Here is a 72,089-nt window from a genome sequence, read left to right as displayed (position 1 = left end):
AAGCATCCAGGCAGGACACGTGAGTGTAATAGAGTTTATTAAAAGTTAGGGAAGGGAATTTCAAAAGGGCATGGTGGGGCCAGATGGAAGCTGGACACAGAGAGTCTTCTCTTTCCTCAGTGCTTTCAAAACTTAGGCTAACCTATAGAAAGGGAAGAACCTGGGGATTCCTAACCACCAATAATGGATGAGTGAGAAGGGACATGGATGGCCCTTGGATCAGGTGAGGATGGTTTGAGTTGTCCCAGAGCCAGGACAGATTTGCAATTAAAAAGAAGGCTCAGAGAGAGAGGAATGTTCAACCTGAGATACAATATCAAGTCATATATGTTCTAAGAGTCCCGAAATTTCCCTGATTCTAGCTGACTCAAGTAGGCAGACAAGGGCTTCATAACTGGCAAAGTGACCATATACAAAGAGAGAAGATTACCCAGATTGATACCAAGCTGGGGTGAGTGTCCTGGAGTCCTGAGGCAGGATCCTCACCTCAGCCTGCCCTGGTCAGCTTTTTGCTTATTGACAGGGGGAATAATTACTGATCAGTTACAAACCAAACAAGGAGCAGCAGTTCATGTGACAGTGAGCAGAGGAGGGACCCAGCTGTATCTGCTCAGCTTTACCTAGAGCTAAAAAGGCAACACCTCCCCTAGAACATCTATTCTTCTCCAGGCTCCATAGTCAACTGAGCCAGCATCTTCTCCCTATCACAAAGTCCCCGAATTCATCTACTCACAAATTCACCAGTTTTACCTCCTTAATCTCTGTTGTTCTACTTTCAATCCCACTGTCTTTGCCTCACTTAGACCTCCATCCTACCAAGTGACCATGACCAAGGGTTTGGAACCTGGTCAGAGAAAGCCATCTCTAGCTCTCAGTTTATAATGGAAACTGTGTGATCTTGGGTAAGTTATTTAATCTGTCAGCATTTTGGTTTCCTAGTATGTAACATGAGCATAATAACAATAATAAGACCTCAGAGGTTGTTGCAAATTTAAGAAATAATGCTTATAAAATGTTTAGCACTGTGCCTGGCAAGAGACATGAACTTGGTAGACATTAGTTAACATTTCTGGACAGCCAGGATAACCTCCCAGCTGGCCTGTCTACCTCCAGCCCTACCTCCTCTATATTATCTCTCCCTCATTAGAGCGAAGATCAGATCCTCAACCCATCAGTGATTCTCCCCAGAGTAACTGCCACCGTGGGTCCACGAACATGCATGTGCCCATATGTGTAGACAGATAGGCTCGCATGGGTGCACACACACACTCAGCATTGCCCCAGGATAAAGACCCAACTCCTTCACCTGGCATAGAAGGACCTCCCTAACTTTTCTAAACTGCAACTCTGACTACTGACTGTTTCTGCAGAAATCAAAGATGTTTCTACCTCCAAGCTTTTGGGCAAGCTTTCCCTTCTACTTGGCATGCCCTGGCTCTTCTTGTCCATCCAGTGACCTCCCACTAACACATGAAAACCCAGGCAGAGGCCACCTCCTCGTGAAGCTTTGGAGGTTGTCTTGGGTGCACCTGCTCCACCCCTGTTATGGACATCACCTGCAAAATGGTGTTCAAAATCCCAACTCCAGGGGGTGTCATTATGAGGATTAAGCGAGGTAACAACACATAACATGACTTGGAGGTTGGAATTGAATAAGAACACTGAGAGGTGGGCAGACCTTTTCATGTGAAGGAGGTAGGAAGAACTGGAATTGCTGAAGCAAGGGAAGAGGTGAGGACTTACAACGTAAGCCCAGGAGACGAAGCCAGGATCTAGTCATGTGGGGGTTGCTGAGCACTTCACTCGCGAAAGACTTGAAGTTACATGTTAAATTGAAGTTTGGAGTACAAAGCAAGTAAATCTCTCAGGCCTCCCTCTCCCTACCTTGAATGTGGATCCCGATTGGCTAAGAGTTATGCCATTCCTCACAAGTATTTCCTTCCAAGTATGAATGTCACCTTCTTTTCTTTTGGGGGGAGGGGCAGTATCAGGGTTTGAACTCAGGGCCTATAGCTTGCTAGGTAGGTGCTCTACCACTTGAGCCCTGCCCCCAGCCCCTGAATGTCACTTTCTCAGTCTCCAGATCATGACATCACCTCTACCTCTGAATCACGGAAGGAGGAGGGGTGGGTTGCTTGAAGGTTAGGTGTTTCCCCAAGATGTCCCAGTCTCACCAGTGGTACCTACCTTTAACTCAGGTTTACCCACTTGCTTACATTCTACTTCCTGGGGTCTTGATGGGGTGAATGAGTGAGAGATGCATACTCATTTCTTGTGACAGCAGAGGGAGCTTGAGGGACTCCTAGTGCATCCCAGACAGATCAGCCTGGTCTCCCTCCCTCATACCTACAGGACATTCCGTACCTATCTCTTCCAGGGTTTCTATCATGCCCAAAGCAAAGAACCCTCTTCACTTTCTCAGGAGTTTGAAAACAGAGTGGATGGCAAGTCAGCCTCAGAGATGTCTTGGAGTAGGTTTTTGGATCAAGCAAACCCCTTATTTGATCATTGCTAAACTCACCTTTCTGTCTGAATGTGCACTGTTTGTAGCTCTCACTAAGCAAGCTGGGTATCTCCTCTCCTTGGCATCCTGTCCATCTCATTCCTTGAAAACAGCTCTCCAGCTTCCTATGGCTTCACACTACAAGGTAGAAAACAGAGAATGGCAGAGCTGAAAGGGCAGACCTTGATTAAGATAACCCAGACCCAGGCTCAGACCCGCATCACAAGCCTGCATGGGTAGCACCTGGCACACCCAGTGCCCTTCTTCTCAGGGAAAGCAGAAACTCAAGCCTGTTTTAGAAGAGTCCTGAAATTGTTACCAGCTAGGTGGACTCAACAGGTAAATGGGCTGAAGACCTACAATGGTAATTTTATGTACCTTTCCCTTGTATTTTTCAGGTTCTGTACATATATTATCTCTTTGAACCTCACAAAACCTCATGAGGCAGGTGTTTTCACTTCTGTTTTATAGATGAGGAAAGCAAAACAGAGAAAAGCTATGTAACACTATCACTATCCCACATAGAAAGTGGATATCTGCCATTTCAAGGTCGTGGGTGTGCCTGGACCAGGCAATGGCTTAAATCGGAGAGGGGGAAAGTCATACTTCATCACATGACAAGAGGAAAAAAAGTCATCCATGTTGCTGACTGGGAGAGAAGAGAGACTAAGTCAGAGGCCCCTGCAGAAGAATCAGTGGAAAAGTCTGCTGCTCCTTGCAGGATAGCCAGAAGCCTAATGCCTGTTTTCAGCTACTATGACCACAGCACAAGCCTGGGTCAAACCAGCTACATGTTGCAACCGAGGGCCAGCAGAACATCCTGGGCCCCTGACCAGAATATGGCTGGGTGGCAGGCATGGCTGGGGCCTCGAGGAACCTGTTAATGAGGGGGCAACCAGTATCAGCCAAGAAGTCCCCAAGGTTTTAGGTTATATTATGATACAATTTGATTAATTTTTTAGCTTCTAAAAGACACTGTTTTCCTTCTTTGCCTCACAGCTTTTCTTTCTAAACCAGCATGGGCCAAGCTAAAGTGAAAATATTTGTCCCTCTTGGTGAGTACAACTGGGGAGATCAGAGTGCCCTTAGAGGCCAGATGAGGTAACGAAAGCCCAGCTAGGGAGGGATGCACTCAAGCCAATACACCCTGAGCGCCTACCGTGAGCCACGTCACGTTCAAGGCAAAGCAGAGAAGGGCAGAGGCAGGGAAGCAAACAGGACAGGGCTAAATAAATACTGTAGACTGAATTCGGAGGAATAGGTACATCCAAGGGTAGCCGTGTTGGCTTCTCTAAGGAAGTAGCAGAGGTAACCTTTGAGCTGCATGACAAGAAGCTAGTCTTGTGAAGTTCTAGCAAAGAGAACTCCAGGCAGAGGAAACAGCAAATGCAAAACCCTGAGGCAGGACCCAGCTTATAGTGTTGGAGGAATGAACGGTCAGGTGAGTGTGATTAGCACCCAATGAACATGGCAATGGACAGGCTGTGAGGTGAAGGCAAAGAACGAGGCAGGCTCAGTTAGCAAGGTGCACCCTTGAACACCTTACATTCTTGCTGTGCCCCCCTGTATAGCTGAGTTCCAGGTTAGGTTTAAAGCTCAATAAATGGTCGCCAGATGAACAAATAAATGAGGGCGTGCCTGAGTTAATAAGCCATGATTGGACCCAGGGACATCAAAGTGACTATTGGCGGTTGTCCCCTGAAACCTTTTCATAGGGTACCCTCTCCAATCCTCCAAGTCCATTTTTGCTCCCTGAAGTAGCTTTTCTTGTGAGGACAAGAGCTAAAGCAGGGAGGAGCAGACCAAAATTAAAGTCCTTAGTTGACTTCAGTCCTTCTTTGCAGACAAAGCACACCTTTAAGACCACAGGGTCAACCTCCAATATGGAAAAACAGGAATCCACCAATCAGACTCCTTTCCCAGAATGGTGCCTTTGGCAATCCAGGGACGCCCAGGCCTGTCATCCACTCTCTGAAGTCTCCTGCATTTAGCCTCAAAGACTCAGGGGTGGAGAGTGGACTATTGACACTAGTGACTACTGACTCTGTTGTGCAGAGGGTTTTGTTTGCTCTTAAGGAAGGTTTGGAGGCTTTGTTTCCACTTGTCTGGCAGCAGGACAGAACTGGAGATAGCCATGTGTGGCCATCTAGGCCTGCTAGATGAGTCCTGGACCAGCCCAGGTCTTAAAGATGAATGGGAGCAGTCAGAGACAAGACAGCCACATAGACAGAACCCAAAGCCCTGTCCACACTGTGAGGCCGGATCAATAAATGCCTGAGGCTTTTCTCCAGCAGTGGCACAGAACAAACATCAGAGAGCACTGCACTCCTGTTACCCCCACCTTGTTTTGTGCTCCATTGCTTGTTTGGTACATGGGCCAGAACATACAGTCAGTGAAGTCTGGAATTCTAGAAACTTGCTGCTGCCAACAAGATGATCAATTACTGAAGTGGAATGCTTGTTAACAGCACACTTAAGTCTCAGGTGTTTACAAGACTGCAGGCTACAAGGGGGTCTGTCGATTCAAGCCAAATACTATTCAGGGACTGGCCTAAATCCATTACGGTACTTTTGGAAGAACAAAAATGCTCCCCGTTGCCCCCAAATATTTAACCTATGGACAAAGGGAGAATAGCACTCTGCTCAGGCTGTTTTCAAAGCATTGGGCAAGCAGGAGCATGCAAAGTGGCTGAGGGGACCTGTCTGGTTCAGAGGCCCAGAGAGCTGGTGGCCTCACTATTGTACCCACCGTGTGTAAGCCTCAGAGGGGACGTTTAGCATCTTTCCCCCAGGACAGACAGACACAGCACTGGGCACCCAAGGCTCCTCTCCCTCTTCCTAAATCCATCCATAGTGAACCCATCTACGGCTCTGCTCCCCACAGCTGAACTGAAGGTGTCCTGATTTAAAAGCAACACATGGACAATTCATTCAATTAATTACCAATCAAATATTCATCCTGTGGTATTTATCCAATCCTCTGAGGCGTTCATTCTCTTCTAAGCCTTTGGAATTCTGATTTGAACAATGTCAACAAGCTGTAAAGCATGTAGAAATTATATATACCTAGAGAGAACCCCAAACAAAATAATAGTATACACCAGCCTGTCATCTAAGAGCAACAGTTAACGTTTTAGTATAATCCTTTCCAGATAGTTATCTATACATTTTTATATGCTTAAGATCATACTGTAAAACTAATTTTTGTATTGAGTTTTAAATTAATATTATATTATAACCATCTTCCCCACATAGGACTGCTGGAGTTAGCAAACAAGAATTTAGGATATCCAATTGCAATCGAATTTTAGAGGAACAATGAGCAAATATTACTTTAATATAAGTATGTCCATTTTTGGACATACTTATACTAAAAATGTATTCATCATTTCTCTGAAATTCAAATTTAACTAGTGTCCTATATTTTATCTTGCAACCCTCTAGCTAAAAACTCACGGGTGGCTACATCTCTGGCTTCCTTGTCACCAGTAGCCCCCTTCCCTCATTCTCATCCCTATGTGCCAACTCTGAACAGGTCATGCCTACCCCTGCCTCAGGACCTTGGCACCTGATCCCCCTTCTGCTGATATTTGAGAGCTTCCCTAATTCACTTCTTTTAGTTTAACAAGAGACCTCCTTTGGCCACCCCACCACAAATGACACACTCTCGCCATCCTTCTTATCCCACCTGATTTTCTTCATAGCATTTATCACTACACAGCATGCTATGTTTATCTGCTCGTGTTTGGCTTTGCTTTTGGTGTGTAAGATACCTGAAAATGAGGCTTTATCTGTTTAGCTTTACTTTTTTTTTTTTTTTTTTTGTGCTTACCTGCCATATCCCCAGTGTGAAAGCAGAATCCGGCACATAGTAGGTAACAAAAAAGTATTTGTTAAGTGAATGAATACAAGTGTGTGCGTATATGTAACTGATTACAGATGCTTTTCTAGTGAGCCATTAGTTTCTTTCTGAACCATTGCCATACCGATTTAATCATTATAGCTTCATAAGCATTTTTATCTAGTAGATTCTGCTTGCTCATTAATTTTTTATGCTCTTTCTCCAAGGAGAAAGATCATGGAGGTAGAAAGATCATGGTTTGATCCTACCTGAGCAAAAATACAAGACACTTTCTGAAAAACAAACTAAAAGCAAAGAGACTGGGGGCATGGCTCAAGTGGTAGGGTGATAGGCCTGAGTTAAATCCCCAATAACACCAGAAAAAAAAGGACAAGGAGGAGGGGGAGGAGGAGGAAAGGAAGGAAGGGGGGGGAGGAAGGATGGGTAGGAACAGGAGAAGGAGGAGGAGGAGAAAGAGGTCGGTATGTGGAACTTTACAATGGCACCCTGCTACTGCCAGTGCAAGGAATGTGCCTGATGTCTTTGATATTGGCTTGAGATAAACTAGGTACATTCCAGCTTGAATGAAAGTCACTTTTGTCCTGATCACTATTTAAGCCTCCTCATTCTGGCCCAAATTTCAGTAATCCACCAGTCTTGCCACCACTCTTGACCACTTCGGACAGTAAGTCCCCAGTCAGTTGACTCTGTGCAATCCTGGATCTGTGTGCCTCATAAAACCTTCCACCTACCACAGTCAATAATTTTATACCAGATTTTCCTGGAACAGTGAATCAATAAGAATCTCTAGAATAATGCTAAGTCACAACAAGAACTTATGCATCATTCCGGATTTAATTAGAATGACTCTAGTGTTTAGATCTATATTCAATTGTTTTCATGGAAAATAAGCTGTCACTCAAAACCAGAGATTCAAACACAGAGAGCAAATTCTGTGACCAGCTAGCATCACTCCTAAAATTGGACCTGTCCACTTAGGGATTTGTTCTCCTATCTTGTCATTTCCAGCCAGCTGTAATCATTCATTCATCTTCTGAATTTGGGACCTATGTTTATTAAGGCACTTCTCACAGGTGTAACCAGTTTTTACCTGCCATCTTCCTTATCAACCTGTAAAATAAAGCAGAAGTTGTGGTCTTTTCATTTTAATGGGCAAAACATCTTGCACATACTGGGTATTTCATAGATGTTTATAAAATTGAGTAAAAATACAATAATATATGCCTAAAAGTATGGATTCCAAGCCTGAATATACAAAACCACCTTGTAAAGCTATTGGAGATAGATGGGCCAAAGATTATTTTTAAAAAGATTTTTAGCCCAGCACCAGAGGCTCACAACTGTGAGCTACAGCTTCCCTGTAGCTACCTGGGAAGCTGAGATCAGGAGAATTACAGTTCAAGGTCAGTCTGGACAAATAGTTTGTGAAACCCCTATCTTCAAGAAAACCAAAGCAAAATGGACTGGAGGTGTGGCTCAAGCGGGAGAGCACCTGCTTTACAAGCGCAAAGCCCTAAGTTCAAACTCCAGTCCCCACCAAAAATTTAAAAAATAAAATAAAAGATTTTTAAAACGATAGTCAGTGAGTAAGAAAAAATAAGGACACATTTTCCTAGGTGTCATCCCAGACCTTGCAAATTAGAATCCTTGGTCCTAGAAGTCTGATATATATGCATTTGGGGGTAGGGCAGTACTGGGATTTGAATTCAGGGCTTCACACTTGCTAGACAGGAATCTACTGCTTAAGCCACATTTCTAGCCCTTTTTGCTCTGGTTATTTTAGAGATAAGGTCTCACTTTTTGCCTAGGCAGCCTGGACTGTGATCCTCCCAATCTCAGCCCACCAAATAGGTAGGATTACAGTTGTGAGCCACCACACCTGGCTGAGATCTATATTTTTCACAACTGCTTAGATGATTGTTATCCAGCCAGCCTGGCCTGGGTTGACGATCACTTTGGAGTATCATTGTCCTAGTAAAAAAGAAAATGTAGGAACAAAGCCCTCAAATAAAATGCTAGAGATAAAGGAATTCTGCTCTATATTTTTCAGTGGGTGAAAACTCTGTAAGGTAGAATGTTTTGCCAATATGGCTTTAGGTCCCCTAGTTAGTCTCAGACATGAGCTGGGGCCCTGAGGATCTGTTTCCTTGGTGCCACTTGGCCTCCCAGGAACTCCACCACCCTGGGCAGAAATGAATGCCCCAGAATATTGAGAAATCTTAGTCACCCAGTCTTGGTATATGTAGCTGTGAGCAGCAGAGACAATGCAGAACACTTGTTGATAATAATTCCTTTGGGAGGAATTATTGCTGACGCTAAACCAAACCAAATTTCTCAGCTAAATGCTTGGGTCTAAGTTCTGAAATGGTTCAAACTCTTGGGAAGTTATAAACAAGCATGAGGCAGGGCAGAAGGCAGTTTGACTCTGGACCACCTCTTCTGGATGCATTATTTACAAGGCAGGAAATACATATTTTGCACATTTTCTTCCTAGATAGCCAATGAAAACCACAAGGCAAACAAATCAGCACCAGAGGTTTGGTTTCTGGCACTGTCAGCTTCACATCACATCCTGACTCACTTTCCTGGGTCCTCTTATAGGCGGAAGTATCCAAGACCAACCACCACAGGGAGCACATACTCCTAAGCACCAGGCAGAGGCAGACACCCTCAAAACAGGAGAGGGAGTTATGGATTGCCTTGTGGCATCACCTAGTGGCTTTCTTATTTTACAGAGAAGAAAAGCAAAGCTCAGAGAGGGAAAGTGGTTTCCTACCAGCAGTCAGTGACTAAGTTCAGATAAGGATGACTCTGGGCTGTCAACAGTGAGTGCTCTCAACACCCTAAGTTGCAAGTATATTTTGTGCATTGATTTCTGGGCAAAGGTTTTTGGGTTTCATCAGATTGCAAAGAGCTCCATGCCCGTCTTGGATCCTCATTCACTACTGATGGAAACATAAAAAGGTGTTTCAGCTTTTTTTGGAAAGCAGCCTGGCAGTTCCTCAAACGATTAAACATGAACTTACCACGTAACCAAGCAATTCCAGGCCTAAATATCTACCCAAGAAAAATGAATATGCAATCCACACAAACACTTGCACGTGAGTTAAGAATGCTAAGAGTCATTTACTAGAAATATCTAACTCCCCACTACTCCCTCTTCTACCTCACTGCCTCCCTCACCTGCTTTTACACTCCACCTTCCATGTATCCTGCTGGCTCTGAATGTGATCCCTTCTTATGCAAAGGGCTCTCTGTAAACGTAAGCCTGCTTTCATCACTGCCCTTTCTCTAGGGTTGTACCACTGGAGAAAAACCTTGAATTAAAGCTGGGCACAGTGGCTCACATCTCTAATCCCAATTACTCAGGAGGCAGACATCAGAACTGCAGTTCCAGGCCAGCCCGGCACCAAGTTAGTTAGACCCAATCTCAACCAATAAGCCAGGCATGGTGGCACGTACCTGTGATCCCAACTACGTGGGAGGCCGTAGGTAGGAGGGTCCCAGTCTGAGGTTGATGCTATCTGAAAAATAACTGAAACACGAAAGGGCTAGGGGCATGGCTCAAGTGGTAGAGTGCCTACCTAGCAAGTGCAAGGCTATGAGTTCAAACTGCAGCACTGCCAAATACAAATAACAACAAACTGAATGGTGCGTGAGTACATCTCACACCTTGTCCATATTATGGCCCTTTGCTGACTGTAGCCATAAAATTCGCCCTACTGAGAGAGAGCTGGGGCCTCAGGATAGGGATGCAGGGCTTTCCAGACAGCAGATCTGGAAGGCTTCGCAGACTTGGCCTTCCTAAAGCCTTTGTAACTGGTTTCTGTTTCTATGATCCAATTTCAAACGTGGCAAACATTGTACAGCCCAATTAGAGGCCTAAGTGCCTCTAATTGTCACTGAAGGCTGATGCAGAAGACGGGACAGCCTCATCCCCTGAGGGAGACAGGGCACTAGCGGGGCCAAAGGTCAAAGCTCTACCCTGTACTTCCAGGCAGGGCTGACCTGCATGGGAGCCCCAGCCTGCTAGGATGGGAATCACAGGGAGGTTGCTTTCCTGTCACCCTTCAACAATAAGAGCTTTTTCACAACTGACCCCAAACTGTCTTGCTACTACTACAGGTAATTCCCTCTAAATAGGCCTGGTGCCATAGGGGGTATGTAACATTTATTATAAGAAGTTATAACAGGCATGTTAAAAATAGTTCTAGTTTACTCTCCACATAACAGCCAAAATCGTTTAAAATATAAGTCAGATCATGTCACATTTATGCTCAAAAGTCTCCATTGGCTCTCTACTTCATTTAAAATAGATCCTGAGCTTATGTCCTGGCCCCAACCCTGGTTGTTCTTCCAACCTCATGTTCTGCCACACTTCCTCCCTTGGTTCCAGACACTAGGCATGCTCCTGCCTCAGGGCCTTTGCACACCCTGCCTCTTTGTTGTAAAATATTGTTCCCCCAGATATTCCTGGGCCTCTCTCTTTCACTTTCTTCACGTTACTACTCAAATGTTCCCTTTTGAAAGAGGGCTCCCTGCATCAGGGTCCAGTGACCCACACTTACAATCCTAACTACTTGGGAGGCTCAGATTGAGAGGATAGTGCTATACGGCCAGCCCAAAGAAATAATTTGCAAGACTCCATCTCAACCAATAGCTGGGCACGGTGATGCATGCCTTCATCCCAAGCTACACAAGAGGCAGAGATCAGGAAGACTGGAGTTCCAGGCCAGCCCAAGTACAAAATTTTGAGACCCTATCTCACTGGAAAAAAGTTGGGTGTGATGGTGTGCACAGTGACAGTCCTGTGTGCAAAATAACAAGAGCAAAAAGGGCTGGAGGCATGACTCAAGCAGTAGAGCACCTGCCTTGCAAGCATGAAACCCTGAGTTCAAACCCCAGTTCTGCCAAAAAGAAAAAAAGAAAAGAGTGATTCCTAACCATCCTTTTAAATTAGTCTATCGTTAAATAACTCTATCTTTTACCTCTATCCCTTTACTCTCCTTTTTCTTCTTTATTGCAACCATCATTATATTAAGTATGCCTACTGCCTTCCACTGGAATGTGAGCTCCATGAGAGCAGAGACACTGTCTATTCTCTTAACCACTGTGTCCAAGCTTGGAAAACACCTGCTGCTTGAGTTTCACCTACTCACATATTTATTGAGTGGCCACCATAATTCACTCTCCTTTGTAAGGTGGCAACTAATCTATGTCTCCTTTATGGAAGAGGAAACTAAGGCTAAGAAAGGTTATATTACTAGTCCAAAAGCATGTAATAAGTGACAGATATAGAACATGAACCCAAATCTCTTTATTCTTTTAATTATACCACGTGCCTCCCTTCTGAATCACAGTCCTCTGTGGAGCTATGTGGGTGGAGAGCTTAAAAAGGAAGAGACTCCCTGGAGAAATAAGAAACCTGCCGCCCTTTTTCCCTCCTCCCATTCTCAGCTGATGTTTTGTGATACTGAAACTGAGGAAGAACCAGCTTAGAAACATTTATTGATCCCATAGTCAGGCATGTTGTAATTGTAGTCTGATGGCAATTCCTTCTGGGAACCAAAGCAGCTGGGGGCAGGAGACAGGTAGCACATATTCCAAGATGATAGCAATTACACCATTTAGGGCGTAAATGGTGTAATTTGTTTATCATTTGTTTTTCCTTTGTTTGTTTATTGGTTGGTTTTGCTACCTGCCACCCTATTGGAAGGTGAGGTCTAAGCAATCTCACCCAGAAAACCTCTTCTGATTTCTTCACCACGGTCTGTGTTTAGAATAGCTTGGATGTATTCTTGCTGAATGGATGTGAATAGATACTTCTGGGATTTGAACTCAGGGCTTCATGCTTGCAAGGCAGATGCTCTACTGCTTTCTTTTTGGAAGAAAGCTGGAAAGTAAGGGATAAATGAATGAATCATTAGTATAAACTTTACAACTAAGCAGTCAAGTCATGGCCTAGTACAAAACTTTAAAGAAGTTTGAGAAAATCAGTTGTTTGTTATTACACAGAACAGTGAATGTTGTGTAAGCATTTCACAGAAGACTAAAAATATCATGGTCATATCAATGTCAGAGTTTAGCTATCAGGAACCAGCAAACATTTTCCATAAAGGACCATGCAGTAAATATTTTAGGCTTTTGAGCTATATCATCTTACATGTACTCAACTTGGCCATTGCAACACAAGAGTGGCTGCGGACAGTATGAAAATAAGTGAGTATGGCTATGTTCTAATAAAACTTTATTCCAAAAAACAGTTGGTGGGCCAGATTCAGCCTGCAGGATGTGTTAGTTTGCCAGTTGCTAATCTAGACCAACATGTTTCTGTGGCAATGAAGAAACTATCACAGAAGTGAAGTTACAAGAGAAGAAAAAGATACAGTCCTTCAACACCCATCAGCAAGTATACATTGCTTAGACCTCACCTTCCAGTAAGGGTGGCAGGTAGTAAAACCAACCAATAAACAAACAAACAAACAAAGGAAAAACAAATGATATAATGTCAGTCAGCTATAGAGCTCTGAATACAATGAAAGCAGTTGGGGACAGGTGAGGGAGAGGCAAGCAAATTGGTTGTCAAGGAAGAGAGTTGAGCCCAAACCGAAACATACACACTCAATCTTCATAGTCCTTGTGTTAGCTTTTTATCACTATACAAGCACCTGAGATAAGTCAAATTGACGGGAGAAAAGGTTAAGTTTGGCTCATGGTTTCAGACAATGCTTGTTGACCCTGTTGCTGTGGACCTGGGGCAGCACAGTACATCATGGCAGGAGCACCACGAAGCAAAGAGAAAGGTAGGAAGGGGTTGGAGTCCCAATATCCCCCTAAAGAGGATGCTTGCCCCTCTAATAACCTAACTTCCTTCCACTCAGCCCCACCCCTTGAAGGTTTCACCACCCCCCAGTATCTCCACAGTCTGGAGTCCAAGCCATTAGCACATGGGGGACACAAGGGAGACATCAGTCCTCTTGCTGAAGCAGGAAAACAGGCTGAAAGAGTTGAGATGCTTTCTCATGGTGTGGTCCAGAAGGATTTCCAAGCCAGTGCTCTCTGACTCCAGAGCTTGGACTCTTTTTTTATTTTTTCCCCCACTTTAGGGCTTCCTCGCCATTTCACAGCAGGATGATTCAAAACTCCCCTCAAGGAATTTAAAACACCATCTCTGTGTAACATGTTTGGTTTGTAGCCAGAACATATATTAAAATACAGATTAAATTTTAACTAGGTATTACAGCATCAAAAACCACTTTGATGGCCTGATGCCTAAAATTATTTCTTGCACTTTAAAAATTGAACTTTTTAAAAGTATTTCATTATCTTATTTCTAAGCAAGTTAGCAGAGAAAGTTCAGGCTGCTACTTTCAAACATCTCTCTGCAAACAAAACCTTTATGAATAATATTTATTCCCCAAAAATGAGAACCAAATGTGAAGTGTGCATTTTCTTTTTAATATTGGTTTTTGAAGTACTAGGAACACTTTGATGTACTCTATCAGAATTTTCAATAGCTACACATACTTGCTGATTCAATCAAGGTGGTGATGAGGCAAAAAAAAAAATTCTCACTGTCTTCTTGAATTTTGACATGAGTGTTAATTATAATTCCTATCTTCAACCAAGGGGCATTAGGAGTGAAAATTAAACAAAATACGATTGCCTATAGGAATAATTTCATCACTGAGGGTGTTCAACCCCACCAGAGCAGTGAGTCTCCAACTGCTCCTTTCAAGTGGGAAAAGAATATTTAAATAATCACTCTGTTCATGATCTAGAAATGCAAGCAGAGACCTTACTGTCTTTAATGAGAAGGCCCAACCCCATGACTCAGGTCCAAGCCCAACAGAGGCCTGGGAGGCTCCTAAGATGCAAAATGTATGGAAGCCCCACTTCCAGGGCAGACCCTGCCCTCATGTGATCCTGAGAGGGGCGTCTCTAGTTTGGTACCCTGCCTGCTTTGCTGTCTCTGTCTCTCCCTGTCTCTGTCTCTCTGTGTCTCTCTCTGTGTCTCACATACACATACACACACACACACACACACACACACACACACATATACACACACTGTAGTGCAACCTTTTCATAAATCAGCAGTTAGGAATATATCAGCAGTTTTCTCCTAAAATCTCCCAAGCAAGTACTGAGTTAAGCACTGAGCGAGCCAAGGTGCTCCTGATCATTTTGACTTTGCTCCTGTCCCTCACTGCCATTTGTCTCTCTGGTCTTGGATTGGAAAGTTTTTTTTTTTTTAATAATACCCTAGGTAGTGACAAAGACATTTTCTTCCTTTTATAGTTCATGACATTCTTCAGGAGGAAAACTAAAAACAACACAAGTCACTAACTGCCAAGACCTCCAGCCACTGAAACCAATTTTTAAGTTATGGAGCTCATCAACCAGAAGGAATTTCCAGAGGCCCTTGGTTCGCCCTCCACCGGCAGCCAATCAGAGCTGAGCGCCTGCCTCACCTGCTGGAGCCTGGAGGCTAGATGCCCGGCAGCCCAGCCTGCCTGAGAGAGTTGCTTCTCCCATTACAGAATCTTGGCAAATCTGCATCATGCCAAACTGTGGGAAATAATAGCTACCCTATATACTTTATAAGGTGTTAAGAAGGCCTGGATAAAATTATTTACATGGGTAGTATTAAAGAAAACATTAAGCACTTTAAAGAAAAATAAGTTATTTTTCATCTCTAGGACTAGTGAAATATTTAGCATTCTTACATGAACATCTCAGGATATAGTCAACCATGTAGAGAAAGTTCCTCACTTTTTATTACCTTCATCGTATCTTGTCTTCTGGAAGTATGTACATTTTTCTTTTTTATTATATCTTAATTGTACAAAATAATGTGTTTCATTATGACATTTTCATATATGTATGCAACATACTTTCACCTAATGCACCCCCTTACCCTCTCTTGCCTCTTCTGTTGGTCCCCTTCCTCTCCTCTAATAGTTCCTTTTCTACTTTCAAGTATTTTTTTTAATCTACATTCTATATGTATGAGAGAAAACATGTGCTTTTTTTCTTCCTGAGTCTGATATGTTTCATTTGATAGTTCTACCCATTTTCCTGCAAAGGACATAATTTCATTCTTCTTTATGGCTGAAGATAGATAGATGATGGATGGATGGATAGATAGATAGATAGATAGATAGATAAACATATATACTTTCTTTACCCATCCATCCCTTGATGGGCATCTAGGCTCATTCCATGACTTTGCTATTGGGAATAATGCCACAATAAACCCAGGTGTTGCAAGTAGCTTTATTGTAGGCTGACTTTGAATCTTTTGGGGATGTTCTCATGAGTGTTATAGCAGAGAAGTTCTATTTTTAGTTTTAGTTTTTGGAGGAAGTTCCATACTGATTTCCATAATGGTTGCACTAATCTACATTCCCACCAACTGTGTATAAAAGTTCCTCTCTTCACAAGCCTCAACAACATAGGTTGTTGGTTGTTTTTTCTTAATCACAGCTATTCTGACTGGGTTGAGATAGAATCTTAATGCAGTTCTGATTTGCATTTCCTAATGGATAGAGGATGTCAAACATTTTTTCATGTATTCATTGGCCATTTGTACTTCTTTTGAGAACTGTCTGTTCAATTCATTTGTCCATTTACTAATTGGATTATTTGTTCTTTGGTGTTTAATTTTTGAGTTCTTTATATATTCTGGATATTAATGCCCTGTCAGATGAACAGCTGGAAATAATTTTCTCCCATTCTGTAGGCTGTCTCTTCACTCTGGTAATTGTTTTCTTTGCAGTTCAGGTTTTTAATTTGATACAATCCCATTTGTGAAGTCTTGCTGTTATTTCCTAAGCTATTACAGTCCTAATCAGAAAGTCACTGTCTGCACCCAGTTCTTGAAGTATTTTTCCTATGTTTTCCCATAGCAGTTTCAAAGTTTCATGTCTTTGGTTCATTTTGAATTGATTTTTGTACAGATCTAGATTCAATCATTTACATGTGGATATTCAGTTTTTCCAACACCATTAATTGGAGTCTTTTCTCCAGCATATGTTTTGGCCCCTTTGTTGAGAATCACATAGTTATATCTGTCTGGGTTATTTCTCTATTCTATTCCATTGGTCTAGCTTTGTGTCTGTTTTTGTGCCAGTACCATGGTGGTTTTTTTGTTATTTTAACGTAATTTGAAGTCATATATTGTGATGCCTCCAGCATTGCTCATTTTGCTCAGGATTGCCTTGGCTATTCAGGGTCTTTTATGCTTCTATATGAATTTTATGATTTTTTCTATTTCTGTGAAGTATAGCATTAGAATTTCATGGAAACTGCTTTGAATTTGTAGATCACTTTTGGTAATATAGCCATTTTCATGATATTAATTCTGTCAACCCGTGAACATAGAGGTCTTTCCATCTTCTAGTGTCTTCTTCAGTTTCTTTCTTGCTTTATAGTTTTCATGGTAGAGATATTTCACCTATTTCCTTGATAGGGTTTGTCCTACAGTTTTTTGTTTGTTTGAGGCTATTGTGAATGGGATTGTTTTCCTGATTTCTTTCCAGTATGTTCAATATTGATACATAGAAAAGCTACAGATTTTTGTGTGTTGATTTTGCACCTTGCTACTTTGCCAAAAATATTTATCAGATCTAGAGAGTTTTCTGGTGGAGTCTTTAGGGTCTTTTAAATATGGGATCATATCGTCTACATATAGGAATAAATTGATTTTTTCCTTTCCTTTTACACTCCCTTTGATTTCTTTTTCTTGCCTTATTGCTCTAAGAATTCAAGAATTATGGAATAAGGGTGATGACAGAGGACACCTTTGTCTCATTCCCAATTTTAGAGAAAACGGTTTGTTTTTCCCCACTCAGCATAATGTTAGCTGTAAGTGTCATATATGCCTTTAGTATGTTGAGGTGTGGTCCTCCTGTTCCTAGTTTCTTTGGGGCTTTTATCATGAAGGAATGTTGAGTTTTATCAAAGGCTTTTTCTGCATCTGTTGAGATGATCATGTGATTTTCACCCTTGATTCTACTTATGTGTTGGATAATGTTTATTGATTTGCATATGTTGAACCATCCTTGCATCCATGGAATGAAACCAACTTGATTGTGGTATACAATCTTTTTAATGTGTTGTTGAACTCCATTTGCAAGTATTTTATTGAGGATTCTGGCATCTATGTTCATCAAGGAAACTAGTCCATAGTTTTCTCTTATTGTTGTGTCCTTATGCAGTTTCGGTGTCAGGGTAAAACTAGTTTCATAGAGTGAGTGTAGAAGCATTCCTTAGCATTCCTTCCCTTTCTCTTCTATGGAATAGTCTGGGGAGCATTTTTGTTAGTTCTTCTTTAAAGGGTGGTAGAATTCAGCAGTGAATTTAATCCTGTCCTAGGCATTTCTTTGTTGGAGACTCTTTATTTCTGCCTCAATCTCATTGCTCATTATAGATCTGTTTTCTGATTATTGATATCCTCTTGATTCAACTTTGGTAGGTCCCATGTGTCTAGAAATTTATCCATTTCTTCCAGATTTTCCTATTTATTGGAATATAATTTTTCAAAATATTCTCTAATGATCTACTTATTTCATCGGTATCTGTTATAAAATCTCCCTTTTCATCTCTAATTTTATTAATTTGGGTCTTTCTTTGGATAAGGCTTTATCAATCTTGTTTATCTTCACATAGAGCCAAGTCTTTGCTGCACTAATCCTTTATATTGTTTAGACTTCATTAATTTTCACTCTAATCTTTATTAGTTCTTTCTATCTACTAATTTGGGGTTTGGTTTATTCTTGTTTTTCCAAGATCTTGAAGTGAATAATTAGGTTATTTATTTGTGATCTCTCATTCACATTATGAATGATGTGGTCATTCATAGCTATAAACTTTCCTCACTGTATCTCAAAGGTTCTGATAAATTGTATTTTAATTTTCATTTGGCTGTAGGAATTTTTTAGAAATTATATTTTAATTTTCATTTGGCTGTAGGAATTTGTTAGCTTCCTCCCTGATTTCTTCAATGACCCACTGATCATTTAAAAGTTTATCATTCAATTTCCATGTGTTCATACAGTTTCTGTAGTTTCTCTTGCTGCTGATCTCTAATTTTTTCCATTGTGGTAGGATAAAAGAAATTATTTTAATATACTTTATTTGTTAAGACTTTATAATACAAAGAAACTATTTTTAATGTATTGCATTTGTTAAGACTTACTTTATGACCTAAAATGTGATCTACTTTGGAGAATGTTTCATAGGCTGCTGAGAAGAATATGCATTCTGCAGCTGTTGGATAGAATATTCTCTAGATCTCTGTTAAGACCATTTGATCTACAGCATCTTTCAAGTCTGTTGATTTTTTTTCCAGTATTAGGGCCTGAACCCAGGGCTTCATACTTACTAGGCAGGCACTCTATCAAGTAAGCCATCCTTCTAGCCTTTTTGCTCTAGCTATTTTGACATAGGGTCTAGCTTTTTGCCAAAACCAGCCTGGACCACAATCCTCCTATTTTATGCTTTTTGCCATGGCTGGGGTAACAGGTGCACACGACCACACCCAGCTTTTTTCCATTGATCTGGGTCTCACAAACTTTTTTGCCTAGGCTGGCTTGGAATCACCATTCTCCTGATTATAGCCTCTCAAGTAGCTAGGATTACAGGTGTGAGCCACTAGCACCTGGCTTTTTTGTTGATTTTTCTTCCTGGATGACCTATTGATAAGACTGAGGTATTAAAGTCACCCTATTATTGTATTTAGTCCTATCTGCTCCTTTATAGCCAGTGGTGTTTATTTTATAAAATTGGGTGCACCAACATTCAATGCATATGTTTTATGATTGTTATATCTTCTTGATGGACTGTTCCCTTAATTAATATATAATGACCTTCTTTATCCCTGATTAATTTTCGCTTGAAGTCTGCTTTGTCAGATATGAATATAGCTACTCCTGCTTGCTTTCAGGTTCCATTTGCTTGTAATATAATTTTCCATCCTTTCACTTTCAGCCTATGTGTGTCTTTGCCAGTGAGATAAATTTCTTTTAGACAGCAAACAGTTAGGCCTTGTTTTTTAATCCATTCAGCCAGTATGCTTCTTTTCATGGGAGAGTTAAGACTGTTTATATTTAGTGCTGTTATTGACAGGCATGTACTAATTTTTCCCCTCTTCATTTTAGACATTTTCTAGCTGGTTGAGTTAATAATGTTTGATTTTTTTCTTACTTCTCATTTGTTTACCTATTATTCTAGTGAGATTTATTCTTCCATGAGCTCTCTTGATTGTGTATATCTTCCGTTGTTTAACTGTATGTACCATTCCTTTAGGTATCTTCTGATCTTCTCCCTTGCTGGCTTAGTGGTCAATTGCTTTAGATCATGACTATTAAGGAAGGCCCTTATATCTCTTCTGATGTTAAAGGATGATTTCACTGGATATAATAGTCTTGGTTGGCAGTAATTTTATTTCAGGGCTTGGAATATATCAGTTCTTCTAGCCTTTAAAGGTTTCTGCTGATGCAATCCCCATCAAAATTCCAATGACATTCATCAAAGAGATTGAAAAATCTACTGTTAAATTTATATGGAAACACAAGAGGCCACGAATAGCCAAGGCAATACTCAGTCAAAAGAACAATGCAGGAGGTATCACAATACCTGACTTCAAACTATATTACAAAGCAATAATAATAAAAACAGCATGGTACTGGCACAAAAACAGACATGAAGACCAGTGGAACAGAATAGAGGATCCAGATATGAAGCCACACAACTATAAGCAACTTATCTTTGACAAAGGAGCTAAAAATATACGATGGAGAAATAGCAGCCTCTTCAACAAAAACTGCTGGGAAAACTGGTTAGCAGTCTGCAAAAAACTGAAACTAGATCCATGTATATCACCCTATACCAAGATTAACTCAAAATGGATCAAGGATCTTAATATCAGACCCCAAACTCTTAAGTTGATACAAGAAAGAGTAGGAAATACTCTGGAGTTAGTAGGTATAGGTAAGAACTTTCTCAATGAAACCCCAGCAGCACAGCAACTAAGAGATAGCATAGATAAATGGGACCTCATAAAATTAAAAAGCTTCTGTTCATCAAAAGAAATGGTCTCTAAACTGAAGAGAACACCCACAGAGTGGGAGAAAATATTTTCCAACTATACATCAGACAAAGGACTGATAACCAGAATATACAGGGAACTTAAAAAACTAAATTCTCCCAAAACTAATGAACCAATAAAGAAATGGGCAGGTGAACTAAACAGAACTTTCTCAAAAGAAGAAATTCAAATGGCCAGAAAACACATGAAAAAATGCTCACCATCTCTAGCAATAAAGGAAATGCAAATTAAAACCACACTAAGATTCCACCTCACCCCTGTTAGAATAGCCATCATCAGCAACACCACCAACAACAGGTGTTGGCGAGGATGCGGGGAAAAAGGAACCCTCTTACACTGTTGGTGGGAATGTAGACTAGTACAACCACTCTGGAAAAAAATTTGGAGGCTACTTAAAAAGCTGGACATCGATCTACCATTTGATCCAGCAATACCACTCTTGGGGATATACCCAAAAGACTGTTACTCCAGAGGCACCTGCACATCCATGTTTATTGCGGCACTATTCACAATAGCCAAGTTATGGAAACAGCCAAGATGCCCCAGCACTGACGAATGGATTAAGAAAATGTGGTATCTATACACAATGGAATTTTATGCAGCCATGAAGAAGAACGAAATGTTATCATTCGCTGGTAAATGGATGGAATTGGAGAACATCATTCTGAGTGAGGTTAGCCTGGCTCAAAAGACCAAAAATCGTATGTTCTCCCTCATATGTGGACATTAGATCAAGGGCAAACACAACAAGGGGATTGGACTATGAGCACATGATAAAAGCGAGAGCACACAAGGGAGGGGTGAGGATAGGTAAGACACCTAAAAAACTAGCTAGCATTTTTTGCCCTTAATGCAGAGAAACTAAAGCAGATACCTTAAAGCAACTGAGGCCAATAGGAAAAGGGGACCAGGAACTAGAGAAAAGGTTAGATTAAAAAGAATTAACCTAGAAGGTAACACCCACGCACAGGAAATCAATGTGAGTCAATGCCCTGTATAGCTATCCTTATCTCAACCAGCAAAACCCCTTGTTCCTTCCTATTATTGCTTATACTCTCTCTACAACAAAATTAGAGATAAGGGCAAAATAGTTTCTGCTGGGTATTGAGGGGGGGAGTGGGAGGGGGTGGAGTGGGTGGTAAGGGAGGGGGTGGGGGCAGGGGGGAGAAATAAACCAAGCCTTGTATGCACATATGAATAATAAAAGAAAAATGAAAAAAAAAAGGTTTCTGCTGAGAGATCTGCTATTATTCTAATAGTAACTTAGTACTTCTCTCTTACATTTTTCAGTATTCTTTCTTTGTTCTGTACTCTTGGCATTTTAACTGTAATGTGACATGGAGAGGTTTTTTTCTGGTCAGCTCTATTTGGGATTCTAAATGCCTCTTGTACTTGGATGCTCTGTCTCTCTCCCTAGATTTGGGGAGTTTTATGCTACAATTTTGTTGAATAAGTTTTCAATACCTTTACCTGCATCTTGGTTCCCACAGACTTGTAGGTTTGGTATCTTAATCATGTCTCAGAGGCCTGAATATTGTGGTCATGATTTTTTTTTCTCCTTTTTTATCTTCAGTAATGTGGATTTTGAACTCAAGGCTTCTCACTGGCAGGCGCTGTACCACTTAAGCCATGCCCCGAGCCCTTTAAGTTTAGGTATTTTTTCAGATAGAGTGTTTCACTTTTTGCCTGGGGCACGCCTGGACCACAAACCTCTTACTTACATCTCCCACATATCTGGGATGACAGGCTTATTTGTTGAGATGGGGATCTCACTAACTTTTTGCCTCGGCTGGTCTCAAAGTGCAATCCTTCCAGTCTCTACCTCCCTAGTAGCTAGGATTTCAAGTGTGAGCCATTGGGCCCAACATTGCTTTTCTTTTTTCTTTATTGCTATCTGCAAGTAATAATTCCTCAACCTTGACTTCAATCCTTCATATTCTTTCTTCTACCCAGACTAGACTATTGGTAATGTTTTCCACTGAATTTTTTATTTAAATTATTGAGGTTTTGAATTCCAAGATTTCTACTTTTTTTCCAGAATCTCTTTTTCTTTGCTGAATTTTTCATCCAAGTTGTTGGATTCCTCATTCAGGTCTTCTGTTTATTTGCATCCTTGTTGAGATCACTGATGCTTTTTAAAACTAGACACTTTAGATTGGCATTTCAACTATTTCGATATCTGGATTCAGTTATTGAAAAGCTATGGACTTTGGATGAGTCATGTGGCCTTGAGTTTCAATTTCTTGTGGTTTTAAGCTATGATTTGCAAATCTGTTCCTTTCCAGTTTTTTTTTTTTCATTTTTCTTTTATTATTCATATGTGCGTACAAGGCTTGGTTCATTTCTCCCCCTGCCCCCACCCCCTCCCTTACCACCCACTCCACCCCCTCCTTCTCCCCTCCCCAATAACCAGCAGAAACTATTTTGCCCTTATTTCTAATTTTGTTGTAGAGAGAGTATAAGCAATAACAGGAAGGGACAAGGGTTTTTGCTGGTTGAGATAAGGATACCTATACAGGGCATTGACTCACATTGATTTCCTGTGCGTGTGTGTTACCTTCTAGGTTCTTTTTGATCTAACCTTTTCTCTAGTACCTGTTCCCCTTTTCCTATTGGCCTCAGTTGCTTTAAGGTATCTGCTTTAGTTTCTCTGCGTTAAGGGCAACAAATGCTAGCTAATTTTTTAGGTGTCTTACCTATCCTAACCCCTCCCTTGCGTGCTCTCCCTTTTATCATGTGCTCATAGTCCAATCCCCTTGTTGTGTTTGCCCTTGATCTAATGTCCACATATGAGGGAGAACATACGATTTTTGGTCTTTTGGGCCAGGCTAACCTCACTCAGAATGATGTTCTCCAATTCCATCCATTTACCAGTGAATGATAACATTTCGTTCTTCTTCATAGCTGCATAAAATTCCATTATGTATAGATACCACATTTTCTTAATCCATTTGTCAGTAGTGGGGCATCTTGGCTGTTTCCATAAGTTGGCTATTGTGAATAGTGCCACAATAAACATGGGTGTGCAGGTGCCTCTGGAGTAACCTGTGTCACAGTCTTTTGGGTATATCCCCAAGAGTGGTATTGCTGGATCAAATGGTAGATCAATGTCTAGCTTTTTAAGTAGCCTCCAAATTTTTTCCAGAGTGGTTGTACTAGTTTACATTCCCACCAACAGTGTAAGAGGGTTCCTTTTTCCCCGCATCCTCGCCAACACCTGTTGTTGGTGGTGTTGCTGATGATGGCTATTCTAACAGGGGTGAGGTGGAATCTTAGTGTGGTTTTAATTTGCATTTCCTTTATTGCTAGAGATGGTGAGCATTTTTTCATGTGTTTTCTGGCCATTTGAATTTCTTCTTTTGAGAAAGTTCTGTTTAGTTCACCTGCCCATTTCTTTATTGGTTCATTAGTTTTGGGAGAATTTAGTTTTTTAAGTTCCCTGTATATTCTGGTTATCAGTCCTTTGTCTGATGTATAGTTGGCAAATATTTTCTCCCACTCTGTGGGTGTTCTCTTCAGTTTAGAGACCATTTCTTTTGATGAACAGAAGCTTTTTAGCTTTATGAGGTCCCACTTATCTGTGCTATCTCTTAGTTGCTGTGCTGCTGGGGTTTCATTGAGAAAGTTCTTACCTATACCTACTGACTCCAGAGTATTTCCTACTCTTTCTTGTATCAACTTAAGAGTTTGGGGTCTGATATTAAGGTCCTTGATCCATTTTGAGTTAATCTTGGTATAGGGTGATATACATGGATCTAGTTTCAGTTTTTTGCAGACTGCTAACCAGTTTTCCCAGCAGTTTTTGTTGAAGAGGCTGCTATTTCTCCATCGTATATTTTTAGCTCCTTTGTCAAAGATAAGTTGCTTATAGTTGTGTGGCTTCATATCTGGATCCTCTATTCTGTTCCACTGGTCTTCATGTCTGTTTTTGTGCCAGTACTATGCTGTTTTTATTGTTATTGCTTTGTAATATACTTTGAAGTCAGGTATTGTGATACCTCCTGCATTGTTCTTTTGACTGAGTATTGCCTTGGCTATTCGTGGCCTCTTGTGTTTCCATATAAATTTAACAGTAGATTTTTCAATCTCTTTAATGAATGTCATTGGAATTTTGATGGGAATTGCATTAAACATGTAGATTACTTTGGGGAGTATCGACGTTTTTACTATGTTGATTCTACCAATCCATGAGCATGGGAGATCTCTCCACTTTCTATAGTCTTCCTCAATCTCTTTCTTCAGAAGTGTATAGTTTTCCTTGTAGAGGTTGTTCACATCTTTTGTTAGGTTTACACCTAGGTATTTGATTTTATTTGAGGCTATTGTAAATGGAATTGTTTTCATACATTCTTTTTCTGTTTGCTCATTGTTAGTGTATAGAAATGCTAATGATTTTTCTATGTCGATTTTATATCCTGCTACCTTGCTATAGCTATTGATGATGTCTAGGAGCTTCTGCGTAGAGTTTTTTGGGTCTTTAAGGTATAGGATCATGTCATCTGCAAATAGGGATATTTTGACAGTTTCTTTACTTATTTGTATTCCTTTTATTCCTTCTTCTTGCCTAATTGCTCTGGCTAGGAATTCCAGTACTATGTTGAATAGGAGTGGAGATAGTGGGCATCCTTGTCTGGTTCCTGATTTTAGAGGGAATGGTTTTAATTTTTCTCCATTAAGTATAATGCTGGCTGTAGGTTTGTCATATATAGCTTTTATAATGTTGAGGAACTTTCCTTCTATTCCTAGTTTTCTTAGAGCTTTTATCATGAAATGATGTTGGATCTTATCAAAGGCTTTTTCTGCATCTATTGAGATGATCAAGTGGTTTTTGTCTTTGCTTCTGTTAATGTGGTTTATTACATTTATTGATTTTCATATGTTGAACCACCCCTGCATCCCTGGGATGAAGCCTACTTGGTCGTGGTGAATAATCTTTTTGATGTGTTGTTGAATTCGGTTTGCCATTATTTTTTTGAGGATTTTTGCATCAATGTTCATTAAGGAGATTGGCCTATAGTTCTCCTTTTTGGGGTGTCTTTGCCTGGTTTTGGGATAAGTGTAATACTGGCTTCATAAAATGTGTTTGGCAGTTTTCCTTCCCTTTCTATTTCATGGAACAGTTTGAGGAGGGTTGGTATCAGTTCTTTAAAGGTCTGATAGAATTCAGCAGAGAATCCATCAGGTCCTGGACTTTTCTTTTTGAGGAGACTCTTGATTGCTGCTTCAATTTCATTTTGTGTTATAGGTCTATTCAGGTGATTAATTTCCTCTTGATTCAGTTTTGGATGATCATATATATCTAGAAATCTGTCCATTTCTTTTAGATTTTCAAATTTATTTGAATATAGGTTCTCAAAGTAGTCTCTGATGATTTCCTGGACTTCCATGGTGTTTGTTGTTATCTCCCATTTTGCATTCCCAATTCTACTAATTTGGGTTTTTTTCTCTCCTCATTTTAGTCAGGTTTGCCAGGCGTCTATCGATCTTGTTTAGTTTTTTCAAAGAACCAACTTTTTGTTTCATTAATTCTTTGAATGGTTTTTTTGGTTTCTATTTCGTTGATTTCAGCTCTTATTTTTATTATTTGTCTCCTTCTATTTGTTTTGGGATTTGCTTGTTCTTTTTTTTCTAGGAGTTTGAGATGTATCATTAGGTCATTGATTTGGGATCTTTCAGTCTTTTTAATATATGCACTCATGGCTATAAACTTTCCTCTCAAGACTGCCTTAGCTGTGTCCCATAGGTTCCGGTAGGTTGTGTTTTCATTTTTATTGACTTCTAGGAACTTTTTAATTTCCTCTTTTATTGCATCGATGATCCATTCTTCATTAAATAATGAGTTATTTAGTTTCCAGCTGTTTGCATGTTTTTTGTCTTTACTTTTGTTGTTGAGTTCTACTTTTACTGCATTGTGGTCAGATAGTATGCACGGTATTATTTCTATTTTCCTATATTTGCTGAGGCTTGCTTTGTGCCCTAGGATATGATCTATTTTGGAGAAGGTTCCATGGGCTGCTGAGAAGAATGTATATTGTGTAGAGGTTGGATGAAATGTTCTGTAGACATCTACTAGGTCCACTTGATCTATTGCATATTTTAGATCTTGGATTTCTTTATTGATTTTTTGTTTGGATGACCTATCTATTGATGATAATGGGGTGTTAAAGTCTCCCACAATCACTGTGTTGGCGTTTATATATGCTTTTAGGTCTTTCAGGGTATGTTTGATGAAATTGGGTGCGTTGACATTGGGTGCATACAGATTGATGATTATTATTTCCTTTTGGTCTATTTCCCCTTTTATTAGTATGGAATGTCCTTCTTTATCTCGTTTGATCAATGTAGGTTTGAAGTCTACTTTGTCAGAGATAAGTATTGCTACTCCTGCTTGTTTTTGGGGGCCAGTGGCTTGGTAAATCTTCTTCCAGCCTTTCATCCTAAGCCTATGCTTATTTCTGTCGGTGAGATGAGTCTCCTGTAAGCAACAAATTGTTGGATCTTCTTTTTTAATCCATTTTGTCAAACGGTGTCTTTTGATGGGTGAATTAAGTCCATTAACATTAAGTGTTAGTACTGATAGGTATGTGGTGATTCCTGCCATTTAGTTGCCTTAGTTGTCTGAAGGTTTGATTGTGTGTACCTAACTTGATGTTACTCTCTACTGTCTTGCTTTTTCTTATCCTGTGGTTTGGTGCTGCCTGCCTTTTCATGGTTAAGTTGGGTGTCACTTTCTGTGTGCAGGATCCCTTGCAGAATCTTTTGTAATGGTGGCTTTGTGGTCACATATTGTTTTAGTTTCTGCTTATCATGGAAGACTTTTATTGCTCCATCTATTTTGAATGATAGCTTTGCTGGGTAGAGTATCCTGGGGTTGAAGTTATTTTCATTCAGTGCCCGGAAGATCTCACCCCACGCTCTTCTTGCTTTTAATGTTTCTGTTGAGAAGTCTGCTGTGATTTTGATGGGTTTACCTTTGGATGTTATTGTTTTTTCTCTCTTACAGCCTTCAATATTCTTTCCTTAGTTTCTGAACTTGTTGTTTTAATGATGATATGTCATGGAGTAGTTCTATTTTGATCTGGTCTGTTTGGTGTCCTGGAGGCCTCTTGCATTTGTATGGGAATATCTTTTTCTAGATTTGGGAAATTTTCCGTTATTATTTTGTTGAATATATTACGCATTCCCTTCGCTTGCACCTCTTCTCCTTCTTTGATGCCCATGATTCTCAAGTTTGGTTTTTGATGGAGTCGGTGAGTTCTTGCATTTTCTTTTCACAGGTCTTGAGTTGTTAATTAATAGTTCTTTGGTTTTCCCTTTAATTACCATTTCATATTCAAGGTTTGAGATTCTGTCTTCTGTTTGTTCTATTCTGCTGGATTGGCCTTCTGTTTTGTTTTTCAGTTTTGTTTCATTCTTTTTTCTGAGGTTTTCCATATCCTGGCAGTTTTCTTTTTTAATGTTGTCTATTTTTGTCCTGAGTCCATTTATCCATTTATTCATTGTGTTCTCTCTTTCACTTTGGTGTTTATACAGTGCTTCTATGGTTTCCTTTATTTCTTCTTTTGCTTTTTCAAATTCTCTATTTTTATTGTCTTGGAATTTCTTGAGTGTCTCCTGTACATTTTGGTTGACCCGGTCCAGTATCATCTCTATAAAATTCTCATTGAGTACTTGTAGTATGTCTTCTTTTAAATTATTCTTGTGGGCTTCATTGGGTCCTTTGGCATAGTTTATCTTCATTTTGTTGGAGTCTGGATCTGAGTTTCTGTTCTCTTCATTCCCCTCTGGTTCCTGTACTAATTTTTTGCTGTGGGGTAACTGGTTTCCCTGTTTTTTCTGTCTTCCCGTCATTGTCGTTGGTGTTGTTACTGTCCCTGTACTGTGTGTAATTAAGTATTTTCTAGCTTGTAATAATAACAGTGGTAATATTTAGAATGGAAGGGTGAGCTGAGATGGAAAGCAAGAAGTTAAAGAAAAGGGGAAAACAAATATACAGACAAGAGGGAGAAAGCAGAACAAGGTATCAGACAAGAGAGTTTCAAAGGTATAAACAGGGAGTGTTAGTGTACTAATCGACAGTAAGCTGAGCAGACATTAGAGAGACAGAGAGAGGATTGAAAATCAAAGATAAAAAAATAAAAAATAAGTAAATGAAAGAAATAGCTATATATAAAATTGAATTAAAATAAAATGGAAAGTAGAAAATTTAAAAAAAAGAAAACCAAAAAACTTCCAAGACTTCCAAGTTTATATGCAATGCAGTTTCAGTCTTAATAATTTGGGTGTCTGTCTCAATCTCCAGTCCTGGAGTTGGTGCTTCAGATGTTGTTCTGTAGTTGTCTCATCAAAGGGGATGCACAAAGTAGAACAAAATACACACACACACACTCACACACACACACACACAAAAGCCCCACCAAGTGTCCCAAGTTCAAATGCAGTACAGTTTCAGTAAGTTTTTCAGCTTGCAGGTGTAATTCGGTTGTTCTCTCATCAAAGGTAGGGAGAAAAAGAAAAAAAAGCGTCTGGAGACAGTTCTGAGAGTGGTATCTGCAACTGTGGCTTGCCTGCCTGCTGCTCTCAGCCTGTAGCTGGCAGCGTTATTTATGCAGATCTCTGGGGTGAGCTTAGCACTCATCTGGTCCCACAGGCTTTGTTTGCTCAGAGTTCTCCTGTGCGGGGGCCTCTGCTACAGGCTTTCCCCTTTCCAAGCACTGGGAAAGGTTACACTGGCCCCGCGTTCTTGGGCCTGTGTGTTTATTTACAGTTCATGTGGGAGGTGGGTCTTCCCCCCTCTCCTGTGCAGTTTTCCTCCCACCGCCACTTTCAGAAGCTTTCCTGCTCCTGCTTACTGGGTGGTGCTGCTGCTCCTGCCGGCCACCATGTTTATTTACAGTTCACGTGGGAAGTGGGTCTTCCCTCCTCTCCTGTGGAGTTTTTCTCCCTCCTCCACTCTCACAAGCGTCCCCGCTCCTGGTTGCTGGGTGCGCGCCCCGGTCCCGCCAGAGGCTCTCCGGCCTGCCTGGCTTGTTTATTTACAGTCCCGGGAAGGATTCCCTTTCCCCAGTCTTCAGCGCTCAGGGCGCCCCACCTTCTTTCCAGCGTGTCTTAACTGTTCTTATTGCTTATTACTCAGTTTCTCTTTTTTTCCTGGGTGGAGGTCAGTCTGTCCAGGGGGCTATGCTGCTCTGGCTCAGGCTTGTCTGTGGGGGTACCGCGGTACCGCAAAGCTCACCTGGTCCTTGTCTTCCCAAGCCGTATGGGTGCCGGCCACTGGCAGTCCGGGAGCCCTCCTCGTTTCTCCGTTTAACGTGAAGTGGAGATTCTCTGCACTGGCTGGAGATGTGGAGGGGTCAAAGTTATGCCTTTTCTCGGTGATTATGCCTGCAAAGTGTGTCTCCAGCGTCTCTCCAAGATTTCACTATAGGAGGATCGCTTTCTGCTTCCTACCTCTAGCCGCCATCTTGGAATCTCCTCCTTTCCAGTTTTTTATGAGGGTCTTCTTAGTGAGCAGCCCTCTCTTGTGTACTCAATGCCCAGTAGTACAAAGATAGGAGAAAACAAACCACCAAAACAAAACAAAGAAACACAATAAAAAACAATTAAAGCCAACCACTACTCTACCAATAACCGCAGAAAAGAAAATAGGAAAAAATTATATAGAATAACCTATGAAGTTAAAAATTAATAAAGGTAAAAGTGATAATAATGAATGAATGAAATGAAAGGGAAGGAAAAGAAAGAAGAAAAGGTTGAATAAAAGATAAAAGTATAAAAGATTTTTAAAAGTGAAAAAAGGAACGGAAGACATGGCCCAAGCAGTAGAGTGCCTGCTTAGCAAGCATGAAGTCCTGAATTCACACCCCTGTACTGCCAACAAATTATTTTTTAATATTTTAAATATTTTTATTAGTATATGATAGTGATGAATGAGATCTCATTGTGATACATATATATATTACCCAGGTTTGGTTCATCCCCTCCATTATTCTCCCTCCTACTCCATTCCCCTTCTTAAAATCATTTCACCTCCCTTACCCTACCCCTCCTGCTATTTTTCTCCCCTTAACATGACCTGTTTTACATTCCTTAAACTTAATCTTCATTGGTTAAGTGTCTATTCATTTTTCAATAGGGATTTTGCCTTGGTATTTTGCCTGTAAATATATTGTGCTTAAATCAGTCTAACCTCCTCCACTATTCTTCCTTACCCTTTTCCCTCACCCTGTATTGTTCAACAGTTTTCAGAATGTTTTGTTGTGTCTTGTTCCTATGCAGATGTGATGTATTTCATTATTTTCCACTCCATAAAAATAAAAAGAAAGTAAAGCAATGCTAAAAATATATTTAAAAGAAAAAGTCCTTTTAAATGTTTTTTTAAAAGTTTTTTAAAAGACAAAGAGTTGGGTCATCTAATATTGGAATTTGATGGGTTGGGATGTAGGAGTAGTTATTGTACTGGATTCTACTGTGCTGGCTGATGCTGTGTTCAGGCTGACTGGCTGATGGCTGGACCAGACAAGGGTCTGCATCAGGACTGCATTCACTTTAGAAATGTCCCGTCATTGCAAACCTGAAGCTGCTTCTGGCTCTACCAAGCTTTGGGGCTTGTAAGTTGAGTAAATTCTCACTTGCTGCAGAGTGCCCTCTACAGTTTATGCTTCCAGGGGCAGCAAATATCCAAGCTGAAGGGTATCCCCAAGTGCATAGGCAAGAAGAGAAACAAACAGAACACTGAGTTCTGCGCTGTAGGAAGAGAGGCAAGAGCGCCTAGCACTCTGCTTATGCATCTCAGTCCTTTCAGGTCCTGCCCAGCAGTGAACCACCTGGGAGGGGAGAGGCTGGGGAAATTAAACCATCTACCACACCTGGTCTCAGAGCTCTTGGTCCTTCTCAGCAGTAAACCACATGCAGCAGTAAGGCAACTCTGGAGGCCAAGCAATCACCAGCCCTGGGCTTGGAGCTCTTAGCATCTCCAGGGTAAATGGGGCTGGCTTCTGGTCACAGAGGGCACAGCTACTGTTACCAGGCCCTCCAAAGCCTGAGTTCCCTTCTGCTTAAACTTCTCAGCAGGTCTGCATCTGACCCTCTCCCTCCCCATGGTGGCCTCTCATCCCCTATTCAGACACTGGCAGGGTGTCCCCAGGTTCCCTGACTCGTGGTTGTTCTTGTTTTCAGCTCCTCAGAGTAGCATGGGCTCTAACAACAGGCCCTTCTCAAGATGACACCTGGCTCTAACATTCTGAGATTTAGGGAGCAACAGAATGGATTTCTTCTCCAAGGCTGGCCTACCACACAGGAGTCATTGTCACACCAAATCCCCCCTACTGGATTTAAGGCTTGGGGCTTATCCCGTGGCAGGGACTGCCAGTCTGTTTTCACCAAGGCTGCTGGACTTACCTTGTGGTTGTGGCTTTGACTCAACCATCCCCAGCCAAAGGATGTAGCTGTGGCTTGTTTCCTACTTTTCTTTCGATGGCCTGTATGCTTCTGTGTGCTTTTTAGCTGTCTTGTCACCTCTTTCTTGATTCCTGATGCTCTTCCTCTTTCTCTCCTCAGAATATAACCTGTTTTTTACTCTGCCTCTTCTCATTCATGGAATCACACAGTGGAAGCTTCTAATTGGCCATCTTCCTCCAGAACCTGGAAGTAGATATGTTGATGCCACCATTATTAGCTGTGTGACCTCACTTAACTTCTCTGAGCACCCATTACCTTATCAGTAAGATGAAGATGTGATATCTACCTGAAAGGGCTGTTATAACAGTTGAGGAAACTGTGCATATAAAATACAGTTAAGTCTCAAGAAATGGTATTATTGCGGTTGGGGAGTGGCTCCAAGCGGTAGAGCACCTGCCTAGCAAATGTGAGGTCCTGAGTTCAAATTGCAGTACTACCCCTCCCCCCAGAAAGAAAGAAACAGTATTGTTAATAGTGTTATCACAAAAACAAAACAAGTTTCTTAAGATCTATTTCCTCTCCTTACAGTTCTCCAAAGTCAACAGTCCAGTTGCCTCTGATGTTCCCAATTCTCTAATCACTGATTTTTAAACTAGTGAGTCTTGAACTAACCTTATTGAGAGTCCAATGAAAATTGTCAACTCTCTTCATGAGAAAGATGGCTGGCAGACTTTTTCACATCATTTCAAGAAGTTCAGGAACCTTCTGAAACCAACCACATGCCTTCTTCCCAGAGAGTCCCAGTTTTGAGAGCTCCTCTAGTGCCTACAACCAGTATCCCAGAAGCAGTGCTTTCTGCAGAGTCTGGTTTCTGGGCCCCTTTCTTCCCTGAAGTGACTTCAGATGCAATTTTCTAGCAGGTCCAGAGATCCCGGAGGAGTCTGGGATTTAAACAGAAGTAATCAAGCTGAAGAGAAATATACCTCAGCACAGCCTGAGTCTGGCAGAACAAAGGCCCAATTACCATCATCAGACTTTCAAAATGTCAGGCTCAGTTTATCAGAAAACTTTCTCAGCTAAGAGGCATAAACAGCACCAAAAGGAGAAAGCTGAGTCAGAGGCAGAAACTCACAAGGCTGGTAGCAGATGAGAAGAGCTTGCAATGACAAGTCCCTTAATAGTGTTAAAAAGACCTCAATGGACAGAAACACCACCCTGAATGCTGAAATCTATTTTCTAGTAAATCAGTTCCCAGCCATGAACACAATGAAACTCATTCTGTGGAGGTCCTACATTAGCCAGATTGTGAGTTCAAGGAGAGGTCCAACTGAAAGGTCCCCCAGACCCATCCAGAAGAGGTAACCGAAGTCACAACGAAGCCTGGGTTGGTGTCCAGCAACTTGGGAGGTCAGTTGACCTTTCTGAGCTCAGTTTTCCTCATCTGTAAAAGGTGGTTATGTCCCATCTCTGGGATTGAGTTGAGCATTAAACGTGGGAGTATCTATAAAGAGCCGGCCACATACCAAGCCCTCAGTGAAGGATTCTGTGTATTATTGTGGTTCTTACTACTACCTACAGGCAAAGGGGATTGCACAAGTGCTCCCACTCCATTAAACACGTGTTGAAAGCCTACTGTGTGTAATTGCAATAGACAATAAGATGCATGCAGGATCCAAGGAAGAAGGGACCACTTTCATACATGAGACTCCATTTCCCAATGGTTTTGATGCCATCAGTCTCTGCAGATTCTAAGACCCTCCCCCTTGCAGGGAATACTTTTTTAGTGGTTACTCTGGGGCAGGCAGGGAAATTCTATAGCTGAAATTTTGTTCATTCAGGCTAGCCTTTGTCTAGTTAATCCTAATTAGTGAGAGTTTTCTATAAGGAAAGGAAACTGGTTGAACACCTGTGAGCTAGAAGCTTTTACAGACATTTAAACTTCACAACCCTGCTAAGGAGGTATTATTGCCTTTGTTTATAAAATGAAACATTTCAGCTTAAGAGGGGTCAAGTGAGTACTCTTTTTGTTTGAGATCACAAATACATCTCTGAGAGTTCAATGCAAATTGCTGTGACACTCCATGCAGCAAACTGCCTTGGTCTGTTTCACTCAGAAAGGCCACTTCAACCTCCAAAGCCCTAGTAATAGCTGGAGAGCTCAGAAGTCAGAAAAGCATTGTGGGGAGGTGGAGAGGGGCAAGGAAGAGAGGTCACTCTACCTCCATGGTCCCGATGTTCAAGAGAGATTGCACTGGAAGCTTTAAGAGGGGCAAGAAAGACTTTATTTAACACTGTTGCAATGGCGGAGAGAGGTCTAAGTCACTGCTAAGTAGCTGAGAGCAGCTGAACATTTATAGCCAAACAGAGTCAAAGAGAAGATGGAAAATTACTCGCAGAAAATGGTTAGATATCGATGAAGGGATTTGATTAGATCCCAAGGGTGAGGGAATGAAGAGATTGGACATCAGGATTGAGGGGGTTCTCAACAAACGAGTTTGGTGGGATCCTTGCTGAAACTGGCCTCAGGTGGTCAAGGGCAGGGCCAAAGATGGGTCTAGTCAAACAGAGGGATCAGAGAAGCCTGACTAAGCTTTGGTCAAGGAACAAGTCCTCGCTAGTCCGATGTATTAGACTGAAAAAATGGCCACAGTTCTCCATGCCTCCCCGTACCCACACCTTTCATAATGACTTGGCAGTTCCCATCAAGAGGTAGACTCTTCCATACCCTTTGAATCTAGCCTGGCCTTGTGACTTACTTCAGCCAAAAGAAAATGATAGAAGAGGCCAGGCACAATGGCTCATATCTATAATTCTAGCTACCTGAGAGACAGAAAAAGGAGGATTGTGGTTCAAGGCCAGCACTGGCAGAAATTTAGTGAGAACCTATCTCAACAAACAAGCTAGGCATGATGATTTACTCCTGTAATCCCAGCAACACAAGAGGTAAAGATAGGAGGATCGCCACAGCAAAAGCTCCAGCTCCTATTTGAAAAATATCTAAAAGAAAAAGGAATGGGGGGCATGGCTTAAGTGGTAGAGGGCTTACTTACCTAGTAAGTATGAGGCCCTGGGTTCAAACCCTAGTATTGTCAAGAAGATGAAGATGAAGAAAAAAGAGGAGGAGGAGGGAGGAGGAGAAGAAGGAAAGAAAGAAAGGAAGGAAGAAGGGAAGGAAGGAAGGAATGAACAAACGAACAAACGAAGGGAAAGAAGCAATAAGGTGCCAGTTCTAAATCTGGATCTCAATAAGACCTGGATTCTCTCTCTCTCTCTCTCTCTCTCTCTCTCTCTCTCTCTCTCTCTCTCACCGCTTTCTTTTTGATGAGCCAACAGATAAGTGACACATTCTCAGACATGTTCACAAACTGGAATCATTTGAGGAGCTTTAAAATGTGTTAATGGCCCCACCCATTCCCTGAAGAGCTTCTCATTGTTTGGCCTAGACCTTGTCATCAGCAGTCTTGATGTCTCCTATGGGGATTGCAAGGAACACCACTGTCCTGCTTTTCTGGCCTGGGCTACCTTAGAGCAGCCCAGACGGATGATGGTCCAGATGTGTGGGGCATATGTGGGAAACACACAGGGAGGTTACAATTTGAGCTGTTACTGCACCCAAAGCTTTGTGAATCAAAAAGTTAGTGTTTGTCTTGACTGCATGAGGCTTGTGTTAAAATGAAGATTCTGAGTCAGTGCACCTAGGGTAGGACCTGAGATCTTGCGTTTCCAACGCACTCTTGGGTGATGCTGATTCTGCAAGCTGGTGGACCACACTCAGTTGGTCTATAGCTTCTTGCTCTGCGTGGCTCCTTCTTGCTACTCGTTAAGAGTCCTGGCCGCCGCCTCTCAGTTAAACTCTCTTATATGTACTGTCATAGCCCAAAGGAGACTTCTTTCCACACAGCTCCCTGGACAACCTCCATATCTATAAGTTCCAGGGCATATCTATAGGGTCCAGGGCAGGCTGTTCAGCACCCTTTCCAAAGGCAATAGGAGGTAGTAGGGCTCTTCTTGGCTATTTCAGACTCCCATAGAATCTGTGCTAGGACAGGGGCTTGCTGTCAAATCCAAAGAAGGACATTGGATGACTTTACTGAGCTGTCATAAAAAATCCCACAGTGTGGCTTAAACAACAGGAATTATGTTTTTCACAGTTCTGAAGACTAGAAGTCCAAGATCAAAGTGTTGCTATGGTTGATTTCTCCTGAGGTCTTTCTCCTGGGCTTGCAGAATGCTGTGCCCTCGTACAATCTCCCCTCTGTGTGCATCTGTATTTAATCTTCTCTCTTTAAGAGAATACCATTTTACTAGGTCATGGCCCATACTAGCAATCTTACTTTTTACTTAATCATCTCTATAGAGACCCATCTCTATATCTGAGGTGCGGGGGGTAAGGAATTCAACATAGGAAATCTGAAGGGAGACAGCTCAGCCCGTACAAGGGTCTACTTTTCTCTTCCCTCCTGCATAGAATCAGCAACAGGGCCAGCATTCACTGTCTGCAGTCAGTCCCACCTGGCAAAGCTTGGGATGGAAGGTCAGTTGCAAAGCTGTGAAGGACTCTCAAGGGCAGAGCACAAACAAAATAAAGCTGAGTTTGACAATGGAGAATAGGCGGTGTGGGTACAGTGTGTAAAGAATGGTTTCTCTGCAGAACAACCGCACACAAGCACAGCAGTACGAATCCACGGGGTGAAAATCCAGGGCTGTAGGCAAGCCAAAAAGCTGGAGTAAAAATTGATTTGGACTGGGAAAATGGCCAAGGGATGATCAGAAAAAACCCAAGAGGACACCAGGGACTCACACAATTGTTTGGAACAAGACTCGTGCGTGGGATTATCCCAGCTATTAGGAGGCAAAGATGGAAGGATAGTGGTTTGAGGCCAGCTCAAGAAAAAAAAAAAGAAAGTTAGGGAGATCCTTTCTCAAAGAACAAACCAGGTGTGGTGGAGCACATCTGTACTCCCAGCTATGTGGGAGGCAGGGACAGGAGGATCAGGGTCCAAGGTAAGCCCTGGGCAAAAGCAAGAGACCCTATGTGAAAAATAAAGCACAAAGGGTAGGTACCTATTTGCAGGAGAGGAGAGAAAAAGAAGGAGAAATCATTCCTATAAACACTGCATTGGAGCTCAGGAGCTTTCTGGAATGATTGCCAAGTGAGAGGCTCTGAAGCAGGCTGCAAAGTGTTCCCTCACAAAGGAGGGAACTTTGAGAGATTTTACTGTGAGGTTTGAATTCAATCATTTTAATATTCTTAGGAAAATGCCAGCAAAGATTGAGATTCCTGCTTAACTACCTTCGCCTGCTAAGACTTGCTTTAAAAACATGACAGCAGAGACTGACGAACATGACATTGGGAGTTTATAGGGGAAGGTCGAGCAAATCTGTATCTGGGAAGTGACTATTTAATACAAGCTAGCTCATCATTATTGCTATTGGCAACAGTCTTATGCGCTGGGCCCCAAGATCCATAGCCTCTTTTTAAAAAATTTACTTTGTAATTAGCATATATTAATAGTACAAGGGTTTCATAGTGATAATTCCATAGGTGCAGGGGTGTGTTTCAAACAAACTCAGCTCTCTCTTACATTCCCTTATAAACAGTGTTTGGTGGGTTTCATTATGCTATCTTTGTATATATACATATATGTCATATTATATTAATAATATTTATTATAGTATATGTACTTTTGAAACCAGAGTTTTGGACCCAAGGCCCAAACTCCTGGGCATATATCCACCCCAATATGCTAAATAAAGGGATATAGTGAAGGGCAGAGAAAGGGAATTTTATTACACGGCCCAGACACACTGTAGGAAGAAGCAGAGTAAGCTCTCAGCCCATCTTCAGTCATCTTTGGGGTACAGACATGAGCTTTAGCTTCAAATAGACAAAAGACAAGCATCATTAAACAGTCCCAGTCACAGGTGCTTTCCAGTGGTGACTGGGGCCTGGTTGACCATTATCTTGGTCCTTGTTCTTACAGGGTTCCAGAGAAGTTGTTCAGGCTGTCATCACTTGAAGAGAGCAGTCTGGTTCCCAAGACATGATTACTCCTGCTCCAGGGTGCAATCTCATCGTGATAGTAATTGTCCTCATTTGCAGGGATGGTCTGTCCTGCAAGACAGCTGTTCTTTAGAGGTAGCTTCAGTCCCTTGTCATAAAGATGTTATTGATCATTCCTGTCCTTCCTTGATTCCAAGGTGGCTGCATGGGAGAATGGCTCAAAGCAAAGGACAACAGATACAAAATGGGGACAGAGATGCCAAGTTTTTCTCCTGTGTTTAGTTAATTTGTGGACCTAAGGAAGGAGTCAGTGCTTTTCAGCAAAAGCAGTTTAAGCACCTCTCATACGTTGAGCTCCTTCTCAGTCAGTACCCTTTCCTCTCCTCCCCAACTCCCCCCAGACAGTCCCCCTTTTGTATTCATATCCCATTAATATTGTCATCATCATTTTAGGTCTGGATTCCACAAATGAGTGAAAACATGCAATCTCTGCCTCTTGAGTTTGCTTATCTCACTCAACACGATGCTCTCCAGTTGCATCCATTTTCCAGCAAATGGCAAAATTGCATTTTTATAGCTGAATAACACTCCATGGGAAGAGGTGGGCAGTGGCACTTTTCCGGCCTCAACCATACAAGGAAAGTTCTCTCAAGACAAAATGTGGACTTAGTACGAGAGGTGCTTTTGCTGAAAAGCACTGACTCCTTAGAGAAGACTAGCTCTGCATCTCTGTCTCCATGTACCTGTAGGGAGCAGACAGTTGAACAGGAGTGCATCACAGGAGAAATGTCCTGGCTTGCTGTGAAGCCTAACACTGTGCCAGCCAGGCTTGGATGACATAGGATCACATGAGGTCTTCAAGTTTTCACCCCCAAAAGCCACATTACAAAGGACTCCTTTTTCTTTTTTCCATTATGCAAATCATTTTTGTATCTATTGATTGCATTTGCATGTGAAGAGGAACACTGTGTTTGTAGCTAATGTATTTGTATGTGCATTTTAAGTGATGGGCTTGCTGTAGGGAGGCAACTAGAGGCACAGGTATAGAAATATTACTTTCTGAGGCTAATAGAAGTTGGCACCTCCGAGGGCGAGTGCAGTCTGACAGGGGGGATTTTTGCACGCAGGTGGGAGACTGTAAGGAGAAGCCTCAGCTTCTCCGACTGACCCATCAAGAACTCAGAATGGCTGCTGCTTGAGGCCATGTGCTACCTGACTCAGCCCAAGGAAGGTAGAGAATGCAGAGAAAAAGTGAGTTTATGGATAGATGGATCCTGGTGGTCACCCTAGGTCTCCAAGCAGAACAGTTCCTTTCTCTTTGCACCATCAGAATTTTGCTTCTGTGTGGCTTGGCAGAAGTCATCAAAGAGTGATCACTTTGTGTCTGCGTGTTAGCAGTGCAACTCCTAGGCTTGTCTAGTCAGGAAAAAGCCTCACAGTTGTTTAACCATGTCCAACATGCTTTGCTCTTTGAAGGTAGAGCTAATATTATGCCTCATTTGCATCCAACATTTAAATTTACTCATTAAGTTCAGAAAGTCACGGTGCCTCTTGACAGCCCAGTCTTGATAAAGACACAGTCCTTTCAGGAGAATGTGGCCTTTTCACACAGAACACGACTTCCTAAAATACATTTTCCCCAAATAAAAGGTTTTTGCATAGAGGGATCAAGTGACTTTTCTCCTGGCTGTTCCCAGGAGATACCAAGAAAGAACACAATGATGAAGTCAGCCCTGGGACAGCGACAGGTACCTACCTCCCCACTGCCCAATTAGCCAATGTAGAAATAAGACTTCGAATTTTGAAATGTGTTTGGTTTATTGGCTGGTTTTTATTTTTCTTTTATTATTCATGTGTGCATACAAGGCTTGGTTCATTTCTCCCCCCTGCCCCCACCCCCTCCCTTACCACCCACTCCGCCCCTCCCTCTCACCCCCCACCCCCTCAATACCCATCAGAAACTATTTTGCCCTTTTTTCTAATTTTGTTGTAGAGAGAGTATAAGCAATAATAGGAAGGAACAAGGGTTTAGCTGGTTGAGATAAGGATAGCTATACAGGGCATTGACTCACATTGATTTCCTGTGCGTGGGTGTTACCTTCTAGGTTAATTCTTTTTGATTTAACATTTTCTCTAGTTCCTGGTCCCCTTTTCCTATTGGCCTCAGTTGCTTTAAGGTATCTGCTTTAGTTTCTCTGCGTTAAGGGCAACAAATGCTAGCTAGTTTTTTAGGTGTCTTACCTATCCTCACCCCTCCCTTGTGTGCTCTCGCTTTTATCATGTGCTCAAAGTCCAATCCCCTGTTGTGTTTGCCCTTGATCTAATGTCCACATATGAGGGAGAACATATGATTTTTAGTCTTTTGGGCCAGGCTAACCTCACTCAGAATGATGTTCTCCAATTCCATCCATTTACCAGCGAATGATAACATTTCGTTCTTCTTCGTGGCTGCATAAAATTCCATTGTGTATAGATACCACATTTTCTTAATCCATTCATCAGTGCTGGGGCATCTTGGCTGTTTCCATAACTTGGCTATTGTGAATAGTGCCGCAATAAACATGGATGTGCAGGTGCCTCTGGAGTAACAGTCTTTTGGGTACATCCCCAAGAGTGGTATTGCTGGATCAAATGGTAGATCGATGTCCAGCTTTTTAAGTAGCCTCCAAATTTTTTTTCAGAGTGGTTGTACTAGTCTACATTCCCACCAACAGTGTAAGAGGGTTCCTTTTTCCCCGCATCCTCGATTGGCTGGTTTTTAAAATCAATTTCTTAAATCAACTTGCAGAAAGAAATGAGCAAGATTGAACATCAGCTTAAAGCCAGAAATGAAGCCTCTGTATTTATTTATTTATGCACTTAGTTAGTTATCCTTCCATAATATTTTTATTTTAACTGATACACAAAAACACAAAAAGTTGTATATGTCATGTAATATTTGCTACATAATGTCTAAATCAAGCTAAACAAATTTACTACTCAAACATTTATCATTTCTTTGTTGTGAAAACTTTCAAAACTCCTTTCAGGTCCCAGTTTCAAGGCATCAACTGCATTAGTTCATCCACAGGAATGACTTAGGATTCTCTGTACATGCACTTTTCCATAAAATGCTTTGGGCTCAACAGCCAGGCCTTGCACTCCAAGTAAACAAGCTCCAAAAGATGGCGAATATACATTTGGTACATCTGGTGTGATAGTAAACAGGCAAAATGCACACATGAAAAGAGATATTGTTAAAATAAGAGAAGTCTTAGGACACAAAGTAAGGATACAAGAGAAAGGAGACTCGGAAATCAATTCGAGAGACTGAAAAGAAATCAGGCCACAATACTTGTTCAGAACAAGGAAGGAGTTTAATATTAAGAGCATAAAACATTGCAGGAATTTCTTACCTGAGTTTTTTACTTTTAGAATACAAGACACAGTTCTGCTGACAGAGGTGGCATGCACCCCATTCAGTCATTCGACACAGAGCTCCATTCCAGCTTAAGTCCTCAGCTCAGTTATCAAGAACCCCAGAGAAGTTCAGATGATCCTGACTGGGATACCTCAGAGTTCCCTCCTAAGACTCTGAATTCCAGGTGGAAGGTTGAAGGGTGCCCTGCATAAAGGGAGACTGCTGAGGAGGCCCAATTCCACCTGGCGAGCCCAGGGCTCTGTCCTTGGTCCTGGTCTCCCTTCAACCTGCACTGAATCCCTTGGGTATGCCATGAATCCTGCCAGCTTTAAATCCTACTGCCATGCTAGGACTCCTAGATTTATGTCTCCAACCCAACTCACTCTCCTGGGCTCTTGCCTCCCACAGCCCACGCTTTTTTTTTTTTTTCATTTTTCTTTTATTATTCATATGTGCATACAAGGCTTGGTTCATTTCTCCCCCCTGCCCCCACCCCCTCCCTTACCATCCACTCCCCCCTCCCTCTCCCCCTCCTCAATACCCAGCAGAAACTATTTTGCCCTTAATTCTAATTTTGTTGTAGAGAGAGTATAAGCAATAATAGGAAGGAACAAGGGTTTTTGCTGGTTGAGATAAGGATAGCTATACAGGGAGTTGACTCACATTGATTTCCTGTGCGCAGCCCATGCTTTTCTAGCTGCACTTGAGTGTCTAATAGTGAAACTGGTCTCAGCCTGGGCACACCCAAACATAAATTCCTTAAACCACAAAGTGTTTAAGTTGTTTTCAGGAAATACCTCCAAAATCCATTTGAAAAACATCTCTTAAGAATTTGATATGCTGTAAGAACTTTTGTAAGTGCCACAATGTTCTCCCAGCCCAACAATAAAAAGGTAAAAAGAAAGGAATGGATATGTGCAGAAGAAACCAGCTCCCCCAAACAGAGATCTTTTGACATCACAAGCTGAAAGTCCTCTGTGCAGGACATCATTCCCCCTGCCACAAGAAACATGTGACCTGTGAAGAGGTATGATGACCATCGACATCTGCACAAAAGAATCTAAAGCTCCCTCCTGCTTACCATCAAACCAACAAGCAGATTCTGCTCTCTCCACTCCTGGATAAATACCCATACTACCAACTGATTGGGGGAGACAGACTTGAATGGGATTCCTGTCTCCTTGAAGGCTGGTCCTCAATAAAAGCTTTTCCTTGACCTAGTGTGGTGGGACACACCTGTAATCTCAACACTTGGGGTCTCCTGGGCTACATAGAGATAGCCTGTCTAAAAAAGAAGGAAAGAAGGAAGGAAGGAAGGAAAGGAGAGAGGGAGGAAAAAAGGAACGGGAAATAAGAAAATAAAAGTAAAGCTTTTACTTTTTGCAAAACCCTGGTGCCATCATATTGGTTTCTATGTGCTTTGTGCAGCAAGCCCTTGATGGGTGCCAGTAGGCCCAAACACAACTTACCTCACCCACAAAACTACTCCGGTAAACACTGTTCCACATCTTAGCCTTCTAACTGCTCTGGCCCAAAACTTTGACATCATCTTCAGCTTCTTTCTCTCACTCCCCATATCCAACTTGTTGCAAATTCCTATAGGCTTAGTTTCAAAATATATTCAGAAAGAAGTTGGAGGTGTGGCTCAGTGGCAGAATGTTTCCTTAGCATGTGCAAGGCCCTGGGTTCAACCCCGGCACCACAAGAGGAGAAAAACAGAATCCAACCACTCCTCACCAAATCCACTGCTGAGCAGGTTAGCCCAAACCCCGTTGCCTCTCACCTGAACCACTATAGATGCTTCCCACAGGCTGTACTGTTTCTTCCCATGATCCTGCAGAAAATATTCTCAGGAGAGCACCCAGTATAGCACTGTGAAAATATCAGTGAAATTATATTACCTTCTGCTCAAAGTCTTCTGCTTCTCTCAGAGAAAAGACTAGACTCATTACAATAGCCTGCAGAGCCCACCTAATTTTTACCAACTCCCACACCCTGCTTCCCTGGAGCTCCCAGCTCTCTCCTCTTTTCTCTCTCTGCTTCTGACCTGTGTGCTCCTTGTTGCTCCTCAGATACACCAGGCCCTCCCCTCCCTCAGGGACTTTGCACTGGCTTTCATTCTGCTGGGACACTCCCTCACCTCCTCTAAGCTCACACCCTCACCTCCTTTGTGTCTTTGCTTAAATGTCACCTTCTCGTGAAGATGTGCCTTGACCTCTCCAGTCAAACTGCAGCCCCACCCCTGCCAACACCCCCCAATTCCCCTTCTATAATGTATTTTATTTCCATAATCTATAGTCCATCTCCCACCCCCACTAGAACATAAGCTGTGCAAGGCAGGATGCATTGCCCATGATCCCCAGCACTACAATTGCTTGTGCGCTTAGAAGGTGCTCAGAAAAGACATGCTAGGGATTAGAGGAGTACCTCACTGAGCCAGGAGTATTGCTGTAAAGACATAATACCACTGTCCCCGTTTCACTGAGGAGAAAACTAACACTCAGAGAAGTAATTTGCCCAGAGTTTCATAGTTAATAAACCACAGAATAAGAATCTGCACATGGGCTTGTGTGGTTCCAGAACATCAAGTAGCAAGCATAATTTCTGATCAAAAAGAGACGTTCCTCAGAAATTTCACAAATCTTAATGAGGTGATGTTTTCCACTGCCTACAGTTCTGCTCGGGTAGGTAACAAAAGGGATCAAGGTCCTTGCCTCTCCCAGGGGGTCCAAGGAAGCCAGCCAAGGCAGGGGGAAAGAGCCCTGTGCCATTCAACAGTGAGCCATGTGTGCCAACTCAGGACCCAGGAGCCAATAGACACAGATAACCTCACCTACTGCAGAAGGTTAAGGCCAGGTACCAATGCCACACTCCCTTGGTAGGAAATAAAGGAGGAGGGAGAAAAGCATTGTGAATGCTGGGGCTCTGTCTCTTTAAGTCCAAACCCTCATTCCCAGCGTGATGTAAAGAATGAGATTAAGGTTTTCTCCAGAAAGTCACCTCTATCTTTGTAGCTCCTAAAATGTGCAACTACCAGGCTTCAAGTCCATTACACAGCCTCAGTCACAGCATTGACCTTCACAGTAACCTAACAGGGGCTCCTTCTGTCTCCATAAAACTAGAGGCCAGTTCGATAATGTGCTCAGATGGCAGAGCTGAGGCTGGACCCCAGTCTTTCAGAACGCCTGCCCATGTTCCTCCCACAATTCCATGTTGTACACCTGACCCTGCTTTCCAACCCAGGCAGCTCAGGGTTAAAGAGCCACACATGGCAGTGAGATGGGCACTCAAGCACTCCAGGCCCTTACTTGACCCAATAAAGCCATCTTAGTCCCACAAAAGACACGGGGTGGGGCAGGTGGTCTGTTGTACTTGTACTGAGGGAGGCTGAAGCAAAAGAGGGCAATTGGTTCCAGGTGAGAGCATAGCAGGGGACAGAAAAGCCCAGAGTGGGTTGTTGAGAGATAGAGTTGCCCAGCCCAGTGAAACTGAGGCCACAGGCAGGAAAATGGTGAAAAACAAGAGGGTTATGGGAGCCATGGTGTATGAGTCTTGATTTCAGTGGACCCTAGCTACTTCTGGATACGTGAATGTATTTTGGCAACTAAAAAGTAGGTTCAAAGGAATTGAGGAAAGGGGTCAACAGGTTTGAGACGAGACTCATGCAGTGGCCAGGCCACAAGCAGAGGGATGGCAGCAAGGAAAGAGAAAGCCTCCATTCATGGGAGGCTCCCAGCTCCCACCTTCCTCAGGGGCTTAGCACCCACAGCTTCCTCTGCTTTAATCTTTCCACTCACACCTCCCCTTGCCTCCCCTCTGCCCACCCCCACGGTTTCTGCCATAACCTCCCAGTCTAGTCCAAGCGTAGGCTTTGTACTCTCCTTCATGGCCTTTTCCAGTACTGTCATTGCCATTTGTGTGAGATTGTGCATGTGACCCTCCCTCCAGCCACCTAGTGCAGGCAGGACTGCTGGACTGTCACCAACAGCTCCACTGTGCTCTTCCTTGCTGGTTTCAGTCACTAGTGGCCCAGAGGTCCAGAAGATGCCTACACTCACTTGGAGAGGTGGTGACCTGTCTAGGGATATGTGGACAGGAGTGGACAGATGGAGATCTGAGAGTCTGTGCTGGCCACCTGCCCTCACCGTCATCTCCTTGTCGTCTCGGGAAACTCCTTGCTTCCTGAGCCACATTTGCCACCTTCCTCAGCAGACTTGCAGAACTATTTATCATGCTTCCAACGTGATTGACTTCTGACGAGAGGTTCGGGAGCTCAGGAAAATGCTCCCGGCTTACAGTGTATTGTGAGTAAAAGAAAAGAAATAACAGGTACTCTTCAAGTGTGGGAGCTGAAAAAGAAGCTAATTAAATGTCAGGGACTGGAGTGCAACCCACTTGAACATGGTGTTTCTATTCTGGAGTCACTGAGTTTCTCATTCCCAAACCCCAGCTCTGAAGCACCCGCTCTGGTTTGAAAGCTTACGTAGGAGCCCCACAGTCCAGGCAAGGATGGGGCGCTAGACACTAGACTGGCCAACGTCTGCAGTCTTCCTGCCCACCTGGATACAAGCATCCTGAGATGCTAAGAATAGCACCCTCCCTTCTGCTCTTCTCCCCTGCCCTCCCCTTCCCCTCCCTTTCTTTCCTTTCCTTTCTCTTCCCTTCCCTTTCCTTCCCTTCCCTTCCTTCTTGTCACCAGCTCCTAGGGAAGCTGGGAAAGCCACAGGCATTGGTCATCATCATGTCTAGAAGAGAGAAAAAGGACTGGAGACAAGAGTCCATATGTCCCTTTGGTTGGGGTGGGGTTGGGACAGTTCTGTTTTGTACGCTGTCTGAAGAAGGATATTTGGAGGCATATGGTCCTGAAGTGGAGACCAGCATGGCATGAGGCAGAGACAGGAGACACTGTCCCTGGTATCACACATTGGGCTGGGGTGGCCCTCACCCGGCCCAACCCAGTCTTTGTGCTGCCATTTGTATTCCTGTCCTAGGCAAGACTATTTAAGGTCCCTGAAGACAGAGCCAACCAAAAGACAGGTCTCACAGGGCTGGTTCCCAGATAGAGCCACCCTGTCAGATGGTGGAGTCTCTACACACTCTCCTGCAAGCACAGAGCCTTGAAATTCCCTCTTCTCCTGCCTGTCCCCAGGACCCCTCAATATTTTTGGTATCTGGAGGAAAGAAGGAGTCCATTACTGTCCCAGCCCCCATCCCTAATGTCACCTCTGGATGAGCAGGGCCTGCAATAAACAAGCTGCAACCTAAATGCTTTCCCAGTCCTCCCCCTCCCATGCTTACTGCTCCCCTACATGAGTGTAGACCCGTCTTCTTGTTGTGCAGCAAGGGAAATGGAGGCCCGGGATGATGAGACTTGACAAATTCAAACCACAAAACCTGGTAGAGCCAGACTCCTTCTCCAGTGCTCTCATTCCTGCTGAGCCTCCAGACCTGTGGTGTGGACACCCTACCCTCCCAAAGCCCAGCCTCTGCAACAATGGCTTCACCCTGCAGGGGCATAGCCCAGGTGGGCACACTGGGCACAAGGGTGACAGGCCTAGAAACCACTTCTCTTCCCCTGCTGCCTCCTCCTCCTCCTCCTCCTCCTCCTCAGGATCCTGGAGGCCCAGAAGCCAGACTGGGGGGAATAAAGAAACCTAGGCAATGAGCTCTTAAAAAAAATAAATCCTTATTTTAACAGATGTATGTTAACTATCTTTCTATTTTTTCTCCTGCCATCTACAAGTGCAGGAGGAAGGGGGGAGAGAGGGGAGGAGGGAAAAGGATGAGGAATGAATGAAAGGCAGACAAATCTCCCAACTCGACGCAGCAGCATAAACCACTTATTAACAGAGGCTGGAGAGATTCTTGTTTTTAATATGATTTGGATTAAGCCAAGAGGAGAAACAGGGGCTCACACACACACCTTGGTATGATTTAAATGAGCTGCAAAGGCTGTTAGCCTGCCCACCTCACATTCCCAAGCTCCAGAGTCATCAATGAGAACAGAGATGGCCCCAGCCTCCAGACGAGGGACTAGGAATACAGGCCACCTCTGTGCCTCAGGAAGCCCAGTTCATACATGTTTGATCACGGACAGTAAATGCCACCCTTCAGGGTAGCCACCCAGCACTGTCATCCCTCCACCCAGGGGTTCTCTCTCAAAATGGATTTTCAGTGTTCTCTGAAGACAGGGAAGAGCACTTCCAATCTACAGCCAGCTCTGCCACTCCACTAACTGGGTAAAATGACATTCCCCTGTTTGAGGGGGGTAGTTGACAAGGCCACTAGGGCCCTCCAACTATAGCATTTCATGATATTGAATGCAAGCTGCTTTCCACCCTGCCTCTTACTCTGCAATGTCACATCACACTCACACACACACACCAGTACCCACAGAGCACCCAGCACTTAAAGACATCTAAAATATGTTTGTTGTTAAAGAAAGGGGCCTACCCTATTAACTTGTAACCTCAGGTGATTCTCTGGGTTTAACTGAGCTCTACTGCCTTTCTTTCTACAGAGTCTGTGGCTATGGCAGATTCCAGCTACTAAACCATGTAGCCCTAGAGAAAGGGTGAGTAGCCAGGTCAGACAAGGGGCTAAACGTGTAATTTGCATTTATATATATTTGGGGGCATACTTGACATACTTAATGACTAGTTAACAATGTGTAGGAGAATCAAATATCCCACCCCAAATATGGCATTTTTTGAGTGAGACTACAGACCTCTACAGACAGAGGAAGGGCTCTGAAAGGCTGCCCTTTTATAAAAAGAAATTTACATCTATCTACATTAGCAAATAGCAAGCCCAGACAGGCATTTCTATCAACTATCCCCTCTTTCTGTCTAGAAGGGGTCTTTATACAGGAAGAAGAGTTGGGGGGGCAGGGGCTGACACCTGGCCCAGACAGAGATGACTAAGGTGGCTGCAATCTTGTGCATGTGTTTGTGTGCCTTGTGTTTGGAGCAACTTCCCCTTATGTCTCTGCATCTCAGTGTTTTCAGCTATAAAAAGTAGATGTTGGATCAGGCAACCTCTAAGTTTTCCCATGCTCTACTGAGTCCAGGTATGCAATTTATTCATTCATTCATCCACCAGCAAGTACTGTCTAATGCCACGGGCTTACAACCCCACCTCCCTGTGCCCCAGAAGCCCAAGCCCCTATCCCTTTAAGCTCTCTACAAAAGTCAGCTACTTGATCCTATTTGAATCTAATATTCCAATGCTTTAGACAAGTAATAGATTTTGTGTGCTCATTTTCCTGCTTTCCGTTCTATTGTGAGTTTGTTTCAAAGGCTAAGTAATTATTAAACCTTCTCGGGAGACAAGTAAATTGAAGCTTCCCTACAATGGGCACTAACACATCAGGGTAGGTACCCCTCTGACATCCAGTACTGCCTCACCAGTGATGTTTGAGTGAAACAGAAGCTTGTGGTTAGATATGTCAAGGGTTTAATATCTGGGGTGCGAGAAGGGTCTTCTCCCGAGGCTTTAGTATTAGGCTGGTGAACCCCTAGGTTGAATGTTGTCATTGTCCATAAAAGTCATTCTGTGTCACCTTGTGCTTGGCTGTTTTGTTCAGCCAGTGTTCATTCTCGCCCATGGGGGATGCCTCTCACACCTAGGATATTAGGCTGGACCATGCAACTTGCTTTGGCCAAGGGAACGGAGTACATAAGGCATACAGGTCCAAAGCTTTGAGAAGTGCTGTATATTTATTGAGCTTCAGCTCTCTACCATGAAAAAAAAAATGCCCAGAGCATGGAGGCCCCCTCAGCCTCATCTTGGGATGGAAATTCTCATAGAGTAGACCTGAACTTGACTCTACACTGGAGCCAAGCACAGCCATGTGCAGCAGAGTCATAGTAACCTGAAGACCCATAAGTAAGAGTGAAATGCTAATTGTTGTAAGCCATGAGGTTTAGGGATTGATATAGTAAAAAAGCTGACTTACGTGCTCATTTCCCTGGTTCCCGGCAGGTTCCAACCCAATGAGATCCGAATGTTATCACTCAAAGCACTGTGAAATAAAGGCATCTCTGGGCACTGGAGGCAGATAAACAGACTTTAGTGCTAATCTCAGCTCTGACACTTACCTCTTTAGTTCCCTGAACCCCAATTTCTTCTTCTAAAAGTTGAGAGTGATGAAAAACACCTCAGGGAATTTTTAATAGCAGTAGATATGAAAACTGCATGCATGTATGTTTGGGGAAACTTTCCATTATGTCTCCAAGCCTTGATGTCTTCAGCTATGAAAGGTAGATACTGACGCTGGGTGCAGTGAGTCAAGCCTGTAATTCTAGCTACTTTGGAGGCTGAGAGCCAGAGGTTAGAGGTTTTGGGCCAGGCTGGGCCAAAAAGTTCTCAAGACCCCATCTCAATGCAAAAAGCTGGGTGGAGTGGCAGGCACATATCATCCCGGCTACAAGGAGTGTAAAATAGTAGGACTGTAATCCAAGTCAGCCTGGGCAAAAAAGTGAGATCCTATCTCCAAAATAACTCGAGCAAAAAAGGGCTGGAGGCACAGCTCAAGTGGTAGAGCACCTGTCTAGCAAGTACAAAGCCCCAAGTTCAAACCCCAATACCACCCAAAAATAAGTAGATATTGAGCCAGGCAGCCTCTAAGTTTCTTCATACTCTATTTCTGAATGCAGGTGCACACTTAATAATTAATTAGCTCATTCATTCATTCACTAGCAAATGCTGTGCTAATGCCAGGGCTTCCAACACTCTCTGGCCCCATGGGTCCCAACTCTACCTCCTTGCCTCCAGCAAAAACTCCCCTCTAAAGCTAAATTCTTAGATCTTAATGAAGGACAAAGACATCCAGCCACTACTTAAATTTAAGTTTAGGTATAGAGGACTATTGGAATGTGACCTGCTCTAGACGCAGGAGAGGCTGCCTTGAGGAAGGAGATTAGGACAGACACTGGAGCATTACACAACTTAACCAGGTCATGGGCAGTTGAGGACAGTGTTGCAGGGAGAGGGAGTAGCAGGTTTAAAATTCAGCCTGTTGGGGAAAGAGTAAGTGAAGGAAGCACTGCCTTGGAGGAGACAGGGGAGGAGACAAATCATACAGACCTTGCCACCCATGGTAGGATCTCAGGCTTTCATCCTGGGAAAACATTGGGATCCTTGAGGATTTGAAGCCAAAGAGAGATAAGATGAGGCTTTCTGTTTGATCCCTCTGACACACCTAAAGCAAAGTGATTTAGAAAGGTTGGCAAAGAAAGCACAGACAGGTTCCAGCTAACCACAAGAGTGAACATGTTATCTCTGTTTCCTCCTGGATGTGACTAAACAAGTGACAGTACAAGGACAGAAAAAGGAATAAAGCCACAACAAAGAAAATGTTGTTGAAGAGATGTTTACATCTCAAAAGAAGAGATGTAAACAAAATGTTTGAATTTGAGAGAAAAAAAAGCAGAGGGAGCAGATAGATGTAGCTGCCTAACCAGAGCTGAGCCTAACTGCCTGTACCAGATGCAAACAGGTATAGGGAGGTGGGAAGCAGAGCTGTGCAGGCACAGTTGGGCTCCAGACCAGCTCAAGACAAGGCTGTGCCAGGGATCTTCCAGGAAGGATGTAGGTGTAGTTGAAATAAGCAGAGTGGCTCAAAGTCTATACAAGATGCTGTTGGGCACCCCCTTCCTGTAGCCAGGCAGCTACAAGTCTAGGTGCTCACAAGGAGACTGGGAAGGGCTCTGAACACCCAGATAGTGTCTATGTGTTAAAGGTGAGTTTGATAGGTAGCAGTTAGACACGAGCAATGGGGTTATATAAAGGGAACCCTAAAATGGAGAATCCTCCATTCAGTGCTTCCATCATGAAAGTCTTTCTCTCTCTCTCTCTCTCTCTCTCTCTCTCTCTCTCTCTCTCTCTCTTTCTCCTGCTTGCTCACATGCTGCAAGCTAAACTCTTCTAGATCTAGACTTTGGCTCCACATCTTCTTTTTTTTAATTTTAATTTTTTTATTATTCATGTGTGCATACAATGCTTGGGTCATTTCTCCCCGCTGCCCCTACCCCCTCCCTTACCACCCACCTGGCCTCCTCTCTCTCCCCCTCACCACCCCCTCAATACCCAGCAGAAACTATTTTGCCCTTATCTCTAATTTTGTTGAAGAGAGAGTATAAGCAATAATAGGAAGGAACAAGGGTTTTTCCTGGTTGAGATAAGGATAGCTATACAGGGAGTTGACTCACATTAATTTCCTGTGCGTGGGTGTTACCTTCTAGGTTAATTCTTCTTGATCTAACCTTTTCTCTAGTTCCTGGTCCCCTTCTCCTATTGGCCTCAGTTGCTTTTAAGGTATCTGCTTTAGTTTCTCTGCGTTGAGGGCAACAAATGCTAGCTAATTTTTTAGGTGTCTTACCTATCCTCACCCCTCCCTTGTGTGCACTCGCTTTTATCTTGTGATCAAAGTTCAATCCCCTTGTTGCATTTGTCCTTGATCTAATGTCCACATATGAGGGAGAACATATGATTTTTGGTCTTTTGGGCCAGGCTAACCTCACTCAAAATGATGTTCTCCAATTCCATCCATTTATCAGCAAATGACAACATTTCGTTCTTCTTCATGGCTGCATAAAATTCCATTGTGTATAGATACCACATTTTCTTAATCCATTTGTCAGTAGTGGGGCATCTTGGCTGTTTCCATAAGTTGGCTATTGTGAATAGTGCCACAATAAACATGGGTGTGCAGGTGCCTCTGGAGTAACCTGTGTCACAGTCTTTTGGGTATATCCCCAAGAGTGGTATTGCTGGATCAAATGGTAGATCAATGTCTAGCTTTTTAAGTAGCCTCCAAATTTTTTTTCAGAGTGGTTGTACTAGTTTACACTCCCACCAACAGTGTAAAAGGGTTCCTTTTTCCCCCCGCATCCTCGCCAACACCTGTTGTTGGTGGTGTTGCTAATGATGGCTATTCTAACAGGGGTGAGGTGGAATCTTAGTGTGGTTTTAATTTGCATTTCCTTTATTGCGAGAGATGGTGTGGCTCCACATCTTTTTGAAACACCTGCAAAACTCCCCACATGACTGTAGGAAGAAGGCCTGGTGTGAACCAATAAGGAGAAGGACCTCTATGGCCAGATCTTCCTCAAGATTAACCTTGCTCTGGAATGTATAGTGTCATTTATGGCCTTCTGCATCTGGTCCCAAGTAAAGAAACAGGCTATACTTTAATCAGGTCAAGGTAGGTTACTTTAACCATTACCATGTCATAATTTCATTGTACTTTTAAATTTCTCCAGTGGGTTTTTCTTAAGAGGTCATGATATTCTCATGCACAGAGGATTCTTGAGACTAATGTAATTCTTCCACAACTTTCATGTCAATCACTCCTCTGGGCTGGTCTTGGGGAGGAACTTGACTCTCCAGGCTCCCTAAGCTTCAATAGAAGCTTAAACTGGGATACATATTATGGTTGTTCTCAATCTCCCTTTCTGAGATGACCCACTTTCACCCCTGAAAGTGCTTTTTCTATCCTAATAAACTATACATTCCGTACGTGTCACATCTTGCCTGAAAACTTCTCTTGTCCAATGTAAAACTCAAGATAGCTGTGCTGACCCTCCAATAACAAGTTTCCCCTTCCTGAACTTTTTCCCCCAACCAACTCCCAGGAGTAGGCATCCAGCTACCTTCCACACTTTCTACTCCACCAAACAGGGAAGGAGGCCAACTGTCAGATTGCTCTCCAAGGGAACTGACTGGTCAAAGGAAAGACAGTAGCATAGTGAGGTGCTGGGGACCTCAGAAAAGCAGCCGGGTCTCTTCCCAGTGAATCACCCCTCTCCCCCAGTGAAACCTACCACCCAAAAATCTGGCCTGTGTACTAGAACTTCCAATCTGCATACTAGTGCTTCATTTTTAAACATCAACCAGTCAAGAATCAATAGATTTAAGAAAGGCTCTAATATGAAAAACAGATCCTAAACACATAGGAAAAAAATTTTTTAGAAAGTGAATCAAGACGGGGGTACAGAGGAAAACCTCCCAGACAACACATTAATAGCCTCTAAAAGGTAAAAGATGCTGCTGCATCCATGGAAACAAGAATAGGATGCCAAAGTAAATAAACAATCAGAGGATGGGGCAGATCCAGGAAACTGAACAATATACAATAGTGTGAATTTAAAAAACAATACAGAACTGGAGATGTGGCTCAAACAGTAGAGTGCCTGCTTTGCAAGTACAAAGCTCCGAGTTCAAACCCCAGTCTCACAAAAAAAAAAAGAGGGCAAAAAAAAGCAATAGAAAATGTAGGCGAGCTGGGGACCAGTAGCTCACACCTGTAATCCTAGCTACTCAGGAGGCAGAGATCAGGAGGATCCTGGTTTGAAGCCAGTCTGGGCAAATAGCTCAAGAGACCCTGTCTCAAAATAGCCCATCACAAAAATTGGACTGGTGAAGTGACTCAAGGTGTAGGCCCTGAGTTCAAACCCCAGCACCACAAAAAAAACAAAAAAGAAATTTATTCCTTAACCTATGAGGTTTCAATAATTTTAGTCCATAAACTGAGAACAGGTTAACAGTGAAAACAATGATAATTTTCACAACCTTTTGTTTTGTTTTGTTTTGATGGTACTGGGTTGGAACTCGGCTTCATTCCTTTGTGTCTGCTGAGCAGTTTTCACCACTTGAATCATGCCTCCGGCATTCCTGTCTCAAAAAAAAGAAACATACTTGAGATGAGATATTTCACTCTCCCTCAAAGATTAGAAAACAAAGATAAAAACATCTCCTAGAAAAAAGAATAAAAGGATAAAAGAGATTGAAAATAGGAAAGAAAGAAAAATTAGAGAAACAGTCCTCTAGGTAAAATGTCCAATAATAATATGAATTTTAGACTGGGCACAAGTGGCTCATGCCAGTAATCTTAGCTACTTGAGAGGTTGAAAGAAGAGGAGGATCGTAGTTCAAGGCCAGACTGGACAAGTACCTTTCATGATCCCCTCTCTCCAAAATAACCAGAGCAAAATGTCACAATGCATCCCCAGTACAACAACCATAAAAAAGAAAAACTAAATAACATGAAATAAAAGAATAACCAGAGCAAAATGAATTGGAGGTGTGGCACAAGTCATAAAGCTCCTGCTTTGCAAGGACGTGAAGTTTTTGCAAACTGAGTTCAAACCCCAGTCCCACTAAAAATAGCAATAATAGTAATATGAATTTTAGAAAGAGAATGAAAGGAACTTGTCCAAAACATCAATACTTTTTTATTCATGACATGAAGAGAATGCATCATGCATCTCCACATTGAAAAGTCCTATCATCAAACCCAACACACACACACACACACACACCTGGCACAGTGAATGTAAACAATTTTGCACATTGTGGTAAAGCCTCAGGATCCTGATATAACAAAGTGATCGCAGAGACATTCAGACAGATGACGCATTGGCAGAGGAGGATGGGAGAAGTTGGGGTCACATTCAAAGAATCAAGGATCAGAACACTTTGTTAGCAATACTAGAAGTGAGAGATGCCTCACTTCAAATTCTGATGGAAAGTTATATCCAAATCAGGGTTCTATATCTAGCCAAATCATCCATTAACTATGAAAGCTAAACGAGAGCATTTTCAGAGGTAATAATCCTCAAAAATGTTGTCCTCAGCTCATATGGTGGGATTGCATTCTGTTTTCTTAGTGAGTCTTTGATTTGGGTAGTTCAGAAATTATACCTGGTCCATTCTTTTATTAAATGGCACATCATGTGAGGATGATCAAGTATGGTAACTGAAACTGCATTAAGCCACCAGCCATGTGTTGTCTCAGGTACTATGCATAATGTTGATAGCTAAAGAATACGAAGTCTAAAATATAAGAATGAGTGCTGGTGGAGTGGCTCAAATGGTAGAGCACCTACCTAGCAAGCATGAGGCCCTGAGTTCAAACCCCTGTCCTACCAAGAAAAAAATTAAGACTTAATTTACAGACAAAAAAAAAAATGTGATCCTCCCTTTCTCAGAAAGCCACTGGAAGATGATCCACCCAAACCTAGAGTAGACTAAGAGAAAGCTCTGGGTACCCAGAGGGCATGGATCCATCAAAGAACAGAGCAAAGGATGCCCCAGTGGACTGCTGAAGGGAGCTTAGAGTGACTTTGAGCAGCAGCCTAGAAGGGCGCCACCCTCTCTGGAGCAAGAGACCAGGGGCCTCCGGAAGGAACAATCCTGGAGTGTTTGAACACTCTGAGAGAAGTATTATACTTGTGTCAGAGAGTTGGGAGGAAATTAATGATAAATATGGGGGGAAAGAAAAAGTCAATACAACTGTAGAGAAACCAGAAATTACACAAGGAGACTGTAACTGTGATTTACCACATCTCAACTTTAAATAAGACACATCTAATCAAAATAATATCAACATTGACTGTGTATTTAATCCAGAGAGGGTAACATAACTAGCTTAGGAAATTTTAGAGAAGAAATGGGGGTAAATAAGGTAAAAAAGCTAATGTACATTTCCATTTTAAGAAATCAATAGATTATACCTAAAACTTTAAAACATTAAGAAACAGCTATGTGAATGTTCTCTAGAAATATGCAGAAAATCTTAAAGAATCCAAAGCAGTTTCATTGCCTGAGTGCAGAAATTGAAGGTTGAGCGAGAAGTAAGGGATTAAAAAACACACTTTCAATACAAGCCACATAGACCATTTGACATTTACAACTGAACATTTATATCTATACTAATGCGTTACTCATAGAAAAAGGCAAATTAAGTAAAAGAAAAAAAGACTAGAGTAAGCAACTGTGCCATGAAGTTTGTAAATAGATGCTTACAGGAAAAATGGGTAAAACAACTGAGAGGTACAGCATGGGTGTTTGTGGCCAGGGTTAGCTTCTGTAATGATATTATTACTCATGGATACAGACACGTGGAATCAACTTTGGAAGAAAGTGACGGCGATGTGCTCTGGGAAAACTGACTTAGAACATGATCTCTAATGATGAGAAAGAAAACCCCAATGTGGAAAATGCAATCTGAGAGTTAGAACAAAATGATTTCATGAAATAAGGAGGGTGCATGAGTGAAAGCTGTTGTTAAAAAAAAAAAAAAAAGCAAGCCTAGACCCTGAGTCCCTCTGGTTCATGACCTTGCTATGTGATCCCTCCCTCCCTCTTGCACACACTCCCACCATAATTCCACCCACCATGAGGCCATTACCAGAAGCCCAGCCTTTCAAATTGTGAGCTAAATAAGTCTTTTTTCTTTTTAAAGTACTCAACCTCCAGTATTTTGTTATAGCAACAGAAAACAGACCAATTCATGCTTCCTATTAGCAAGGACAGGGGAACAACCAACACTCACACAGAGGATTGGCGGAGTGCCCGTTCTATAAAGAGCAGCTTGCGGGATCTGTCTCATTTTCCAAGGCACATATCTTTGGCCAGACGTTATATTTCTCTAAACTCCTCCTGTGGGGCAGACCTGCACATTGTGAAAGCCCCTTACAAAAAATACTTAGTGCAGCATTATTTATAATGAAAAAATATTAAAGAAGTCTGGATCCCTTCTATCAAGGGTGTTCAACCAATCACAAACATCAGCATCAGCTGGGCGCTCGTCAAAGATACCCTTGGGCTGCTAGCATGGCTCGAGTGGTAAAGCGCTTGCCTAGTCTGAACTCAGGCCCTGAGTTCAATCCCAGGACTGAAAAGACACACTCTTAGAGCCCACCCACCGAGTCAGAATCCACATTTCAGGAAGATCTGCAGGTGATTCCTATGCACCTTAGAGTTTCAGAAACACTCATCTAAATCTCCATTGCTAGAATCTCTTTTAATGATAGTACATCCCTAAAATGAAATTTATATGTATCTGTTGAGAAATGAGACTTCTCAGTGTACAGGTATAGAATTCAATAGTCTATAAAATAGATACAGGTAAAAAAGGGGAGAGGAAGGAAAACCAGCATAAACATGTATACTATCCGTACAGGAAAAAATTTTGGAAAATGCATTATATTTCCATAATCCAATCAGTGACCTAGCTGACTGCCTAGGTTCTACTCTGGCTCCAGTTAGGTCAGCGGCTTTCCTTTTTCTTATTCCCTGGTAGCTGTGGTCAGGACTGACTATTTGTATCTCACTCAGTTTGTGGAAGAGGTGGTTAAAGAAAAGACCGGGAGAAGAGGAGCCTCCATTATCAGTAGGCTCCTTAAAAAAATTTCAACTACAAAAAAGATACAGCTCAGAGTAGCCTGATTCTGCCCATAGTCTACTGCCTTGTCTGCTGCTCATATAGGACTCAGAATGTTCTCGTACTTCAAAGCCCTCCCCGAACACCTCTCAAACATGCACACTCATGCACATGCCTTCTGACACTTCCTACAGCCCATTTAGTCCCTGACTATGAGACACATCACACACACAAGAGGCCCAGCAGCCCAAGGCCCCCAAGAGAGCTGGGTGTTAAAGCAGGCATTTGCCACCAGCAATTAACTTTCTGTGGTCAATAGTCGTTTTGTAAATGACACCCTAACAGCTCCTAAAAGCTGGCTCAGAGGCAGGTATTGATTAGGCCCTTGGGGAACAGGGCCCCTCCCTCAGCTCATGGCTGACCTCTGAGACCTGTGAACCTACATCTCTCCAGATGTAGAAAGAAAGGAGGATAAAGGGTGATTAATAGCACAATCTACTTTCCCTTTTAGCTAAGTGACTGGCAGGAAGGAAAGCTAAAGTGGCCTTGCTCTCACGTCCAAGCGCAGCATTCAATCCCATAAACCAGTCTGTCTGTACCCTAGCAGCACACACCTAGACTGTAAGTGATTATAAATTTAATATTGGAAGTCTGAGAAATCAAGTTCCCACATCATTTTGGTCTATCATGATGTTCCAGTTATCTGTCGCTGTGGAACAAACCATTCCACTTGATCCAAGTGGCATGGAACAAAAATTATTTTATCATGCTCACAGATCCTGTGAGTCAGAAATTTGGACAAAGAACAGCAGGAATGATTTGCCTCTGCTTTATGTGTCTGAGGCCTTAGCTGAGAAACTCCAACATCTGGAGGCTTCTTCAACCTCATGTCGGGCACCTGGGCTGGGATGACTTGAACACTGGGCTCGGCTGGGAACAGGTGCCTGCGTGTGGCTTCTCCATCTGGCTCAGGCTTCCCACAGGGTATTTGCTAGGTTCCAAGAGGGAATAAGAGAAGCATCCAGACATCCAGAGAGTGAATGTCCCAGAAGAACAGAACAGAAGCTGTGTGCTCTTTGTAACCTGCTCTCAGGGCATCGCTTCCTCTGTCACAACCTCACACAGGTTTGGGAAAAGAACACAGACTCCCCTCTAATGGGTAGAGAGACTAAGGATTGGAGGGAGTCTTTTTTTTAAAGTCGTTAAACATAAAGTCTTTAAAAAAAAAAAAGTGCTAGGGATTGAACCCAGGGCTTGCACATGGGAGGCAGGCACTCTACCACTTTAAAAAAGGTGCTTCTAGGCTGGAGGCATGACTCAGGCAGTAGAGTACCTGCCTCAAAAGTGTGACGCCTTGAGTTCAAATCCTAGTACCATCAAAAATAAAAACAGAAAACTTCTAGAATATATAGGTAAATTAGCTGAAACTCTAAAGAAATACGGCATGGAACTAAAATACAAATTGAAGACTTTAAAAGGTTGTATCAGCCTAACCTTTCCTTGAAGCAATCTGATCCACACTCCCTCATGACCTTGAAGTCTGTGACCTCAAGGAACCTCAGTTTACTCATCTGAAAAAGGGGAATAATAATACTTTCTCCTTCTACATAGGAGTTGCTAAAATTACTGGGAAATGTACTACAGAGCACGGGGGTGGATTGCAGTGGCTGTGTGCTGCTCTTTTTCAGCCTTAGCAAACAAGGATTTGACGTCAAGTGAAATTCTAACCAAGCAAGTTCAAAGGGGTGGGCATGTTCAGTGGAGGAGCGCTGTGCAGAGCAGACATGATGTGGCCAGGGCACTGTAAGTGAAAGGTACTCCACCTTATCATTAAGGCTTGTGAACTTTGGTACACAGAAGGCATGAGCCTCCCTTTTCCCTCTGATTTTCAGTCTCATTTCTGGTGGCAGATCATGTTCATTAATCCCAAAAGAAGAACTGGTCTTGGATGGATAAAGGACAAAGATCCATGCAAAAATTAGGGAGGAATAGAGTCTAATGAAGACTCCTCAGAAAATGTTATTAGGGTATTGAGTGCAGAGGGAGCTAGAAATAGGAAAACAGTCCCCAAATCTGTCTCTAGAATCCTCTCTACGTATTCAGGAAAGCTCAAGAGTTGGTAACAAGCCCTTCGCTGTTCCTCATCCAGAGGGAGCAGCTGCCATTGCCTTTGGTGGGCTGACCTGAGAGCCTGCTAAGAAAAGGGTCCTTTGGGAGGATGGGAGAGGAGAGAAGGGAGGTGTAGGCAGCCATAGTGACAGATCCTACAGCTCAGGGAAGGAACAACAAAGCAGGAGCAAGCCACAGACAGGCCACAGACAGAGGAAGGTGTGCAACCTTCCTCTCCAGATGCTCAGGGGCCTGTTATCCTTCTCATCACCACACGCATTCTCTCTGTCTCGCCCGCTCTCTCTCTTTCTCTCTCTCTCTCTCTTCTCAGACAGCCACAGAGCCTTAGAGTTCAGCAGGCAATTCTGCAATCCCCACAGAGCCCATCTCTGGAAAAGGGAGGGAATCCTCCCTTCCATCCCACCAGCCACACTGCCTGCCGAGCCCTAGTTACAAGACGTTGAAGTAGATTAAGAATTCAGTCTATCTGGGCATAGTGGCACACGTCTGAAATCCCTGTTATCGTGGAGGCAGAAATAGGAGGAGGACAGTCAGAGGCTGGACCCAGACAGAACTGTGAAAAATAACTAAAGCTAAAAGGGCTGGGGGCGTGTCTCCAGTGGAAGAGCACCTGCAAAGCAAGCATAAGGCCCTGAGTTCAAACTCCAGTATTGCAAAAAACTGTCTAAGTCCAGGTCACCAGCTGGAATTCAAGCAAGCGTGGAAGGGTGTGGTGGAGTCATCATAGCAGTATATAATCTGGTTTTGCAGCATTAGATCAAATAAGGAAACAAATGAAGACAATTATCGGCAGGTGTGTCTGATCTGATTTTGGATGTAGGGACTGGGCAGCCCTACTGCTCTTGTCCTGACTCTTCCATATTCTGAGAATCAAAACCATGCAGAATTGGATGGGAACTGCCATTTGTGTAACCACTGTGCTTGCAGGGTGTTCTTACTGCTTTGATTAGCTGTCCTGATTAGGAAACTCTCCTACTGAACCAAGCATCTCCTTGAATCTTCTCTGATGACCCCAACATTCCTTTGTTCCAAGGCAGAGTCAGAGAACCTTCCACTATGCTTTCATTCCCCCTCCCACCAGTGAAAACCAGCACTGGGTATTTCTGACACTGTGACACTTGTGACTCTACTAAACAAATGCTCATCCACAGCAAGGGCTGGCTTGCCTTTGGGCACACAGTGCAGCGCTTATAAATAAGTGCACAAAACAAAATGTTTCTCATTGGTCCAACCTGCACCCCTGGAACATCCATCACAAGCTTGATTCTTTTCCCAATGGCCCTTCAGAGAACGCACTTCCCCTCCAGGCTAACATTGGCTGAAGTACCTTTCCTTATTGATCTAAGCACATCTCACAACATACAGCCCTGCACATTTTCTACATTGCCACTTGGGGATGGCTGTACTCCAGGCTCTCTGTAAGTCCAGCACTCCCATGGGCAGACCCTCTAGTGACTTCAGATCTCAGCTAGAAGTGGAGCAATGAGTGTGATCCCATAGTAAGAAGGCTAAAAGTGAAACGGAGATACCAATTAGTTCTGTGACCTTGGATAAGTCATCTTGGATCTTTGACTCAGTTCCTTCATCATTGAGATCCCTTCTAGTTCTGAAGTTTGATGAAGCCAATAATGTAAGGTCTTTCCTCTATTTGGCAAAATGATATTGGTGGTATGCAACAGGCCAAGTCCTGGGCTGGGGCCTGGGGCTGGGACTGAGTGGAAAACCAAAGACAGTTTATGTAGAAAGCCACATATTACAGCTCTTCCACATTCCTGCTATCCCGCAAAATATAAATATTGATCAGAGACTGCTGCTTCTTCTCACCTCCTCTCTTATTCTACCATCAAAAGAAGCAGCAACCATCTGGTTGTCTTGAGACAACACTTGAAAAGGATTAAACAGATAAGTGATAGCCCATCTCAACTCGTTCCTTTTGGAATTCCTCCTACAGTTCCAGCCTAATCCTCCTTCACTTTAGTAAGGTCTCTGGACTTGAAGCCTATAGCTGTCCTGCTTTGCTACTGTGACTGAGAGGAAAAACTCTGTCCAGGAGGGAAGAAACAGGAAGCTCATTTTGTCTTTGGGCCAAGTCTCTCCAATCCAGTTTGATTAGCAATAAAACAGCATGGTGGTCTTACCTGACTCTTGCATTCATTTTTCCCTTCAAAATGCACAACTGCATGTCATGATTCATTGTCACCTGCCTTTGCCCTAATTCCAAAAGCCTTTGTTCTCTTGCCAGCAGAGCCAAAATAATGGTAATCCAGTGTACTGTTTGGAATCAACCACACTGTGATGGAACACCAGCATGCTTACATGTCCTTTCCTCACCAGCTTCCTGGACAGGACATCTAAGAAACTGGATAAGGAGCAGGAGCTCAGCAAGTGACAAGAGGACCTGGCAGACTGTGCCCAGAAGAAGATATGCACAGGATGGCATGGAACCCACTGAAGATGCTGCTCAAGAGGAGCAGCAAGTGCAACACATGGGATGGAGGATGTGACTCAGGGCAAGCCACAGGCAGGGAAGCCAGTTTGGAGGCCATCATGGTGACTAGGCGGGTGTCAGTGTTGAGTAGGTCAGTGGGGAGAGAGGACTGTGGAAGAATTTAGGGGCCATATATAGGAGATTACTTTATGTGGCCTGGTGACTGATCTGATGGGACAAAGTAAAAGCTAGACAACTGGCAGGTTTCCAACCTCAGAACGGGGTGGGGTGACAGGACACCTTCCTCCTCCAGGATCTGTTTAGCCAGGTGCTTCTGAGAGCTGTCCACCCAGACCCAATGATTCTTAGTCCCCAGACACCACTGTCTGAGGGCTTGAGCCTGCTCTTCCACATCTGGCAGGGGCTGAGGAAGGAAGAAGCAAAGGAGAAAGGGAGGAAAGCACAGCACCCTGTTACTGAGGTGGTATGTTTTTAGCGCCGTGTTAATGCTCACCTAATTAATACGGAGAGTCTGCCTGCCATTTCACTGTTTTCACTCTGCTGATTTGCCCCTTGGGACAAAAGGAAATTGGAATTAAGAGGAGACAATGGAAGTACTGTCAGGGTCATTAGCTTCAATGAAGCGAATGAAGGGAGTGGGAGGGAGGAGGAGGGGAGAGCCTGGGGCCCGTGACTCAGTCTGGCAGCTGCTGGTAGGAAGCAGCTGGGAGAAAAACCATAGTAGAAAGACTTTCTACCCTTCTGGGCCCCAAGGTCCTGTCATGCTCCAAGGTCAGGGACTCTGGGGGAGACCAGATCCCAAAGGTGATGTCAGGAGTTGGGAGCTTGAGAAGGACTTCGTCCACCAAAGGGAACACAGCAAGGTAGCTGAGGATGGGCCTCACTTCTGAGCCCTCCAGGCAGTCACCTGCCCCTAAGGAAGCAGATACAGGGGCTGCCTGTCTCTAACATGTGCCAAACTGAAACTCCAGTGCTCCCCAGTAGGAAGCAAGGCCCTGCTCAGGTTTCTACCCCAAGTACCCACTGGTAGCTCAGGTCCCTAAAGCTCAGAGGATACACCATGGTTGAAAAAAGCAAAAACATTTAGAGCCCAAGGCAAAAGAAGAGAAGCAACACTCAGACGAGGGCACATCTGCATGTGTACACACATGCACACACACAGGCATCCACACCCCCAGCTTTCACATGCTCACAAGCCCACACAACCAACCCACTCACATGTGTTCACATAACTAAACTTGAATGCACACATGTGCACATGCTCACACATTCACCCAACCTGTCTTGGGCGTGGCTTTCACTAATTTAATCATGATTCTCCTTTAGAAACCCATTCTCAGGCCACCTCCCCTTGCCTGTGGCCTCAGGCCGGGTCTGGTGAACCAGCCATCTGGCTGGTACCCACCCCTCCCAGATTCCTGTATCACCAGACATCTCGGAGGAGAGACAGAGGTAAAAGATCACTCCAGCAGGTTTTCCAGGACAATGTGCTCTGTTCTGACAGCTAAGCCCCAGCTTGCCTTGCCGCAGAAGTAAGGAGACGAGGCACTCAAAAAATATGATGCAGTTTCATTCCCAGAGTACATTTTTTCCTTCTGTGTAGCTCATGAGTCACTAGATTAGCACCTTTCCAATTTCTGGGAGGCAAAAACCCTATTATCATAGAAACCCTCCTGCAGAATGACGGCTCTATTCTTTTTGACGGCAGCAGCCAGTCCCACAGAGAGCTGCAGAGCTCAGCAAGCTGTGAGCCCACTGTTTCAGGTAACTTCATGTCCTTGTTTCAAAAGTGAACTTTGAAGAACTCTCATCACAGCCTCAGCAACACCTCACACGCTCAGCGGGACATGCCAGGAAAGCCTAAATGGGGAGCTGAGGAAGAGAGCAAGGAAGACTGAACATGTGTAGGGGTGACTTGGACCCCCATAGGGTTCTGCGGCATGGTAGGTAATGTCTGAGCTAGGGGAAAACTGAGTGCCACACAGGGTGTGAGGTCTATATGCCAGGAAGAAACACTGGAGATCCCTCTCAGTGGGCCTTTGGATCAAGTCAGACAGGCTCACAGGCAGTGGTCCTGCCCAGGCTAGCTGAACAACAGATGCCAGACCTCAGTCAAGTTCAAGGGCTGCATACGTCTTAATGGGCCACACTGAACAATGTACTGGATCTGACATTACCATTTCCTTGCTACCTGATATTAAACCACAAGAACCACTCTATAAGATTTCCCATTGTCAATTGTAAATTGAGGAGGATGCTATATTCTCCTTCCAGTTGTGTAGCTCTCTTTTCTTGATGAAGTTACATCTGGATCGATCAAGACTTCATCCAGTTGGCAGCTTCAGATGGGGATGACCTCTCAGCTGTGCAGGGAGCCTGGGTCCTTCCCCATTATCCTCAAATTCTACCATCCTTCTACCCATGATCCACCCTGGACCCTAGGGTAGATCATGGCCTAGTAAGCATATGTGATAGTTTTTTGCTACTATTCGTAGCTTAGACGAATAATAGTTGCAATAGGTACTCTATGTTGAACACTGCACAAAGCTTGTCCCATTATCTCCCCCCACAATCATGAACAGAGGTCTTGTTATCTCCATCTTACAAATGAAACTGAGCCTTAGAGAGTTTAAGTAATTTGACTTAAACTCTCTGCAGGATTCAAACCCAGGTGGAGTTTGAATGAAACTCTGTGCTCTCACTCATAAGATACATCACCTTCCCATATGTGAGTTCTGGGTAATGGCCTCCAACCATGTCAGATTGGCAGGGCTCTGATAACCGAAGCCTTCCTCAGACTTTCCTTCACCCTCCCTTGAGCTACAGGGAGTTGTTAACTCCATATCATGGCCCTCCGAGGAGTAAGGGACTTACTCACCATGTTCTGGAGCCCAGCTTCACCCAGGACATGTCCTTTAGGGAGACCTTGATCCCTTGTCCCATTTCGCCCTTCCTCCTAAGGTTAAAAAGATGTGCAAGGTCAGCTCAAAGAGGATGGAAGATGACAAAAGGATGGCTTGAGGAAGAGACACTACTAGGAGTGAGGAGACCTGGAAGGAGTCACAGAATGTGAGACAGATGAGCCACAGGCCTCAGCAGGTTTTGGTTCATCCTTTCCCCTGGTTTTGTATTCCCAGGGAGGTTTTAGTAGCAGTCATAATACACTGTTGTCCTTTTGTTTGGGGGCTTGGTATTTGCCTTTTATAAATTTTTGTTGTTGATTTTCCTTGCATAATTTAAGTCTATGCTGGAATTAGTAAGTTCAGTAAATTTCTGCCATCTGTATTGTCTTTGTGCTCTGTCTGGCTTTCTTACTACTTCAGACCAGTGGCCCTGTGTCTCTTTCTGGTTTGCTGTTCCCAACCAAGCATGATAGTCACTACCACACTCCAAACTTGTTAGAGACACAAGGAGATAATAAGCTAAGCTAATCAAGAGAGAAAGAAACCAATTTTTAAAATACTGTGTGTGTGTGTGTGTATGTGTGTATGTGTGAGTGTGTGTGTGTGTGTGTGTGAGTGTGTGTGTAGTGCTGAGGGTGGAATCCAGAGCCTCACTGATGCTAAGCGCATGCTCCACCACTGAGCTACACCCCCATCCCTAACTTTTAAATTCCTTATGTAGCATCTTAGCCCTGAATCTCCTCCTAACAGAGACACAAGCAATACCCCCAGGATGTACTTTTAACATTTTTCAGGGCTAGTTTCCCCTCAAGCAAGAAGGCCATTTATTAGTAGTGATATTCATGTCTTATTTACACACAGTCCACCTCCATTAAGGAAATCAGAAATGGCAGCAGTGCCTACCACATTAATTGTTTTGGTTCTTTTTTTTTGCAAACTACGTCTTCTATAGCTCAGTAAATGTCAATGGCATAATTAGAATTAGTTGTTGCATTATTTAATTAATTAGAACACTTAATACTCCCCCAACTGTTCCTTTGAAGTCATTTGCACTTAAGTGTAACTCTACCATGAGAAAAAAAAAACAGATCTCCATAAATATTGCAGTATAATTTTAATTACACTTCCATTGCTCTGTGGATTTATTTGCACTAGTCAGGAAGGTTTCCTATTCTGAAATCCCTATCTCAACTTCCCAGCTCTTTCTTAAACTATTAATTAGCGAAATAACCATCTTGCCTTTTGACAGGCTGTAGAAGTGTCAAAGAAGCCACAACATCCAATGGACAGGGCTATAGAGGGAGCGTTACAAATCCTGTTCTGTCTCCTCTTTCTGCCATACCTGCTGTGAACTACTACTACTAATAATAATAGCAATAAATATGAAATAACTATATAACGAGGATTTACAACATACCAGGAACTCTGCTTGAATGCTATATATACATTATCTAATTTATTTCTTTTACCATCCCTAGGGGAAATGTATTATTATTCCAGTTTTACCAGTGGGGAATCTGAGCACAGTTATTTGCCTTAAAATACATGCTAGTAAATAACAGACCTGGAATTCAAACACAGGTTTATCTTGCTCCAAAGAATATTTGGAACAAGTGACTTCCCATACTGCCTACCAATCTGTACTACTCAGTAGTCCTATAAAAGATGACATTGGGTCAAACAATGTCCTTTCTAAAGGATTTCAAGTCTCTAGTGATCACCTCAATGGTTATTATCTGAAGAAGGTCCTCTGATAGAAGATTTTCTCCAAGCAAGATACTTGAAGTCTGCTCCTGACATCCTCCATCTCCCTTATCAGCTATCCTGGTCACTCTGACCTGATTTTCCTCTCCATGGACCATGAAATTCAAATGTTGGAGTTGGGAGGGGCCTTACACATTCTGTAGTCTGACATCCTACTTTTACCTGTAAGGAAACAGGTTATTCAAACTCCTTTCGTTAGTCAGATTTTCATTGTTGTGACAAAATACCTAAAATAAACAATTTAAAGTAGGAAAAGTTTATTTTGGCTTATGGTTTCAGAAGTTTGGATCCAGGGTCACTTGGATCCATTGCTTTGAGGCCTGAGGTAGCATAATACATCATGGCAGAGAGTACATGGCCGAGCAGCTGCTCCCCTCATCATAGCCAGGAAGCAAAAAGAGAGAGGAAGGGGCCAGGGTCCCACTATCCCCTTCAAGGGCACACCCTCAAACACCTAAGTTCCTTCTGCTAGATCCTACCTCCTGAAGGTTCTACCAATCTCCTGATAGTGCCATAGGCTATGGCCAAGCCTTAAACACGGCCTTTGGAGGACATTCCATATCCAAATTATAGCACTCCTGTCACTCCTTAAGATACACAAATAGTTAAGGTCAGAGCAGGAGCTAGTATCTACATCTGATCATTTCTGTTGAACAAACAAGACGCCTCTCCTGCCACCCTACTCGGAGCACTTTCTTTTCAGTAACATCACCTCCCATGAACAATTCACCTGACCATTTATTAAGTCCAGAAGTCTCATCCAAGCCTAATATTCTGTGGTTTTGCCTATATGTCAGCCTGCACAAACGTAGTGAAAAATTCCACCTGTTTTGAGCCTGTATATAAAATAGTGTTTTCCCTGCTGTCCCTCTGGTGGGCTTCATAAGGTAACATTTGTGCACGTGATAAAATCTCTACTCTGTTAAGCTGTCTAGAAGAACTCTGTGCCAAAGCAAAATCATCATCTCTGAACCATCTTGGAGAGCTTCTTCTCCTGCTCTCCTATCTCTTTGATAACTTTTCAGGGTGTGGTGCCCTGAAATACAATTAGTCTCCCTGCCTAGAAGAAAGTTTGCTATTCATCTGACTCATTCTTTCTGTCACTCAGAGCCCCAAGTCCTAGAAGTTAGGCCCTCCCCTGTTAAGCTCACACAACACACTGAGAAGCCACCGAACTCTGCAGGGGCAACTCCTGTGGATACTCAGACTCTTCCAGCCCTTTCCTCCTGTGGACTTCCTTTACACCCAGCCATCACTGTTAGCACCCAGGACCCATTTGTCCAAGATAGGGCCTGGACTTTTGAACCCCAAAAGGTCTCACTGGTATAATTAAGGAAATGATTTCCAAGGTCCCTTGAGCTAACTTTGTAGGTTTGAACAAGTGACTGTCCAAATCTTGGCTTCCTCATCTGTACAGTAGGGATTATAATGTAATTCAATACTATGTGTAAAGCATAGAATCTAATGCATAGTAAATTTTCATAAATGTTGCTGTCTGAGGACAGCATTGGAAAAGAGAGAAAAAATGAGCAAGAGGGTACAAGTGGAGTCTGTGTGCCACAGTAGGCCAGAAAACCCCTACAAGAGGCCTCTGGGAAGACTAAGCAGAGCAATTTACATGCCCCAGCCAATCTCAGCTTTCCTCGAGTCCAGGGCTAGAGTTTAGAGGATGTAATCTCACTGAAGGCTGCCAGGATGTCCAGTATAGACCAAGTTTATCCAACTGGGACTTGGTGCTTGTTACGGGCGGAATTGGGTGCCCTCAAAATTCATATGCTAAAGTCCTAACCCCCGGTACCTCAGAATATAACTCTTTGGAGATAGACCTTTTCAAAAGGTAAATTAAAATTAGGGTGAGCCCTAATCCAATGTGATCGGTATCATTATAAGAAGTGGAGATTAGAACACAGATGAAGATACCAGACACAAAGACACCAGACACATATACCCAAAGAGAAATGGTCAGATGAACACATAGCAAGAAGGTGACCACCTATAAACTAAGGAGAGAGGCCTCAGAAGAATCCAAACCTGCCAGCACCTTGATCTTGGACTTCCAAACTCCAAAACTGTGAGAAAATGAATGTTTGTTGTTCAAGTCCCCCAAACTGTGGCGTTATGTCTGCCCAAACTATGAGCAATGTGGGTAAGCATAGGATCTACCTGTAGGCACATAGTGCTCTTCAGAGATAGAATTGCTAATCCCTTCCTGGATTAAAGTTCTATTTTAGGAGGATCTCTCTCCACCATATTGTGGTGGGTCTTGCAGGAAGTGATGTGTGGATAGACCTCCATGGTGGTGGGTTCTTGTCCCTAGACTCTAGGACCAGGCAGAGCTGGGAATAGAAGGGAGACACAGAGGATGAAGTGTTAAGCCCTGATTTTGTGTCACACACAGTACAAACAGGAATACAAGATCCCTACACGTAATCAGTACTCTATTCCTTTTAATGGCTGGATTGTATTTCATTGTAAAGATATGTCATATTTTACCTGCCCATTTTCAGTTGATAGATATTTGGATTGTTCCACCTTTTGCTTATTATGAGTAATGTTGTTGTGAACCTTAAGTTCTGATGTGCACAGGGGTACGTATGACAGAGACCATAAAGCCTGTCTTATAGCTCTGCAATAGGCACAGCAAGACTAACAAGTGCTGAGGGGCCTGGAGAGTTGGGTGGGTTCAGTCTGGGAAGCCTACCTGGATGAGGCAACTTTTGAGCTACTTTTAAAGGCCTTGTTTTGATCCAGGGAAAAGAGCAGGGCAGGATGGTGTGGGCTGATGGACAGGAGGGGATGGTAAGGACAAGATATTTCAGGCTAACTGAAAAAGATCAGACAACTTTGTAGACGCTTGGGTACGGACTGGACTATCAGGGTGATCAAGGAAGAGGATGAAGAACTAATCTTTGGTGAGCATATATCGGGCTCTAGGTGTGATTCCTCCATGAACCTTATTCCAAAATGAAGCTTCCTGTGGAAAGAGCTCAGGATTTTGGCCAAACAGTCCCACCCAGCTCCTCCACTTAGTGCTTACGTGAGTCTCAGTTTCCTCTACATGAGATGAAGGATATAAAACTGACAATCCCAGCAGTTGTTCATTTGTTCAACAAATCTCTGTGTACTCGATGAGATACCATAGCACACTCTATGCATATTTCAAACACAGGAGAAGGCTCTCTAGCACCCCACTGAGGCTGTCCCCCCAAAACTCTGTCCTCAAACTCTGCCTTGCTCTTTCTGGGAATTTTCAAGATGGACTCTGTTCCATCTCGAATCTCCTGCCTGCTCTGTAGAACTGCCAGAGAGAAATAGACCAAGTCCATAGCCAAACCACAGAAGCCTGGCCACAGACTGACTGTTCAGGCTTATCTAGGCCTGTTAGAGAGAAAGTGGCCTGCTTTCCTGACTGCAGTACAGTCCTCAGTATTGTTGCTGCCCTGCCCGGGGCCACTGGGCATGGGCTGTCTGGAAAGGGCTTCCCACCTACACCCAGTGCTCCAGACATTGCCATTAGACTTTAACGTGCTGGAGTCTGAGGACCCTAGGGGCATAGCATTTCCAGTCTCCAGCTGTAATCATAGCTAATTGGATCTCTGCTGATGCCAAAATAGCTCCTAATTGAATTCAGAACTTTTGTTTAATTAATTATCATTCACCTGAATTCTGCTGCTTTCCTCAAACTAAGTGGTTAACCCTTTCCTCTCTTCTGAAATTCTTGGCTGAAACTTGTATTAAAGAGTGAATTTGTTCCAGGGAACTTCTAGTTCAAGTTTTGAAGATAGTAAAGCAAAATGTCAAAGAGTCATGAAAGTGAAAATGTACCCAGGGTGGGAGAAAATCTTTGCAAATCTGATAAGGCCTAGTATCCTGAATATATAAAGAACTCCTACAATTCAAAATAATACTAACCCAGCTAAAAAATGACCAAAAGATATGAATAAACAATATATATATCCTCTTTTTCAAAAGTTTTATTTTAAGATCAGTTTTAACTTTCTAAAAAGACTATTTTAACTTTCTAAAGTATATAATTTGGGGAACTTGGGAAGATTCATTTATATTGATGTGGTGGTGGTGAACTTCATAGTTTAATCCATAGGTATTGTTGTGCTGACAAATTTTTAACAACCAGTTTTCCAGAAAACAAAATATATGCATGCATAACTTATCACACATTTTCATGATAAAAATAATGTGTTGTATACAACTTACAAATAGTGACATACAACATGCTCTAATTTCAGTATAACCAATTGATTCTCAAAGATTATTTTTATTGATTTTTGCCAAACTCTTGTGTCCATCACCAATCTCTGACTTCAGTTAATCCTGTAGTGTGGTTTCAGCGTGTTTGCAGATGTTCTCTTTTCTATTAGCCAATAAAATGGAAGCAAACCAATGAGGACATTAAGTGAGACTTCACTTGTTTGTTCACAGCACAAAAAATTTCATCACTGAATCAGATAGTTTTCAAATTCCAGGGACTATTTTATTGATTCAGTGTGCTATTCAAAATGTTAACATCTATAGACATATTTAAAATTTAGTCACCACTATTAACATTTTCTCTGTCACTTTCTTAACTCTAGACAATTATCCAAAAAACAAAACCAAAAAAGAAACAAGCAAAAAGCATTGATTTATAGGTTTGCCCATTTTTATGTTATAAATACTCCCACTGTGGTCAATTTTTATATCTAATATGGCATCACTCAACAGAATTGAGAAAGTGTTCAATAAAACATCATTATACTGTATTTCTACCACAGATCCAATGGATATAAATAATCCCAAATCACAAATAACAGTAAAATGCAATAAAATAATTAGGAGATGGTGAATTTTGAGTATTTATTACTTTTACTTTTAACATAATTTCATTTTAAGTGCATATAATTTAGTTTTTTAACAATGGCTGTGTTTAATAACTGCTTCTCAGAATTTCTGGTAGGAGCTGGCTCCAGTGCACCACTTTAGTTTATAGAACATCGAGATGGAATAGTGAGAATCTGGAGATGGAGTGAACACAAGTCAAGTTCTAGATGCAATCAATTGATGAGACCTGGGCTGTCTCCCTTTAGAGAGAAGCCTGTCGCTTTGGTTTGTACATGGAAGATACATGAAGGTAGCCAGATAGTTTTTAGATGGGAGTGTTAGTGAAAATATTGGAGGAAGGATGAATATAAATCTTGGGCAGTCACAATAGTGGATCTATTCATAGATCTGCTGAGCTTGCTACTCTTTAGTTAGTCTTTTCAATTGGGGTGTAAATCTACGTGAGTGGCAGGTCCCCACCTGCACCTAAAAATCCAAAAAAAAAAGCTTTAGCTGTGTCTCTGGTACCAAGGTCAGAATATGTAACCTGGATTTGGCCAGTTAAAACTCACCTG

Source organism: Castor canadensis, chromosome 2 (assembly GCF_047511655.1).
Source record: "Castor canadensis chromosome 2, mCasCan1.hap1v2, whole genome shotgun sequence".
In the NCBI taxonomy this organism is placed as follows: Eukaryota; Metazoa; Chordata; class Mammalia; order Rodentia; family Castoridae; genus Castor; species Castor canadensis.
Note: the sequence above shows the minus strand (reverse complement) of the source record.